This window comes from Diaphorina citri, unplaced genomic scaffold (assembly GCF_000475195.1).
Source record: "Diaphorina citri unplaced genomic scaffold, Diaci psyllid genome assembly version 1.1 scaffold1353, whole genome shotgun sequence".
Lineage (NCBI taxonomy): Eukaryota > Metazoa > Arthropoda > Insecta > Hemiptera > Psyllidae > Diaphorina > Diaphorina citri.
In genome coordinates, this window is record NW_007378781.1 from 29,299 (window position 1) to 84,984 (window position 55,686).

The following is a 55,686-nucleotide window of genomic DNA, read 5'->3' on the forward strand; positions in this document are numbered from 1 at the left end:
GCGGCCCTGGCCGTTACCAATATAATTGTAGTCAACCTATAATCTCCTAGATACTTTCTGATATTTGCTAAGTAAGTTCTTCTATCTGCATACAGGATAGCTCAAGTGCCATGGCAAAGTGACAAGTGCTAACTATGCTATAAGTTGGTTTCCTCATTTTCTGATGCCTTGAAAGGAGAGATCTAGAGTACCACTTCAGCAAAATTTGCCGAATTCATGGCTGCCATTGAGCACCAAAAGCTGCCGAAGGGATATACGAAGTCGTGACTAAGTAGGGACTAAATTCGTTTCATCCTAAATTAAGTTCAGCCCTTTTGCAGCAATCAGATAACTTTTATAGCTCAACAGGTTCGATAAAGAATAGCGAATCGTAACTTCTGAAGAAGTCAACCGATTTTTATAAACAATAATTAATTGCCTAATAATTATGATACCTCTAACTATCCTAATTAGGTAGGTAAGCAATAGCTAAAAGTATTCGGTATATCTTTTTCTGGTTTTATTCTAGTTCCAACTTCCAGTAGGATAGTATTATCATGTGTTAGCTTCCCTCTGTATATTGGGTTGTGGCGATTTGGATTCAGATCTGAGTTGAATGTCAAAGGTAGTTTTAGTAGAATGTACACAAAAGTTAAAGATAACCAGGAGGGCGCTTTTTCTGCCAAACACGTTACGACTGTCTGACAGGTCTGTCAGTCTGTGTTCCGCGGTCTGTGAGATTTTTCAGGCGGTCTGAGCGTGAATGCCCGTCATAAGAGCGCCTTTAAGTATTCTACCACACCCCCAATAATTAAATGTTGCTAGATTTCAGGTCTAGCGTTTCTTGAGGTGCGGCACCTGTTGTTGATTTACCTGACCCTGTATTTAGAGGAGCACATTTCATGTAATATTTATAACTAATTGTACACAAACAAATCCGACGTTAAAGACAAATACAAGCGAAGCACTGAAGTCATCACAAGCAACACTTCTCACTTCTGGCATGCTGCGTTCAATTGCGATGAGTTCAAATGGAAAGATGTTTCGGTTTTCTCATTGGCAATCATTATGCATGGAGTTGTTTTTATTGCTGTTGACTCGTTGCGGATCTTTAGTATTCATGACTTTGTGTAGGATTTGTTTAGAATACCTCATTTATATTTGTACTGTACCGCTAGTCGCTGTTGGGATGAGGCTGTGAAATGTAAAGTCCCTTTACCCCAGTTTAGATTTTCATTAACGTAAATCCAGCCTAGTTAGCTTGATTGGTAGCGCGTCTGCCTTGGTGCCTTGTAAGCGCTAGGCCGCGGGTTCGATTTCCGCCCGGGGCGGACTTTATACTGAACGGATAAGGTTCGTTCTCGGAAGGGCTGGCTTTCTCCTATCCTTTCTTTCTTCGATTTCGGGACGATAGGACCCTATCAAACCTCTTTAAAAAAGTCCCTTTGTCCCAGTTTAGATGTTCATGACGGTAATTCCGGAGTTGTGGTGCGGTCTCAAGGCCCGGACCGCGAATACTGTCTAGGACAGTACTGCAGAGTGTGGTACAGTCCTGGTGCTGAAACGATCCGCGGTTGCGTTCTGTTTTGCTCATCTTTACTTCTGGACGATAGATTAGCAGCTTGGCACCGATTATTTGGTCTCACCCGGTATACAGTTATTTGCATGAATTATCTCTGTGTACGACCATATTAAAATAGTCATGTCCCCTAACAGCGTTATAGAGATACCAAATGGATTTAATAGCTCACTATTCACTCTCAGGTTGGAAACTCTAATTATACTTTGATATTAACATATAGAATCAAACTATTATTATTACTTTAGAATCAAACACCTACGATCAAAATGTAAATTTAATAAACTTCCAGACACGATAATCTTACGATTCAAAGTTATAATTCCAAATGGTTTGGAAATAAAGTATTGGATATGACAGATATTTACCAGTGTTTTTACTCGATTTATGAGTATCGAGTATCCCATGCTGACTTATATCTGAGAACTGATACAGCGTTACGTCCAATACTTGATGAATGATTAGTACTGTATGTGAATTGGTTGAGAAGGTGGGCGGGGCACATAGGTATTTTTTCGTTTCTAATAGGGACTAAATTAGTTTCATCCTAAATTAAGTTCAGCCCTTTTGCAGCAATCGGATAACTTTTACAGCTCAACAGGTTCGATAAAGAATAGCGAATCGTAACTTCTGAAGAAGTCAACCGATTTTTACAAACAATACATTAATTGCCTAAAAATTATGATACCTCTAACTATCCTAATTAGGTAGGTAAGCAATAGCTAAAAGTATTCTGTATATCTTTTTCTGGTTTTATTCTAGTTCCAACTTCCAGTAGGATAGTATTAGCCTACGATCAAAATGTAAATTTAATAAACTTCCAGACACGATAATCTTACGATTCAAAGTTATAACTCCAAATGGTTTGGAAATAAAGTATTGGATATGACAGATATTTACCAGTGTTTTTACTCGATTTATGAGTATTGAGTATCCCATGCTGACTTATATCTGAGAACTGATACAGTGTTACGTCCAATACTTGATGAATGATTAGTACTGTATGTGAATTGGTTGAGAAGGTGGGCGGGGCACATAGGTATTTTCGTTTCTATTCTATTCGATATTTGTAGCATCCAATGATCCTTTTATGATCGATCTCTCTTTTACATTTTGAGTAATTGTCCAATACTTGATGAATGATTAGTACTGTATGTGAATTGGTTGAGAAGGTGGGCGGGGCACATATAGGTATTTTCGTTTCTATTCTATTCGATATTTGTAGCATCCAATGATCCTTTTATGATCGATCTCTCTTTTACATTTTGAGTAATTACCTACATATTATTTGAATTTCAGTGGAGACGGCTGAATTACAAAAGCTTACAAGCTAACACAAAAGTGGTATAACTAGAGTGATTGCAAAAGAAGCTTAGTGGTTAAAATTTAACCATTTGAAAATCTAGGCTTGGCCAAAGGTTACTCAATGCAATCGCCACCTTTAACCAAATCTATACGACCTTTGACGAAATCTACGAGCAGACGAATTTAATAACCTAGTGTTGGGTCTAACAAATACAAAAGTGGTACTTATAACTAGAAAGATTGCAAAAAAAGCTTAGTGGTTAAAATTTAACCATAAGTAAATCTAGGCTTGGCCAAAGGTTACTCAAAGCAATCGCCACCTTTAACCAAATCTATACGACCTTTGACGAAATCTACGAGCAGACGAATTTAATAACCTAATAGTGTTGGGTCTAACAAAACGTGAGTCGTGACTGATAATATGGTGATAGCAGGACAGTTTAGTCCCAGGTCGTGAGGGCACATTTTAACCTCCCAGCCATTCTCCTGTCCAATCTTATCTTGACCCATGACCACTAGATCGACACTCTAGAGCAGAAAAACTCGGCACAGTTTGCATATCCATTTATTTACTCTGACCGCTGACAGCCTTTCCTAACTGTTAAAGAAAAAAATCTAAACTTTTTTTGTACCAGCTAATGCTCATGTTGTTGTCTTTAAGATACCATCTTTACTTTTCTAGGTCTAACAAAACGTGACTGATAATGTGGTGATAGCAGGACAGTTTAGTCCCAGGTCGTGAGGGCACATTTTAACCTCCCAGCCATTCTCCTGTCCAATCTTATCTTGACCCATGACCACTAGATCGACACTCTAGAGCAGAAAAACTCGGCACAGTTTGCATATCCATTTATTTACTCTGACCGCTGACAGCCTTTTCTAACTGTTAAAGAAAAAAATCTAAACTTTTTTTGTACCAGAACACAGTTTGCATTTCCATTTATTTACTCTGACCGCTGACAGCCTTTTCTAACTGTTAAAGAAAAAAATCTAAACTTTTTTTGTACCAGCTAATGCTCATGTTGTTGTCTTTAAGATACCATCTTTACTTTTCTAGTTGGCTCTATTTTCAAAGGAAGTATTGTTGGTATTGAACAAGTTTCAAAGTCCATCTGTCCGAAGGAACTCCTACTATAAATATCTCGAAATTTTCGCACCTAAGTATATGATCTATGTTTGTGATCTCACACAGCCACTAAACACCCAGCACACGCAGATAGACCAACATACACCACATATACCATACTCAGCTACAGACAAATACTAATTAATCACCTTTTACTATGAGAGATGATGATGGGAGATTACCCAAAGTCCATCTGTTCGAAGGAACTCCTACTACAAATATCTCGAAATTTTCGCACCTAAGTATATGATCTATGTTTGTGATCTCACACAGCCACTAAACACCCAGCACACGCAGATAGACCAACATACACCACATATAACATACTCAGCTACAGACAAATACTAATTAATCACCTTTTACTATGAGAGATGATGATGGGAGATTACTTTCCGTTGTATTTTGTGTTCAATTAGTAATGTGGTCGAAGTTTAAATTTAACGCGCGGGCTCTTCTGTCCCTAAGCCAGAGGCGATAGCACGTTGAATACAGCAGTTCCCCATGAATCATTGGAGCAACGTTGGGCGCAGTTAGTATCCGGATGGTGATCTGGCTCTTTCCAACTCCACTCAGGCTGGGTGAAGTTAATTTGAGTAGACGGGTAGCTTGTCGCCAAATGGTGGGTAAAACTCCATTAACTAAATATCTCAGCAATTGTATTTTGTGTTCAATTAGTAATGTGGTCGAAGTTGAAATTTAACGCGCGGGCTCTTCTGTCCTTAAGCCATAGCACGTTGAATACAGCAGTTCCCCATGAATCACTGGAGCAACGTTTGGCGCAGTTAGTATCCGGATGGTGATCTTCTGGCTCTTTCCAACCCCACTCAGGCTGGGTGAAGTTAATTTGAGTAGACGGGTAGCTTGTCGCCAAATGGTGGGTAAAACTCCATTAACTAAATATCTCAGCACCAGCCTAGTTACCTTGGAAGGTAGCGCGTCTGCCTTGTAAGCACAAGGCCTCGGCTTCGATTCTCACCCGGGGCGGATTTATCCTAAACAGATGAGGTTTTTTTTCGGAACGGTTGGCTTTCTCCTATCCTGTTTTTCTTCTCTCTTCGCTTTCGGGACGATAAGACCTTAGCAGTTACAGTTCCCTCTATCAAACCTTCCCTCTATCAAAAAAGAGCTTCAAAACACCGGTGTACCTATCGAAAATCCAAGTGTGAGTCCGTTCCCAAAACTCACCAAAATGTGGGTCTGAAGAGGGTCACAAAAGAAGAAGAAGAAACTTTCCTTCCTATAGGATAAGGAAAGTAAAAAAGCTTCAAAACACCGGTGTACCTATCGAAAATCCAAGTGTGAGTCCGTTCCCAAAACTCACCAAAATGTGGGTCTGAAGAGGGTCACAGTTCATTCAAATAACAAAGTATTGAATTCTACACGAGTATTAATTTGTGCTAATCGCTAATCTTCCGACGTGTAGCACGGAATACGAGACTGGGTGTCCTGAAAATTTCGGAGATTCCGTTGGTTGCTAAGCTAAATCTTGGAAATTTTTCGAACACCCAGTCTCGCAGATGTTCTGAAAATTTCCAAGGTCGTTGGGTGCTCAATTTTCGACACCCATGAAAATCTGAAGACTGATAGAATGAAAGCGAACTTTTAGCGGATCTGAATCGGACATTAGCTTCTTCAGGTTACAAAGCTTAGAGTCTTGGAGGCATTTTGAGACCTAGTTTCTTCTGTGTGCGAAGTTATGATAGATATGCGAATAATGTGAATGTATCACAGGTGAATATACTTTTGACACGCAACCTGTCACACTCGAAGTTGTGGAGGTGTTGAAAGTTGAAATACTTAATACATATAAACATGATAAAATGTTGTTACAAATAAACGCCAAGAAATGTTGATACACTTAATCGTGATCTGTCGCTGTTGGTACGAAAAATAATAACTCACCATCCCACAGAACAAGACGAAAGTTGAAAGTTCCTCCTGTCAATAACTCTAAACAGTGTCAATAGAATTGTGAATAACGCCAATATAAATATGCATAACGGATCTGCAAAGCTGAACTCTGCTATATCGTCCCAATCAGGGCCAGATTAAGGGGGGTGGGGCCCCCCTCCCTTGAGCTTTATTTTTGTCCTTTGCTGTAGGATTTTTTCTTCTTCTTCTTCTTCTTCTTAGTCGTCTCCTTCTTCTTCTTCTTCTTCTTCTTCTTAGTCGTCTCCTTCTTCTTCTTCTTCTTCTTCTTCTTAGTCGTCTCCTTCTTCTTCTTCTTCTTCTTCTTCTTAGTCGTCTCCTTCTTCTTCTTCTTCTTCTTCTTCTTAGTCGTCTCCTTCTTCTTCTTCTTCTTCTTCTTCTTAGTCGTCTCCTTCTTCTTCTTCTTCTTCTTCTTCTTAGTCGTCTCCTTCTTCTTCTTCTTCTTCTTCTTCTTAGTCGTCTCCTTCTTCTTCCTCCTCTCAGTCTTCTTCGTTTTATATCTTTATTATTTTCCCTTATCTTTGTGTCGTAAAACGCGGATATTATTGCGGTGATCAGCCGCAATGTTGTGTCAAAATATGTTCGGGTCATGATAATCTTTTACGAGTCGTGATGCTTCTAGTACTATCATCCTATCTTGTAGGAAGGTGAGTAGTTTTATGTTAGGCTACTCAGCCCCCATAGTGTCTACGACAAAATTTACAGAAGACCTGTTTTTAAGGTAGTCTATGTTGGACATCCCAACCATGCCTACCATACTTTCCCACGGATGTCTAGAGCTAGGTTAAAGCTCGGTCACTTTAAAGGAAATGCCTGATAAAAAAATCTCATTAAATTTGTTCTACTGAAATTTGGCACTTTCTTAGTCACTCAAACGGTTGACCACTATAAGCTACGAGGTTTAGCACCGGGCGGTCACGGCTTAACCACAAAATTGACCATAGTTTCATGTTAACATGAGCCCTGTGTAGATCCATGAAATACGTCCCAAAAAATGGACCGCCTGGCCCTAACAGCGTGCAGCGGCAGCGTTAGCTCTTAAAACAACAGTATCAGCATAGGTACCTAACTTACCAACATAGGTAGTATCAGTATAGCTAAAGTCTGCTACTTGAACAAAAATATCAAGCATAATTATTTACCTCTTGCCTACAACAATGAATAAAATTGAATAAAAATATCATCTAACTCCGACACCTCTACACCTCTACACATTTAACTCTCGATTGTTCGAGTTTTTAGCAACGATAACATACCTAATGATAAAATAATTTGCATGAAATATGAAATATCTTCCGACGTGTAGCACGGAATACGAGACTGGGTGTCCTAAAAATTTCGGAGATTCCGTTGGTTGCTAAGCTAAATCTTGGAAATTTTTCGAACACCCAAGTCTCGCAGATGTTCTGAAAATTTCCAAGGTCGTTGGGTGCTCAATTTTCGACACCCATGAAAATCTGAAGACTGATAGAATGAAAGGAACCCGGCGCAGATAATTGACTGCATTACGTGAGAATAATGTTCAATATGGTATCTGACCATATATTTAAATACCGTACCGACGATACAAACTATACCGATCCTACTAGACAATAAGCAACGCATGCGTACCTCCTATTAACTATAATCATCGTGATGTAGGTACCTAATGGGAGTGTAATTTCAAAGCTAAGAAGGTATATGGTGTGGTACTTGGTGCTTAGCATTATAAATAAGGTATCCACCATGTGACGTTCGCGCTATTAATGTATTCCGCGCGTAATGACGCGTCATCATCATCATCATCATCATCATCATCATCATCATCATCATCATCATCATCATCATCATCATCATCATCATCATCATTGCAGTATTGGCTTCATAGAGATGATACAAGTGACACATCTCATAATAATCTGGAAATTCTTGCAGATGATCGGGATCTTGGTCTTGGTCAAAGTACCTATCGCTCTTATGTTGGATTTCACCAATATTTATTCAGTCATTAGAACTCCTGTTTAGCTAACAGCCAGTTAAGTTCTATTTACTTATTGGCTTAACAGGGCTGTTAAGCTGACGGGCTGTTTGAGGCTGGAAAGAAGGTTTTTGAAATTCACCATTAGACTCTCAGGCCCAACGCATATTGGAAGCGTAGTCGTAATTTCTATTATTTTAATAGGTTTGCTTTTTCAGACGACTACGCTTTCAATGTGCGACGGGCTTCAGTTGACCTTCGATCTATCGACTGTCTCTTCTAGACAAATCAATCGACTCTGTCGACCGCCATCGATTGGTCTATCGACGCTACATAGAGTAGACGGAAGCATATTTTGAAGGTGTCATAGTTTAAAAGAAAACTGAAGCTTTTACCTGACGCTTTAGCTTTTGGATAAGAAATTGTAGATTTGGCACATCCACTAATTTTTTTAACTTTGCACTTATGGATGCGCTCTTTTGTCTTATTTTTTAGTTTTTACCTACTTTCTATTTCCTAGACGTAAGTATATTTTGAAGGTGTCATCCTTCTCACCACGTTAGTATATTTTGAAGGTGTCATAGTTTAAAAGAAAACTGAAGCTTTAACCTGACGCTTTAGCTTTTGGATAAGAAATTGTAGATTTGGCACATCCACTAATTTTAACTTTTCACTTATAGATGCGCTCTTTTGTCTTATTTTTTAGTTTTTACCTACTTTCTATTTCCTAGACGTAAGTATATTTTGAAGGTGTCATCCTTCTCACCTATGCCCTATACATTTCATTATACGTACACCACTCCATGCTATTATAAAAGGTTGGCTTTGTTTTGTTTCGGTCATGGTTGGTTACACCAATGTCTATTGCCATTACGTTTATGGAGCATCCTCTCTGATAATAAGCTACCTACAAGACAATATTATGCTAAAATTAGTGATTAATTTCCCCTCCACCGTGTTGATTAGTGGAGATGCCAAAACTCCTTGAAACACTCTCTCATATCCTCCTCCAATGGCTAGTAATAATAGCGGAAACGCTAAAGCTACTCACTGAATCTCTCCTTTATTTTTTTGTCCTACGGATTGGCTACATAATAAGGCTTTTACGAAATTGTGGATATGCCAAAGTACAAGTCTAGTCTATAGGTGTATGTAAATATTGAGGGAAAGAATTGGAACTGTAGGAATATCGAATCATTGAGTCAGTACTAAGATGTTGGATACTTAAAAGAATACAAGTCTAGTCAGTCTAAATCCTCGACGAGGTGTATGTAAATATTGAGGGAAAGAATTGGAACTGTAGGAATATCGAATCATTGAGTCAGTACTAAGATGTTGGATACTTAAAAGGCAGGCTCCGAAAATTTGGAGAATCTACCCCCGGTAAACCACTGTTTGGACACCCCCCTCGACAAAATCCTGGATACAGCCCTGGCACTCTGGTCTATCATCCCAGTGGAAACCCCTTCTAGGCATATGCGGATTTAATACCATTACCGTACCTTCTATAGATGGCAGACGTTACTCCGAGGATAATTGGGCTGGAAATGCAAAGTTTGAAGATGAAATCACCCAGTAAGTCGGGTTGTTGGTTGTTGACTTGATTTTCAATGTGTGATTGCTCCAAATACTGCACCTAGGGTAAGTGTACCATTTATTCGCCCACCTAAAAAACGTACCATTTATTGGCCCACCTGCCCACATTTATTTTTCTAATTTTAAATGTGTGATTGCTCCAAATACTGCACCTATGTACTATTTCTTGTCAGAATAGTACATGGGTGCAACTCTTTAATGTTTAATGTCGTAAATATAGGAGGTAAACGCGGAGAAAGTACGTTCTTACTTAGGTATACCTTTGTGGGACGGAATTTGGATCAGAAATTTAGGAAGCACCCAGATTCCAGTTTGAAAACTGGATCATATTCAAAAGTCCAAATCAATTGGATGTACGTTCCAATAGCTTGAATCTTTACTTAGGCCAGCCACTCAGGTCTACCTGATAATGCCTTGAAGCTTGCAGAACTGATCCAGAGTAAAGTTAACACTCGTACCAACCAACTCGTTCCTGATGGCTCCCCCCCCTTTCCCCCTTGTTTTTACAGGGTGGTCAGCTCGATAGTTTGGTCAATTTTGGTGTGAGAACTGAGAAGAGTTCTTGTGGGCAGACTTTTCAAGTTTTCAATGTTTTTATGTACAACCAAGAAGTTTGTCCCAACTAAGGGTCAAATCTAGAAGAACTTTCTTGAGGAATAGAAGCTGGACCATCCGTGCTCCTGGCTCCTGGACTCCTAAAGCTACCTCGGTGGTGTAGTGGTGACCAGGAGGGCGCTTTTTCTGCCAAACACGTTACGACTGTCTGACAGACCTAGGTCTGTCAGTCTGTGTTTCGCGGTCTGTGAGATCTTTCAGGCGGTCTGAGCGTGAGTGGCTGTCATAAGAGCGCCTTTAAGTATTCTACCACACCCCCAATAATTTAATGTTGCCAGATTTCAGGTCTAGCGTTTCTTGAGGTGCGGCACCTGTTGTTGATTTACCTGACCCTGTATTTAGAGGAGCACATTTCATGTAATATGCTAGTGGAGATGCAAACTACCTGAACAAGAGCCAACACAGGCTCCGGCACTGGTGCTAACAACTGCTAGCTTGGCATAATATTTCCATCTTAAGCTGAAATTAAGTCCAAGGAGCAGGTGATAGGGGGGGCTGGGTGGTGGGGTTCTGATCTGACAGGTGAAACCCAAGACAGGATGGTAGATACCAAGTGAGTTCTTCTAGAGATCCACAGTTGTCATGAAGAATAGAATGTACCCTCTGTATTGATTGATATGGTGTGTTTTAGGAAGTTTTCAGAAGGGAACAAACACCATTTTCGTTTCTTTCACCAATAAAATTGCTTCCTTTTCCTCCTCCTTCTCTTCTTTATTTTCTTCTTGGAGCTCCAACAAAGGATCATCGATGTAGAGTTCACAGTTTCAAAGTTTGTAGATCTTAAGACACGATGGTAGATACCAAGTGAGTTCTTCTAGAGATCCACAGTTGTCATGAAGAATGTACCCTCTGTATTGATTGATATGGTGTGTTTTAGGAAGTTTTCAGAAGGGAACCAACACCATTTTCGTTTCTTTCACCAATAAAATTGCTTCCTTTTCCTCCTCCTCCTCCTTCTCTTCTTTATTTTCTTCTTGGAGCTCCAACAAAGGATCATCGATGTAGAGTTCACAGTTTCAAAGTTTGTAGATCTTATCACAGAGAGTTTTCAGCTAATCCAGAGTTCAATAAATACTGGCCTGTGTAAATAATGTAAATCAAGTGGGTGACGTCAAAGAAAACCCTTGACACTGTGTTAACTCTTAGTGGTGAGATCCGGCATAAATGATAGTTATTAGTTATCACACACGAGCAAAACACCATCAAACAACACTGATGACATAAAGTACATGTGATACCCACAACTTCTGAACTTACAACCTGTTCCAATGCTCTCAACGTAACCACATTGCAGACCTACAGGTAAAAGTGGTAAAACATACCAGACCTACTGGTAGACTCTGTAGTTTGCACAATGAAAACAAACACCAGACATATTTATGTCCCAGGGTGGGCGGGGGTACCTCATCAATAATAACAAAATTACGATAAGGCATACGCGTTGAGACTACAAAAGCAAACAGAATCGCAAAGGAGAAATTCATAAATATATCGCCTATGAAAAACGGTGCTATATGTAAATCGACAAGGCCACAAGTCACAAATCACACTAGTAAAAACATACATGTGCAGGTAAGTACCTAATCGTGTATAACTGTGTGTTCAATATAAATTACTACTTGCTGATGGTTTGATAGGTTAAAGCTTATGATAACCACAATATATGTTAGCCTATGTACCATGTACCAAGTGTTACGTCTGTGATAAATAAACTCTGGATTAGGAAAATAGGAGGATGCACAATTTTCTTGTTTGATTTATATAATTACTCGTAGGGAGCTCCACAATCGTAAATTTCTCAATAGATGCCAAACAGTTCGATAAGACCACCTTAATCAACAGTCTTCAAGATATCAAAAGGAATGAACATAAATTGCCTAATAAGGGAGTCTTACAGAGAAAACCCATTCCATTCAAAAATGCGTTAAAATACGAGTCCACAACACCTCTATCAAAATCCAACTCTTTTATTACATGGTATTAGCTTGAAGAATTCATCAAGTACAGCAACACAAGATCATCATCATCATCATCATCATCATCATCAAATCATCATCATCAATACTGGCTTCATAGAGATGATCTCGTAATCTGGAAATTCTTGCAGATGATCGGGATCTTGGTCTTGGTCAATGTATCGCTCTTATGTTGGATTTCACCAATATTTATGCAGTCATTAGAACTCCTGTTAAGCTAACAGCCAGTTAAGTTCTATTTACTTTGTATTGGCTTAACAGGGCTGTCAAGCTGACGGGCTGTTTGAGGCTGGAAAGAAGGTTTTTGAAATTCACCATTAGACTCTCAGGCCCGACGCATATTGGAAGCGTAGTCGTAATTTCTATTATTTTAACTATCTTTTTCAGACGACTACGCTTTCAATGTGCGACGGGCTTCAGTTGACCTTCGATCTATCGATTGTCTCTTCGAGACAAATCAATCGACTCTGTCGACCGCCATCGATTGGTCTATCGACGCTACATAGTGTAGACGTGAAGGTGTCATAGTTTAAAAGAAAACTGAAGCTTTTACCTGACGCTTTAGCTTTTGGATAAGAAATTGTAGATTTGGTACATCCACTAATTTTAACTTTTCACTTATGGATGCGCTCTTTTGTCTTATCTTTTAATTTTTACCTACTTTCTATTTCCTAGACGTAAGTATATTTTGAAGGTGTCATCCTTCTCACCTATGCCCTATACATTTCATTATACGTAGTTTTCGGAACGGCTGGCTTTCTCCTATCCTGTTTTTCTTCTCTCTTCGCTTTCGGTACGATAAGACCTTAGCAGTTACAGTTCCCTCTATCAAACCTTCCCTCTATCAAAAAAGAAGAAGAAGAAGAAACTTTCATTCCTATAGGATAAGGAAAGTAAAAAAGCTTCAAAACACCGGTGTATCTATCGAAAATCCAAGTGTGAGTCCCTTCCCAAACCTCACCAAAATGTGGGTCTGAAGAGGGTCACAGTTCATTCAAATAACAAAGTATTGAATTCTACACGAGTATTAATTTGTGCTAATCGAGGTTGGCTTTGTTTTGTTTCGGTCATGGTTGGTTACACCAATGTCTATTGCCATTACGTTTATGGAGCATCCTCTCTGATAATAGTGAGCACTCGTCTACAACTACACTAGTGTCAACTGTCAATAATAACGTACAAGTCTAGTCTATATCCTCGATGAGGTGTATGTAAATATTGAGGGAAAGAATTGGAACTGTAGGAATATCGAATCATTGAGTCAGTACTAAGATGTTGGATACTTAGAAGAATACCTATGGGAGAGTCGCATTGTTACTTCGAGGATAATTGGGCTGGAAATGTAAAGTTTGAAGATGAAATCACCCAGTAAGTCGGGTTGTTGACTTGATTTTCAATGTGTGATTGCTCCAAATACTGCACCTATGTACTATTTCTTGTCAGAATAGTACATGGGTGCAACTCTTTAATGTTTAATGTCGTAAATATAGGAGGTAAACGCGGAGAAAGTACGTTCTTACTTCTTAGGTATACCTTTGTGGGACGGAATTTGGATCAGAAATTTAGGAAGCACCCAGATTCCAGTTTGAAAACTGGATCATATTCAAAAGTCCAAATCAATTGGATGTACGTTCCAATAGCTTGAACCTTTACTTAGGCCAGCCATTCCTGATGAGCACACACTATCAGGTAGACCTGATCAGGTGTACCTGTCGTCAGGTCTACCTGATAATGCCTTGAAGCTTGCAGAACTGATCCAGAGTAAAGTTAACACTCGTACCAACCAACTCGTTCCTGATGGCTTTATTTGTAAAGAATCCTACCGCCACCAGTCCTAATAAATTACAACCGTGTTGACACGAGAGAAGTAGAAGATGTGATAATTAATTAATAGCTGTAAGCATGCTCTCAGCTACCTCACGAGTTGTACCATGTACCTGTGAAAGCTGATCATGTGATCATATCGAGTAACCACTTAACTTCAATGGTAAACTTGTTGGGGTCATCGGGAACGTTTTGAAGAGTAGCCAAATCCTTTTGGTCTCGTGTGACTGGACCGCCGCCAGTCCTAATAAATTACAACCGTGTTGACACGAGAGAAGTAGAAGATGTGATAATTAATTAATAGCTGTAAGCATGCTCTCAGCTACCTCACGAGCTGTACCTGTGAAAGCTGATCATGTGATCATATCGGGTAACCACTTAACTTCAATGGTAAACTTGTTGGGGTCATCGGGAACGTTTTGAAGAGTAGCCAAATCCTTTTGGTCTCGTGTGACTGGTGGGATGGCTGCCAGAGTGAATAATTTGGTGGAATAAGTTAAACGGTGCCTATTAGCCCATTGACTGTCAGAAAAGTGGAGAATAATCAGGGCCGAAGGAAAAATAACTTCTAGATATCAAGATAATCATGCTGGGAAGAGTAATTCTGGGGCACTACGTACATTTATTTGATAAGGGGCAGGGCAGACATTTCAATTATTATTATGTGAGACACGGCACGTAGATCAGATAAAATCTTCCGAAGATTTTGTAGATTCATGAGAATTTGATTACTAAATATCACACAATTTCCCGCCTCCCAAAGATTACCCATGTCTTTCAAACCAGTTGTTCGTCAGAGCTGAATCAACTAATCTATAAGTTAAACGGTGCCTATTAGCCCATTGACTGTCAGAAAAGTGGAGAATAATCAGGACCGAAGGAAAAATAACCAAGTCTTCTAGATATCTAGATAATCATGCTGGGAAGAGTATTTCTGGGGCACTACATATTTGATAAGGGGCAGGGCAGACATTTCAATTATTATTATGTGAGACACGGCACGTAGATCACATAAAATCGGAAGATTTCGTAGATTCATGTGAATTGGATTACTAAATATCACACAATTTCCCGCCTCCCAAAGATTACCCATGTCTTTCAAACCAGTTGTTCGTCAGAGCTGAATCAACTAATCTCCGAACTGAATGGGTTGAGCGTCGATCGGGTTCTAAAAGATATCCAAGTGTCAAGATAGGAAACTGATAGGGTTCGAGTTAGACTAGTCACTATTAGAAGAACTTCTAGCTAATAACATCAGTGTGCAGCCTAGTGTAAAGCTTCAAGGTTATTCTGGGCTTACTCCCTCAGACATCTTGGACCGGTTGATTTACATTGGCAATTATTTGATTGAATGAGACCTCGTAGATTAAATTGATACCCTTGCTCGAGACTAAACTGTCCACGGTAATATCTGTAATCCATTTTGTTTTTGCCGCTAGTTAGCCCATTGACTGTCAGAAAAGTGGAGAATAATCAGGGCCGAAGGAAAAATAACCAAGTCTTCTAGATATCTAGATAATCATGCTGGGAAGAGTATTTCTAGGGCACTACATATTTGATAAGGAGCAGGGCAGACATTTCAATTATTATTATGTGAGACACGGCACGTAGATCAGATAAAATCGGAAGATTTCGTAGATTCATGTGAATTTGTTTACTAAATATCACACAATTTCCCGCCTCCCAAAGATTACCCATGTCTTTCAAACCAGTAGTTCGTCAGAGCTGAATCAACTAATCTCCGAACTGAATGGGTTGAGCGTCGATCGGGTTCTAAAAGATATCCAAGTGTCAAGATAGGAAACTGATAGGGTTCGAGTTAGACTAGTCACTATTAGAAGAACTTCTAGCATTATAGCTAATAACATCAGTGTGCAGCCTAGTGTAAAGCTTCAAGGTTATTCTGGGCTTACTCCCTCAGATTGGACCGGTTGATTTACATTGGCAATTATTTGATTGAATGAGACCTCGTAGATTAAATTGATACCCTTGCTTTTGAGACTAAACTGTCCACGGTAATATCTGTAATCCATTTTGTTTTTGCCGCTAGACAATTTATCCATTGATATGATTGTGCTGTATGTGAAAACGTTGTATGTAAATCTTGTGTGACATAATTGGTTTATTTATGCACATAATTATAGTCATTAACTGGAACTTATCTAGTGTATCTGGAGTATCCATAATGATTGTAGTGTGTCATTACCATTGGCATTAACCGTTATATCATTTCAGAGTTAAGATTTCTTTCTCACCTGAGAGTCGAACCTGGGTCATATTTTGAAGAAAACTTATGAAATCGAGGGCTTTTCCCCCCAAGACATTATTTGGTAGAGAAAATTGTAACAACAGAAGGCTCACTGACTTGGAATGGAAGAGAGAAGAAGGATGGGATAGAAGGAAGCCAGCCGTTCCGACCACAGACCTCATTTATTTAGTATAAATTTCGCTCTGGGTAGGAATCGAACCCACGACCTTGGCGCGCTAAAGTCCAAGCTAACGTTCATCGGGCATTGACGGTTTGCCTGGCAAAGTACATGGTGGGCCAATAAATGGTACGTTTTTAAGGTGGGCGAATAAATGGTACACTTACCCTATGTACTATTTCTTGTCAGAATAGTACATGGGTGCAACTCTTGTTTAATGTCGTAAATATAGGAGGTAAACGCGGAGAAAGTACGTTCTTACTTCTTAGGTATACCTTTGTGGGACTTTGGATCAGAAATTTAGGAAGCACCCAGATTCCAGTTTGAAAACTGGATCATATTCAAAAGTCCAAATCAATTGGATGTACGTTCCAATAGCTTGAACCTTTACTTAGGCCAGCCACTCCTGTTGAGCACACACACTATCAGGTAGACCTGATCAGGTGTACCTGTCGTCAGGTCTACCTGATAATGGCTTACAGTTTGCAGAACTGATCCAGAGTAAAGTTAACACTCGTACCAACCAACTCGTTCCTGATGGCTTTATTTGTAATGAATCCCGCCGCCACCAGCATGTGTAACGCAATTCCCAACAATTAACCTTACCTAGGCACTACCTTATCTATTGATTCTTAGAATAAAAATCGTATAAAACTATTTTGATTTACAACGGTCATTAAATAAAATGGATGGGATGACTCATATATCTATGAATAAGTGCATCTACACCAGTGGTTCCCAACCTTTTTTTAGACAAATACCCCTTTTTAAGCTCAAATTTAGCCATTACCCCCAGAGTGCACATAGTGCACATCTCAGAGGTTTTATATCGAGGTTTTAAGGGTCCGTTCACATCGTCACATAAATTTCCTTCATCCCATCTTTTTTCTATAACTTTTGTATTTTTATTTTTTTTTTTTCCACATAGCGCTTAGTTCTTTTTACCCCCCGAAAAAGTGTATTTTACCCCTCGGGGGGTAAATACCCCCAGGTTGGGAACCAATGTTTCTATAATCTATATCTTTTGTATTTTTATTATTTTTTTTTCCACATAGCGCTTAGTTCTTTTTACCCCTCGAAAAAGTGTATTTTACCCCTCGGGGGGTAAATACCCCCAGGTTGGGAACCAATGATCTACACCTATTACTCACATTAGATACTGACTTATACCTAAGGTACGTACCTATAGTTCCAAGTGAGTATCTATGTATAACACTTACTTGGGTAAGTATCTCTTTACTAAACGTATGTGTAAATTAATTATGTACCAAGGATATTCAAATCATAGGGTGGATTTCATAATGTATAAGTAGGCACTTACTTGGGTAAGTATCTCTTTACTAAACGTATGTGTAAATTAATTATGTACCAAGGATATTCAAATCATAGGGTGGATTTCATAAGTAACTTATGATAAGTTATTTATAATCTCAAAGTGATGCAAAAAATATTTCTGCCTTTGGCTTAGAATTTCCATCACTAATTATGGCGAGATTGCATCAGACCAGATTTTTATTAACGACATATTAATAAGTATTCGCGTCGTACAAACAAACATACAATACAAACAAACAAACAAACAGTGTAGTCTCTATTGGCATCCCTCACTGTCGAACTCGCAACCTCACTACCAAGAGACCAGCAACCATAATTCCCCCAGAGACGTCAACTCATGGGAACATTAAACGTTAATCAGATGGGCCATTCGATGTCAACTAGACGACCCATTAGTCCCATTACATGTCCACTAGATGGTCTTATTGGATGTCAACATAGATGGGCCATTAAGCGCATGTACACATTGTACACGTCAAAATGTCCGTATAAAGGTACGTTATGTACCCCGTCTTATAAATAGTACATTAATACGTGGTCGTACGGGTACAATGGTACATACTCTTACAATCTGGTAGTTTACTGTTGAATACTATTTATAGTTATGTAAATATCGTAGAGAGCAGAGGTTGTACATAGAAACGTTGTATGTAAATCTTGTGTGACATAATTGGTTTATTTATGCACATAATTATAGTCATTAACTGGAACTTATCTTGTGTATCTGGAGTATCCATAATGATTACAGTGTGTCATTACCATTGGCATTAACCGTTATATCATTTCAGAGTGAGGATTTCTTTTTCGTCTGAGAGTCGAACCTGGGCCATATTTTGAAGAAAACTTATGAAATCGAGGGCTTTTTCCCCCAAGACATTATTTGGTCGAGAAAATTGTAACAACAGAAGGCTCACTGACTTGGAATGGAAGAGAGAAGAAGGGCGGGATACAAGGAAGCCAGACGTTCCGAGAACGAACCTCATGTATTTAGTATAAATTTCGTTCTGGGTAGGAATCGAACCCACGACCTTGGTGCGCTAAAGTCCAAGCTAACGTTCATCGGGCATTGACGGTTTGCCTGGCAAAGTACAACTGTGCAGGTAAACCTCTAGACTTAAAAGTAAACTCACGTAAAAGTATTTTTTTTTTTTTTTTTAAAGATGAGTTTTTATTTCGTAGCAATGAAACAACTGCTACATTAGACGCATGTTGCCTGTGTCGTAGCATGCCCATCCCGTAGTATGCCTCTCATCAGATGGGCGAGATGGTATTCGGGGACGTTAACATCAGCAAACAAAAAGTCAGGGACAGTCACTGACATTTAGGAATTGGGAGCGAGAGAGAATTCTGAGAAACAGGAGAGAAATGAACGGGACAGGAGAAATTGGAAGAAGGGGAGGAAAGGAAGTTAATAGGATAGAGCTCTTTATTGGTCTAGTCACATGATGGTATTATTAAGGTAGGTAATCTTGAAGTAAGTATGAAGTACCTCATTGTTTCCAACTATGCTCAGGTTAGCAAATTGTTTACATGGATCGCACCACAGGTTTGCAAATTGTTTACATGGATCGCACCAATAGATCAAAATAATGCCAATAGAGTGTGACTTACCAAATTCACCAAATTGATACATTACTTACCAAATTTCGCTCCCATCTCAAACAGACGACATTGGCGCAAACAGATCAACATCAACAGACGAAAAGCAAAATCACCGACGCCGACGAGACTTCAAAGTTTTTCACATCTGAAAAATTCTAGGTTCTCGTCATAAAATTGACGTTAACTTTACATGGATCGCACCAATAGATCAAAATAATGCCGATAGTGTGTGACTTACCAAATTCACCAAATTGATACATTGATCACCATCAACAGTCGAAAAGCAAAATCACCGACGCCGACGAGACTTCAAAGTTTTTCACATCTGAAAAATTCTAGGTTCTCGTCATAAAATTGACGTTAACACCAACAAACTAACAAATCTAACCAATTATAGGTACTTCTTCATATCCACTGAATCCAAGTCCAGTATATGTTAGTGTCCGTCCGTGTGTTTGTAACATACTTAACGCCATGTGAAATACCTCTATCATGTAATTCAATCGTACATACCATGCTTCTACTTTGCTAGTATTCTTATAAGTACATGTGTAAGGCATGTCTTTTTAATAAGTCTGACGATACTTTAAGAGCCTTGTGAATGGACTCGCTATTTTATGATGCATTCCGAGCTGTCAAGTCGATGGAATTGCCTATGATTTTGTTAGATACTATCACTTCTGTAAATGGCATAGGTCTTTCTAATAAGTCTGACGATACTTTAAGAGCCTTGTGAATGGACTTGCTGTTTTATGATGCATTCCGAGCTGTCAAGTCGATGGAATTGCCTATGATTTTGTTAGATACTATCACTTCTGTAAATGGCATAGGTATTCTCGCTCTTATGTTGGATTTCACCAATATTTATTCAGTCATTAGAACTCCTGTTAAGCTAACAGCCAGTTAAGTTCCATTTATGTTTTTACTAAATGCTACAAGCTACACCTCTGTAGGTTTAATATAAAACTCAAGTAACTATCACCTTTGACCCATGAGGCAATGGTTAATTTGGCACATGAGGAAAACTCGAAAACCCTCGTTTAGCAGAAGCTTTTACCTGATGCGAAAGTTTTAGCATTTGGACACGCAATTGTAGATTTGGCACATCCACCAATTTTACCATATTATTAGTTCATGTGCTCTTTTTACTATTAGGTTTTGCTTCCAATTTACATTTGTATTTTGTAGTAGATGTGCAGAAGGTTTTTGAAATCCACCATTAGACTCTCAGGCCCGACGCATATTGGAAGCGTAGTCGTAATTTCTATTATTTTAATAGGTTTGCTTTTTCAGACGACTACGCTTTCAATGTGCGACGGGCTTCATAGGTATTCTTTATAATCATTGGATAAAAGTACTTACCTATTGCTTTTGCTATTAATTTAGTATGCCTTTGGTGAAAAAAAAAAGATGTTTTTTCCTCCTGATAAATGATTGACAATATAGGTAATGCTATTTTTATTTAATCACAAATTGCAATAAATAAACTTGTAAATTTTAATTGTTTTTACTAAATGCTACAAGCTACAACTCTGTAGGTTTAATATAAAACTCAAGTAACTATCACCTTTGACCTATGAGGCAATGGTTAATTTGGCACAAGTCTACAAACTCTAAAGTGAGTAGAATACTACAGACGTACTGACTACAGACTCACATGTTTTACGTACGAGAATTCTTGAGAGTTGTCCAGATTCTTTAGAGTTCGCTTCTCAAGAATATACCTACTACTAAACAACAAAGATCGTGCTATGGTGGTCCATTTTTCGGACGTTTTTCGTGCATCTCCGCTTGCACTGAAGGACTGAAGCCCGTAATTTCTATCAACATTAAGTACTTTTCATCATTTCAGGGGTCATGCCGCCGCGCCACCGTAGGCCGCTCTGCCGAACCACTCGCAAGAGCATTTTCTGTCCGAAAGGGCAACCAAACAAATCTGGCGACTTTGAAGGCGAAAGCGGGGAAATGTCATGGAAAGGCCAATTTGTTGGTGGGGGTGTTCCAATGCTGCCTCCTCCCCTTTCTCTATTGAGGTGGGCAAAACGGGCCAATACCATCATGCGGTCATGTGGTTCAAGAGAAAAGAGGAAAAAGTGAAAATATGAAGAAGATGATGAAGGAGGAAGAGAAGAAGAAGAAGAAGAAGAAGAAGAAGAAGAAGAAGAAGAAGAAGAAGAAGAAGAAGAAGAAGAAGAAGAAGAAGTACAAGAAGAAGAAGAAGAAGAAGAAGAAGAAGAAGAAGAAGAAGAAGAAGAAGAAGAAGAAGAAGAAGAAGAAGAAGAAGTCGAAGACGAAAATATGGGGGCGGTTACAAAAAATTTCAACTTGGACGAAGAGAAACGGAAGGAGGGGCTGGGCAATCGTTCCCCCCTCCGTTCCCATGTCAAGTGGGAGGGAGGGCTTAATTGCTCACAAAGGAGACTTTTCTGACGTAACGTTGGCGTAGGTCGGCGCTAATGGTGGAAGCAGATGGTTTCCCGCTGTGCAGAAATAGGTTTGTGGGTTACACATCACAGGTTTCAGGTTTCCCGCGAGTAGAAACAGCGAAAAGCGACACACATTCGTAGTATTCGTGAATACGAGAGATACATATGTCAGACAGACAGTATCCGGATTCGGATGCAGCCACATTTAACTAGCCGATCTTTTCCATCAGCCATAAACCGTAGTTATACATAGTCTCTACTTCTCCACTTCTGTATCTTTGTTTAAAGTGCGCTTTGTCGGACGGTCCGATTTGTGTTGATTCTACAGCTGGCAATTCAAAGATAAAATGTTACAATCTACGTAGAAATTAGAATCTTATATCAATAGAAGATTATTTATCAAAAGATGTCATAAGACGTCATTACATCATGCTCCAAAACACTAATTAGAAACTGCCCAATTTCCCCTGGTAAACATAAGCTCAATTCCAACAACAGTCCGAAGTAAAATCAATCGAAATCCGAGTCAAAACGATTTTGTACCCTAGGTATGAAGGTTTTCTTCTGCAAAATAGTATTGCATGAATGTCACCCGAAATGAAATAAATAAGACTACATGTTTCTATTGAAATATTGAATCGACAAGGCGATATTGAATGTATCAATTCTCAATGGATCACTGAAGTTAAGCAACGTTATGCACGGTTGGTACCTAGAGGAGTGACCGTCCGAGATATTTGGCGTTATTTCGGACTGCATCCAGCTTCTATGGGACACAAATTTCCTCCGCTACGCAAGGCAAAAATTGCCTTGACTTGGACTCGAACCACCAACTTCCAGTTCCAGAGTTCAGTGCGTCAACCACTGCAGTAGTAAGTCTGAACTTTTTGATTTTCTTAACATTAGTCGCATGTGAAGCGACTCGCAATCGCTCGAACCACCAACTTCCAGTACCAGAGTTCAGTGCGTCAACCACTGCAGTAGTAAGTCTGAACTTTTTGATTTTCTTAACATTAGTCGCATGTGAAGCGACTCGCAATCCTGAGACTCAGGCTTACATTGAAGACTAGAATATTTGAACATGTGCGGCAGCTTGCGACCCGTGCTTGACGAAATAGGTCACCTGAAAAAATAAAATAAATATGATAGAAAACTTTTCTTTTTTACTTTCAGGAAGGAAAGTAAAAAAGTAATGTAATCGGGTGAAATTTTTTCATGGATGTTTTATGAAGGTTTTTTTCCCCCACATTTTTTTATGCACACTTCACAATTTTTATTTCGTTGCAATGGAATCATTTTTTTTTCCAGATAGGTACATGCCAAGGTACACGGCTGTAGCAAGTTGAATGAATGGGTGGCCGTCTGAGTAAAAGCGTGCTGTCGACTTTTCTGGCCACACTCAGGCTGAGTGAGGTTAATGTGAGGCTTGTTGCCCAATAGAACCCCCGCGACTTCAAGGCCCATAAATTTGTCATGACTGTCATGAGTTAGTATTAGTAAATATTAGTATTAGTGCTTTATTTAGACTGTCGAATTAGGACATGTAGTCCCCATGATAGAAAACTTTTCTTTTTTTACTTTCCTTATCTTAATTATAGGAAGGAAAGTAAAAAACTAATGTAATCGGGTGAAATTTTTTCATGGATGTTTTATGAAGGTTTTTTTTCCCCCACATTTTTTTATGCACACTTCACAATTTTTGTTTCGTTGCAATGGAATCATTTTTTTTTTTTCAGATAGGTACATTGCCAAGGTACACGGCTGTAGCAAGTTGAATGAATGGGTGGCCGTCTGAGTAAAAGCGTGCTGTTGACTTTTCTGGCCCCCACTCAGGCTGAGTGAGGTTAATGTGAGGCTTGTTGCCCAATAGAGGGTAAAACCTCCGTGACTTCAAGGCCCTTAAATTTGTCATGACTGTCATGAGTTAGTATTAGTAAATATTAGTATTAGTGCTTTATTTAGACTGTCGAATTAGGACATGAAGTCCCTTTATCTCAACAGTTTAATACTGCACCACTTTATTTATTTAAACTATAAAGTACAATATAGTAGGTTACTTATTTGTCATGAGTTACTTACGTGATTTGTATGATGTCATAGTGTGACTACTGGTATGAGGTTTGCGGAGATACATTGATCACTTCCATTGTACTGTAACATGACATGAATGAAGAACTTAGAATATAGGTGTCATGTTCACACAAGACCTTCTAGTTGAGCGCTTGCCTTGGTCGCGAGTTCGAATACCGCCCAGGGCGACATTTCCCGTAAACAGATAAGATTTTTTGAGTCACGGGTTTTATTACCGCCCGAGGTGAACTTTACCTATCCTAAACAGATAAGGTTCGTTCTCGGAACGGCTGGCTTTCTCCTATCCTGTCCTTCTTTCATTTTCGGGACTATAAAGTCCTCCATTGTTTCAATAGATCAGTTGCGCTTACTTGGGTGATGTTTCAAAGTCATAGAGCAGGAAAAATGAGGACCAACGGAATTTTTCTTTTTCTTCTACGACTTCTAGAGCCCGAGATAAATCGATTTAAAAAATAGCGGTAAATCGTGAAGTTTGACGTCACGGCATACGCTCCCGTAGGCGATGACGTCATAATTCATGACTCCCGCTTCGTTTGTTTGTGCGCAAGCGTTTTTGCGCATTTTGACGTGAAATCTGACGTCACAACTCTTTGAACTTTTTCATTAGAACGGCAATTAAAAATTGAATTTTCGACCTTTTAAAATTACTTTACATATGTCAGACAGACAGTATCCGGATTCGGATGCAGCCACATTTAACTAGCCGATCTTTTCCATCAGCCATAAACCGTAGTTATACATAGTCTCTACTTCTCCACTTCTGTATCTTTGTTTAAAGTGCGCTTTGTCGGACGGTCCGATTTGTGTTGATTCTACAGCTGGCAATTCAAAGATAAAATGTTACAATCTACGTAGAAATTAGAATCTTATATCAATAGAAGATTATTTATCAAAAGATGTCATAAGACGTCATTACATCATGCTCCAAAACACTAATTAGAAACTGCCCAATTTCCCCTGGTAAACATAAGCTCAATTCCAACAACAGTCCGAAGTAAAATCAATCGAAATCCGAGTCAAATAACATAACATGTAGGTAGATGCCTCCACGCGTTACCTACACATAACACCTACATACCTACAGTCATAAAAGTTAACAAATTTGATAGCAAAACGGAAAGTCTTGTTATAGGTACCTACTTAATTAGTCTCTCTGCTCTCTCACGGATCACTGCTTTGAAATTTCAACAGAAAGGCCTTTGCCTTGAAATCTGTGGGCGTTTTTACCTACGAACTTTTGCATTAAAATGTCAAAGGTAACAAGTTCAAGCATTGACTCCGAAAAGGTCAGACAGACAGCTTAGTAGCTGGATAAGTAGATGTAGATATTATTGGGGATGTTTAAAATTTATTTCAGTGGTGTAATGGTTAGCGCGGTGGACTTCGGATCTGGAGGTCGGTCGTTCAAGTCCAAGTCAAGTCATGAATTTTATCTAGATGTATGAATCGAAGACGGACATTTGTGACAAGCATTCCATTATTCAAAGGTGTGTGAGAGGGGATGATTGGTACCTACTCTTATTAATCATACCACAACACAGAACTCTATCTCTCATCCATTCAAACAGACAAGAGTTTTGACATCTCCACCAATACATTTGTTTTCTGTTGTAGGAAGTTTTCCCGACGAAACCAATTCATCAGATAACTCATTTTGCATGTTGGATAACAAAGCAAGTTTTTTTTTGTGTGTCCAGAAGCTATGGGCTAATAGTTTTTTGTAAGTACCTGTCATATCGACCTTTTGAATCGATAAAAAGAGCATTACAGCTCCTCTAAACCCCACAGGTCTGTCAGCAGGTAGGTATACCTATAAAATCCAAATAATAAAGGCCATTATCATACCCTCATCAGAAACGTGTACAATCCATTTTACACAATTTGTCGTTCCCATTATCATTTCATCATTCTATTCAAAAAAGAACAGAGAAGAGCACACCAGAAAACTTTAGATAAAAAAAAAAGAAAAATCATCAGAGCATTAATAAAAGTCAACTTTCAACTTCCACTGCCGCTTCTTCCTTTTTCTTCCCCTTAATTCTCGCCCTTTTGTTTTTTCGCCTCCTTTCGTCCCCATTTCTCTTTCGCCCCCCCCCTCATCTTTTTTATCACCTCCCCTCCTCTCCTTTTTTCTCACCCCTCTTTCGCAATCTCCCCCCTTGTTCCCAAGTGAATGTGTGTTGATATAAAACTCTTACGTATTGATTTCTGTCCCCCCTTCTGTTTTCTAACCCCGTATATTTTTTACCGCTACTTCAGAGCACCCTCCGCTCATTTGTTCTGTTTTTCTTCAGCTTCTGCGTCCTGTTTGTAACACCGAGATACAGGGTGGCCCTGTTGTTACGTCACACCCTGGCTTGTAGAAGCTTAACTTATCCTTTAAAGCTGTTAGCCCCTACACGTAAACATCAGATTGGACTTTTTATGTATGGAGTTAAGCTACACACACGGGTTAGTGCGATTCTTTCTTTCTTAAAAAAAGAGGTTTGATAGAGGGAAATGTAACGGTCTTTTCGTCCCGAAAGCGAAGAAGGAAGACAGAGTAGAAGAAAGCCAGCCGTTCCGAGACTTCTGAGAATGAACATTATCTATTTAGAATAAAATTCGCCCCGAGCGGAATCCAACCCGCGGCCCAACGCTTACAAGGCAGGCACGCTACCCTCCACTCATCTCGAAACGCTAAGCACACGTTCATCAAACAAAGCTTGCCAAAAGCGTCAACCATCCAAATACCAACCACGGCCGGTGTGTTACCACGCTTTGTGTTATCACACAAGATCTAGTTAAGACTGCGGGAGTAGAGGGACTTTTCAGTCTCATTCTGGCAGTATAAGCAGGGTAGGTATATTCTATTCTAAATTTCTAACCCTTTCCTCATCCCTATTCTAAATTTCCCTAAATTAACCCTATTCTAAATTTCTAACTCTTTCCTCATCCTCCCTGTACGCACGGAATCAAACTGAAAAACTTCTCTCTCTGCTCCCACAGTACAAACATGTCGCACGATATCTCAAAGGTTCTAGCGAGGGGTGACGTAAAAGCTACCCAGCGAAAAGACATTGACGTCACGGCATACGCTCCCGTAGGCGATGACGTCATAATTCATGACTCCCGCTTCGTTTGTTTGTGCGCAAGCGAATTATGGCGTGGTTACATCAGATCAGATTCCTATTCTACGACAAATTCGGTCGTACAAACAAACAGTAGTCTCTATTGGCATCCCTCACTGTCGAACTCACAACCTCAGTACCAAGAGACCAGCAACCATAATTCCCCCAGAGACGTCAACTCATGGGAACATTAAACGTTAATCAGATGGGCCATTGGATGTCAACTAGACGACCCATTAGTCCCATTACAATGTCCACTAGATGGTCTTATTGGATGTCAACATAGATGGGCCATTAAGCGCATGTACACGTCAAAATGTCCGTAAAAAGGTACGTTAGGTACCCCGTCTTATAAATAGTAGGTACATTAATACGTGGTCGTACGAGTACAATAGTACATACAATGGTACATACTCTTACAATCTGGTACATATAAAACAGTAAAGTTTACTGTTGAATACTATTTATAGTTATGTAAATATCGTAGAGAGCAGAGGTTGTACATAGAAACGTATGTAAATCTTGTGTGACATAATTGGTTTATTTATGCACATAATTATAGTCATTAACTGGAACTTATCTTGTGTATCTGGAGTATCCATAATGATTGTAGTGTGTCATTACCATTGGCATTAACCGTTGTATCATTTCAGAGTGAAGATTTCTTTCTCGTCTGAGAGCCGAACCTGGGCCATATTTTGAAGAAAACTTATGAAATCGAGGGCTTTTTCCCCCAAGACATTATTTGGTAGAGAAAATTGTAACAACAGGAGGCTCACTGACTTGGAATGGAAGAGAGAAGAAGGATGGGATAGAAGGAAGCCAGCCGTTCCGAGAACGAACCTCATTTATTTAGTATAAATTTCGTTCTGGGTAGGAATCGAACCCACGACCTTGGCGCGCTAAAGTCCAAGCTAACGTTCATCGGGCATTGACGGTTTGCCTGGCAAAGTACAACTGTGCAGGTAAACCTCTAGACTTAAAAGTAGACTCACGTAAAAGTTTTTTTTTTTTAAAGATGAGTGTTCCGCCACCGTTTTTATTTCGTAGCAATGAAACAACTGCTACATTAGACGCATGTTGCCTGTGTCGTAGCATGCCCATCCCGTAGTATGCCTCTCATTTGTGCTTCTAAATATCAGATATCAACACAGTTATGGTCACGTAAGGGTTTCCACTTGTCATGGTTTCTACCTTGCGTAGACATAACGCTTCCTGATGTTTGTCAGTTTTCTACTGTCTTGATACTAATGTATATAATACCTATCCTGATAATTTCCACTGAGACGCGGGAAAATATTGAGTATAGGACATAACTACTTTTAATGGTATACCTACGAATTATACGATGTACGAGTATCTTCTTCTTCTTAATTCAACGTATACCTAATAGTGTGATCAAGTCTCACTGTTCACCCCAAATATATCCCGTTTCCAAAAATAAGACGGTAAAAAATTCCGAATAATATGTATCACCATGATTACTCAACATCTTTTCTTTCTTCGAGTATACAACTATACAATAGTATGAATTAATGACGGACTAAAAATTTCAACAACTCAAGTTCAATATCATTCGTTTCCTAATTCGAAAGAGTAATCACGAAACATCTATGAGTGAACAATGAGCAACCTTGGTTGAGAGCGCAGTGAGCACTAGTCATGAAGTCCAGGATATTAACCTCGATCCTAAGTGAATTTACAATACAAGTAACTTTACTTGCTCAAGAATTTAATATACATCTATACAGACCGTCTCGAACATAGATACACCAAGGTAGAACGATCTAGCAACTAGTTTCTTTTATGTTGCTTACAATGGCCGCGAACTGATTCACATTTTTGGGCCGAAAGATAATTAAAAATCCGAGAAGAATGACCATCAACTTGAAGAAGTTGATCTTTGGAATTTGCAGAGCAAGTTGACGACAGAGTAGGTACCGCGGCTCTCAGTACTTAATACTTAATTGTTTGTTACGTTTTAGTAGGTACTTAATTGTTGTCTTTTATTGCATCGAATGTTGGTTTTATTTGAACAACTTGTGATTTAATGGAAATAATTACTTTGGTTGTTTTGCAGGTCCTCCGAATACTTCATTTTGTCCTGTCTACATGATAGCTTACATGCCAATGGGAGGAGGAGGAGGAGAGAAAGTAGCTGTACTTATTTTTTATCGATTTGTTTTGAAATTTTTTTCAAGGTACCTTGAGAATTAGATACACCATGTTTTCTCTCGCGCAGAGTCCGTCAGACAGTCGAAACGTGTGTGGCGGAAAATTCAGACCCAGGCCTCTCAGACGGTCTGACGGTCCTCGGTCCTCACACGGTCTAAGTGTGAGTGGCTGGCATTACATCTGAACTCACACCAAGAGGTTCTCAGTATGGTATCAGTATCACTATCAGAGAAGTAGGTACCTACTACATTTAAACCTGAACGCACAGCAAGGTTCTCAAATTACTCATAAACCCCGGAGTCTGGGGAGTGAACACTTTATCATCACGGCATCCGATATTTCGTGAACGTCAAACTGTGAATCAATGAATGAACCGGGCCGGGTCAACGGGAGTCGTAAACGTAGTAGAAGTTGTAAAAGAGAGTACAAACGATTTTTATGAATGAAACTGATTATCAGCAGAACGATGCGGGGGGAAACCACGGATGAAACTCTAGAGCAAAACAAAACGGATGATAAGGAGAGGGGAGGGGATGATGACATCAAAGGAACCCGCAGCCAAAGAGGAATGCAGAATAGGAAGTGAATCCACCACACTGGGAGGCAGACTAGACCCTGATTTAGGGCCAGGTCTACAGTGAGAAGAGTACTACAGACGTGCAGACTCACATGTTTTACAAGAATATTTGAGAGTTGCCAAGACTCTTTAGAGTTCGCTTCTCGAGAATATGTACCTACTAAAGAACAAAGATCGTGTTATGGTGTTCCATTTTTAGGACGTTTTGTTTTTCGTGCATCTCCGCTTGCACTGAAGCCCGTAATTTCTGTCAAAATTAAGTACTTTTCATCATTTCAGGGGTCATGCCGCCGCGTCACCGTAGGCCGCTCTGCCGAACCACTCGCAAGAGCATTTTCTGTCCGAAAGGGCAACCAAACAAATCTGGCGACTTTGAAGGCGAAAGCGGGGAAATGTCATGGAAAGGCCAATTTGTTGGCGGGGGTGTTCCAATGCTGCCTCCTCCCCTTTCACTATTGAGGTGGGGAAACGGGCCAATACCATCATGCGGTCATGTGGTTCAAGAGAAAACAGGAAAAAGTGAAAATGTGAAGAAGATGATGAAGGAGGAAGAGAAGAAGAAGAAGAAGAAGAAGAAGAAGAAGAAGAAGAAGAAGAAGAAGAAGAAGAAGAAGAAGAAGAAGAAGAAGTCGAAAACATGGGGGCGGTTACAAAAAATTTCAACTTGGACGAAGAGAAACGGAAGGAGGGGCTGGGCAATCGTTTCCCCCTCCGTTCCCATGTCAAGTGGGAGGGAGGGCTTAATTGCTCACAAAGGAGACCTTTCTGACGTAACGTTGGCGTAGGTCGGCGCTTCCCCTCCGTTCCCATGTCAAGTGGGAGGGAGGGCTTAATTGCTCACAAAGGAGACCTTTCTGACGTAACGTTGGCGTAGGTCGGCGCTAATGGTGGAAGCAGATGGTTTCCCGCTGTGGAGAAATAGGTTTGTGGGTTACACATCACAGGTTTCAGGTTTCCCGCGAGTAGAAACAGCGAAAAGCGACACACATTCGTAGTATTCGTGAATACGAGAGATACATATGATGGACCGGATTCGGATGCAGCCACATTTAACTAGCCAATCTTTTCCATCAGCCATAAACCGTAGTTATACATAGTCTCTACTTCTCCACTTCTGTATCTTTGTTTAAAGTGCGTTTTGTGGGACGGCCCGATTTGTGTTAATTCTAGGATTCTACAGCTGGCAATTCAAAGATAAAATGTTACAATCTATGTAGAAATTAGAATCTTATATCGATAGACGATTTATCAAAAGATGTCACAAGACGTCATTACATCATGCTCAAAAACATTAATTAGAAACTGCCCAATTTCCCCTGGTAAACATAAGCTCAATTCCAACAACAGTCCGAAGTAAAATCAATCGAAATCCGAGTCAAATAACATAACATGTAGGTAGATGCCTCCACGCGTTACCTACACATAACACCTACATACCTTCAGTCATAAAAGTTAACAAATTTGATAGCAAAATGGAAAGCCTTGTTATAGGTACCTACTTAATTAATCTCTCTGCTCTCTCATGGTTCACTGCTTTGAAAATTCAGCAAAAAGGCTTTTGCCTTGAAATCTGTGGGCGTTTTTACCTACGAACTTTTGCATTAAAATGTCACGGAAAGTCTTGTTATAGGTACCTACTTAATTAGTCTCTCTGCTCTCTCACGGATCACTGCTTTGAAATTTCAACAGAAAGGCCTTTGCCTTGAAATCTGTGGGCGTTTTTACCTACGAACTTTTGCATTAAAATGTCAAAGGTAACAAGTTCAAGCATTGACTCCGAAAAGGCCAGACAGACAGCTTAGTAGCTGGATAATTGAATATCATTTAGGATGTTTAAAATTTACTTCAGTGGTGTAATGGTTAGCGCGGTGGACTTCGGATCTGGAGGTCGGTCGTTCAAGTCCAATTCAAGTCACCAGACAGACAGCTTAGTAGCTGGATAATTGAATATCATTTGGGATGTTTAAAATTTACTTCAGTGGTGTAATGGTTAGCGCGGTGGACTTCGGATCTGGAGGTCGGTCGTTCAAGTCCAAGTCAAGTCATGAATTTTATCTAGATGTATGAATCGAAGAAGGACATTTGTGACAAGCATTCCATTATTCAAAGGTGTGTGAGAGGGGATGATTGGTACCTACGCTTATTAATCATACCACAACCCAGAACTCTATCTCTCATCCATTCAAACAGAGAAGAGTTCTGACATCTCCACCAATACATTTATGTTTTCTGTTGTAGGAAGTTTTCCCGACGAAACCAATTTATCAGATAACTCAATGTGCATGTTGGATAACAAAGCAAGTTTTTTTTGTGTCCAGAAGCTATGGGCTAATAGTCTTTTGCAAGTACCTGTCATATCGACCTTTTGAATCGATAAAAAGAGCATTACAGCTACTCTAAAACCCAGGTCTGTCAGCAGGTAGGTATACCTATAAAATCTAAATAATAAAGGCCATTATCATACCCTCATCAGAAACGTGTACAATTCCATGCTTTTATACAATTTGTCGTTCCCATTATCATTTCATCATGCTTTTCAAAAGAGAACAGAGAAGAGCACACCAGAAAACAGAAAACTTTAGATAAAAAAAAGAAAAAAATCAGAGCATTAATAAAAGTCAACTTTCAACTTCCACTGCCGCTTCTTCCTTTTTCTTCCCCTTAATTCTCGCCCTTTTGTTTTTTCGCCCCCCTTTCTCTTTCGCCCCCCCCCTCATCTTTTATATCACCTCCCCTCCCCTCCTCTCCTTTTTTCTCACCCCTCTTTCGCAATCTCCCCCCCCTGTTTCCCAAGTGAATGTGTGTTGATATAAAACTCTTACGTATTGATTTCTGTCCCCCCTTCTGTTTTCTCTAACCTAACCCCGTATATTTTTTACCGCTACTTCAGAGCACCCTCCGCTCATTTGTTCTCCTGTTTTTCTTCAGCTTCTGCGTCCTGTTTGTAACACCGAGATACAGGGTGGCCCCTGATGTTACGTCACACCCTGATTTGTAGAAGCTTAACCCATCCTTTAGTGTTAGCCCCTACACCTAAGCCTCAGTTTGGACTTTTTGTGTTTGGAGTTAAGCTACACACACTGGTTAGTGCTATTCTTTCTTTCTAAAAAAAAAGAGGTTTGATAGAGGGAAATGTAACGGTCTTTTCGTCCCGAAAGCGGTGAAGGAAGACAGAGTAGAAGAAAGCCAGTCGTTCCGAGACTTCTGAGAATGAATATTATCTATTTAGAATAAATTTCGCCCCGAGCGGAATCCAACCCGCGGCCCAACGCTTACAAGGCAGGCACGCTACCCTCCACTCAACTCGAAATGCTAAACACACGTTCATCAAACAAAGCTTGCCAAAAGCGTCACTCATCCAAATACCAACCACGGTCGGTGTAAAACCACGCTTTGTGTCATCACAATTAGACTGCGGGAGTAAAGGGACTTTTCAGTCTCATTCTGGCAGTATAAGCAGGGTATATTCTATTCTATTCTAAATTTCTAACCCTTTCCTCATCCCTATTCTAAATTTCCCTAAATTAACCCTATTCTAAATTTCAAACTCTTTCCTCATCCTCCCTGTACACATGGAATCAAACTGAAAAACTTCTCTCCCTTCTCTCTCTCTGCTCCCACAGTACAAACATGTCGCACGATATCTCAAAGGTTCTAGCGAGGGGTGACGTAAAAGCTACCCAGCGAAAAGAGGGGAGAGGGGGTTGAAAAGCGTTCAAAGAACGAGGTTAACACGAGGTATTTTCACAAGAACAGGAGGGGAGGAGAGGGGGAATTTTCACAAGGAAAAGAGGAGAAGAAAGAAAACTGAGAAAGATGGGAGGAAACGGCATATTTCATTTAAGGAGGGGAAAGGAGAGGGAAAAAAATGAGAAGGAAGGGGGAGGGGTATACCTTTTCAGAAGGCAAAAGGAGGAGAAGCAAGAAGGAAATGCCGGAAATGGTGGAGGAAAGAGAAGAGGGGGAAAAAGAAAAAGAAGAGAAGGGGTTTCCACAAGGCAAAAGAGGGGAAGGGATTTGGAAAGGATGAGAAAGAAAGGAGGAGAGGGGAAGGAGATGATTGATCACTTCCCCTCTGGCGCCTTCGGACATTAATGTTTTGACATTTATACCTTTGTCTGCCCCTATTCCTTTTACCTGATGATAACGAATAGCTTTTGATGGCTTTAGATTCTCTTATCACCTTATCAGATAACATTTGACTTAATTCTTCCTGTTCTACTGTAACAACCTCTTCACACTCGGCGACTTTTTATCGCTTATGATGAGCGATTTTTTCATCGCTTCTCCATTGGCGAGCCTCTCAATCAGCCCTAACTAGAGTGATTGCTTTGGGCTAACATTTGGTTTTGGCTACAAATTTCACGAGTCGGTGCCCTTTGCACTCAACCTTTGCTATTTATTTAGCAAGGGGAATTCAGGCCAAGCATTCTTAATTTTACTTCTAAATTCCTTTTTAACTAAGAACTGATTACTTACTCCTTGCCCCATTTGAGATGAATAAAGAGGAAGGTAACTCCAAGGATAAGACAGATGGCACCAGGGTTGAAAAGCGTTCAAAGAACGAGGTTAACACGAGGTATTTTCACAAGAACAGGAGAGGAGGAGAGGGGGAATTTTCACAAGGAAAAGAGGAGAAGAAAGAAAACTGAGAAAGACGGGAGGAAACGGAATATTTCATCAAAGGAGGGGAAAGGAGAAGGAAAAAAATGAGAAGGAGAAGGGAAGGTTATACCTTTTCAGAAGGCAAAAGGAGGAGAAGCAAGAAGGAAATGCCGGAAATGGTGGAGGAAAGAGAAGAGGGGGAAAAAGAAGAGAAGGGGTTTCCACAAGGCAAAAGAGGGGAAGGGATTTGGAAAGGATGCGAAAGAAAGGAGGAGAGGGGAAGGAGATGATTGATCACTTCCCCTCTGGCGCCTTCGGACATTAATGTTTTGACATTTATACCTTTGTCTGCTCCTATTCCTTTTACCTGATGGTAACGAATAGCTTTTGATGGCTTTAGATTCTGTTATCACCTTATCAGATAACATTTGACTTAATTCTTCCTGTTCTACTTTAACAACCTCTTCACACTCGGCGACTTTTTATCGCTTATGATGAGCGATTTTTTCATCGCTTCTCCATTGGCTGTAGGGTTAAAAAATCGCTCATTACCAGTGATAAAAAGTCGCCGAGTCTGAGCGGTCTGTTAAGCTGTGTCCACACAAAGTCGACGCCGTCGACTGATGTTGACTGAAACCGCAAACTGCCTCCAACATAGATTTACCTCGTCGATCAACGGCGCCGACTATGTGTGGACAGGGACACAGCTCAAGTGTTATGTTTGGTAGGATACCTCGTAAGAAGGTTGTCTCGGGGCTCAGACTAAATGGTTGTATCACAGAAAGCCCAAAGTACTAGCGTCAGAGAGCAGGAAAGCCCTTCTAACAGGTATTGTACCTCAAATACAAGTTCTCATCTTGAATTCAATTCACATGGACATAATTATGCTGAACAACAATTCACAAGATACAAACTTGATCTTGACGGCGGGCAGACCACTCTTGTAGCCCTCCACCTCATGATTGACACGTCGGTACAGTTTGCGGAAGTTGGGTAACGCAGCCGTACGCATCCAAACGATAAAGTCCTCGTTCTGGAACCCATTGTTGTCCGGGTTCTCGGGATCCAGTTCCCAGATGTTCTTCTTCCAGTCTGTCGGCTTGGCGAAGTTTTTGAATGCTGGAAAAGAGACACAGAGGACGGTGAAGGATTAACGGGGGAAGTGGGAAGCTTCCATTATTTTTGCGTCTGCCTTATAAGCGCTAGGCCGCGGGTTTATTATATCCTGATGGGATAATGTTCGTTCTCGGAACGGCTGGCTTTCTCCTATCCTGTCTTCCTTCTCAGAGGACGGTTAAGGATTAACGGGGGAAGTGGAAAGTTTCCATTATTTTCGCGTCTGCCTTTTAAGCGCTAGCCCGCGGGTTTATTATATCCTGATGGGATAATGTTCGTTCTCGGAACGGCTGGCTTTCTCCTATCCTGTCTTCCTTCTCACTTCGATTTCGGGACGATAAGACTTTTTATCAAGTTCCAAATTGTCTAAATTTCGTCCTCAAGGGACAGATAGAAAACTCACCTTCTTTTAGATCAGGGCCAGGTGGATTATGAAACTTGACTGCTTTATCAGATGGCCAAGCTATTCCTGTTCTAAGCACAGGCACCTCCTTGTTCTTGTCATTGAATATCTTGAACGAGTCTGTTGACACAGGGAGATCAAACACAATTTCAACAATATCCTCGATTTATACACCAAGATAAATTTTATTATTTGATTAGGACTAGAACCATCGACTTCTTGATTGAAAGTCCACCGCACTGGCCGAGATTAGTTTTTTTTTTGAAACATGAATCTTACACAATATGTACTTACCTACTTATTAAAAGCACATTTTAAATTTTAATGCAATAATTTCACAAATAGGTAGAAGGTAATTATTCGGATTACCTACATACTACTCAGAAACATAAGCAAAAACTCACCACTAAACAAAGAGTTGGCGATAGCACCACAGGGCGCGACAGATAGGTACATTGCCAAGGTACACGGCTGTAGCAAGTTGAATGAATGGGTGGCCGTCTGAGTAAAGGAGTTGTGTCGTTGAAGATTTTGCTGATGTTCGACAAATTCTGACTCAGCCGCATTTCCATGGCCACTGAAAAGGGGTACATGAAGTCCAGAAAACCGTCCTTCTACGCAGAAAATGACGATTGGTTTGAGTCTCGCATAGCCGCATATTTTGAGTCTAATAACCCGAACTAGTTTTCCCGTCCAGGGCGACATTTCCCGTAAACAGATAAGATTTTTTCTTTGAGTCACGGGTTTTATGACGCGCCCGAGGTGAACTTTACCTATCCTAAACAGATAAGGTTCGTTCTCGGAGGCTTTCTCCTATCCTGTCCTTCTCTTCACTTTCGGGACTATAAAGACCTCCGTTGTTTCAATAGATCAGTTGCGCTTACTTGGGTGATGTTTCAAAGTCATAGAGCAGGAAAAATGAGGACCAACGGAATTTTTCTTTTTATCCCAATTTGACTTTTTGGCCTGACATCCTAAAGAAATTTTGATCAATGAAAATGCCGAGTGTAACAACAATGTTAAATAGAAGATATTTATTGAGTTTTATTTTAAGTGCACTTAAAACTTCATTACCAGTTGAAGGTCATCACGGGACTTGACGTAACGTCGGTGATTCTGGTAGAAATTGGTCAGACCGTAGTAAATATAGACATTGCCCTGAAACAGTCAAAGTTTTGTAATTTTATACTATCAATCTTCTTCTTCTTCTTTGCCTTTTACAGACGGGGTCAGCGTTTTTCGTCAGCTTCTCAAACAGCCCTAACTAGGGTGGTTGCTTTGTTCTGACATTTGCCTTTGGGTACAAATTTTACGAGTGAATGCCCTTCATAATCAACCTTTGCTTTTTATTTAGCATGGGAAATTCAGGCTGGAATATTTGATATTTAAAGTCCCCCAGCCAGCTAGCAGAGCATTGTGTGTTATTCTCAGTTTATTACCCATCTATTCAGCCACCATGTTCCACGGTCATTGTCACTCAACTTAGGTGATTCTTAGGGTACTTTAAGTGGTCAACTTACTTCAATTTCTTCACTCAAATCAAACTGTAGTTCACAGGTACAGTTCATTTGTCTGGAGTTGTTTATAATCTGGGCACATGTCTTGTCTGGTTGTTCTACTGAGATACACTTGATTACAAAATTGTAATCGTAAATTAATCGAACAACAATGATGAATAGGTAAAAACCTACACCTAAAGAAAATCTACAAACATTAAGGAATATCTAGGTACCTACTTTCAAAATCCAATTTTCCGAGTTACAATCCCTAACACTTAGCGTTGTAGGTAGTGTGTACTAATTTAAACAAAACTAAAATACCTAGCGTACTGCTAAATACTTTAAGCTGTCAAACGAAAACTAACACAGGAGCAAACTATCAATGGGAATTTCAGTAAGTAAATCCCTGTCGTAAATTTTATGAATTATAAATAAATATCTACTATTTTATAGATAAAAATAAAAATCTAATCACAATAATGAGAGTTAAAAGTAAAGAAGTAAGTAGTTATTGCTGATAGAAACGGAAAGGGTGGCATTCAGGAAATACAAATTAAAATAATAATAATAAAAACTCAATATACTCAAGGAAAAAAAAAAAAAAAAAAAAAGGGGAAAAAAAAAAAAAATCCTCAGCCCTAACTAGGGTGGTTGCTTTGTGCTGACATTTGCCTTTGGGTACAAATTTTACGAGTGAATAGTGAATACCCTTCATAACCAACCTTTGCTATTTATTTAGCATGGGAAATTCAGGCTGGTATAATTGATATTTAAAGTCCCCCAGCCAGCTAGCAGAGCATTATGTGTGTTATTCTCAGTTTATTACCCATCTATTCAGTTTATTACTCCACGGTCATTGACACTCAACAAGTAGTCAACTTACTTCAATTTCTTCACTCAAAGCAAACTGTAGTTCACAGGTACAGTTCATTTGTCTGGAGTTGTTTATAATCTGGGCACATGTCTTGTCTGGTTGTTCTACTGAGAGACAATGAGTGTAGTCCAGAGATAGTTCCTTTACCTGAAAACATGGATAGTTCCTTTAATTAACTAAATTAAATTTCAAGAATAAGAATGAATATTTCTTTCTCATAAAATCTACCTTTAAGGCCAGCCTAGTTAGGTTGCAGGGTAGCACATCTGCCTCTGATTCTGTGCCTGGTTTTTAGTTTTGAAGTACCGTCAGCATAATGTATAGAAGGGGGAGGGAGGAAATACTTACACAGGAATTCGGTAAATCCAAACAGTTCGCTTTTGACAAATCCTGTGAATTGAGTGTCCGTGAAAAACAGGTGTACTACTGCTCCGATTCTGTGCCTGGTTTTCAGTTTTGAAGAACCGTCAGCATAATGTATAGAAGGGGGGGGGGAAACTTACACAGGAATTCGGTAAATCCAAACAGTTCGCTTTTGACAAATCCTGTGAATTGAGTGTCCGTGAAAAACAGGTGTACTACTGCCATGTTCTTCCTGTGGGAAAGCAGAGGGGGAGACGTAAACTTGTAAATGGGTGAGAAAGAGTAGGTAATTTATCGTCCCGAAATCGAAGAGAGAAGGAAGACAGGATAGGAGAAAGCCAGCCGTTTCGAGAATATTATCCGTCCAGGATAAAATACGCGGGAATCGAACCCGCGGCCTAGCGCTTACAAGGCACGTGCGCCTAATCCTATCCTATCGGGCTGTCAGTGGAGTAGCAATGGGTGATAGAGATATGATAACAGGGTTGTAGATCCATTTGGCGTAGAGGTTGGAAATGAGGAGAACAGAGGCGATGATGGCCATGATGAATGATATGATCCAGAACATTCTAAATTTCGACGGAACCGAGAAACCAGAAGTTAATTAAGCAGTGAGGCCTATCGAACTCGAAAGGGAGAAATATGCTACCACTACGTCACGTCACGTCACGTCACGTCAAGTGGCGTGATAGTAGTGTGTCTGTAGCTACAATATTATGGGAAAACTTTGAACTACCTACATCTTTCTGACTTCATATGACGTGACGTCATGGTAGTGTGTTTCTACTTTCTACCTTAATGGTCTAAACGAGAAATACTAACCCTTATTTGTTACTACAAAACTGGAATAAAGTGGTTAACAACAGTAAAGACAGTGCAATAATAAACAAAAATGGGTACGACATATAAGGGATTGACGTAGGTATGCAGTAGGGTTGCCAGACGTCCCGTATTTCCCGGGACGTCCTGTATTTTGGGCACTTTTCAAAATGTCCCGTACGGGATACGCGTGTCCCGTATTTTCCCCAGTTTCACCATCTCCTCCGGTAATTAATCTTTACCAATGTAACAAATTAAAATTTTCTGTAGCACGCCGGATTCGAACCCCGGTAGTGTAACCAAAAATACAATGTAACCAAAAATATGAGAAGTGAATAATTTTTAATTTCTAATTTCATTAATAAATCTGAAGATAAAACAGTTGATTTTTAAAAATTGAGTGTTTTTTTCTTCCAAAAATTGCAGGGTGAGGGCTAGGGGGGGTTAAAAAAGAATTAACTAATTTAAATTTCAAGAATAAGAATGAATATCTCTTTCTCATAAAATCTACCTTTAAGGCCAGCCTAGTTAGGTTGCAGGGTAGCACATCTGCCTTTTAAGTGCTAGGTCACAGGTTTGATTCCCACCCAGGACAAACTTTACCCTAACCTTACCAAAATAAGGTTAGTTCTTGGAACAGCTGGCTTTCTCATATCCTGTCCTCCTTCTTTCTTCTATTTTGAGACAACAAGACCTCCATTGTTACAGTTCCCTCCTCAAATCTCTCTCTATCATTTTTTTTTTACACAATGTTTTCTCTATAGTCTAAGGTGCTAAGGTTTGAAATAACCCACACTCACATTGTCAGCAAAATACACCAGGCCCACTCCTATGGGAATGAAGAACAGGCCAAATGTGAAGAACGCAGGCATGACTGTTCCAGCAGTGAGGATTGGCTGCCATGCTGGTAGCTTCTGCTGATTGAATGCACTTTCTGAAAATAGTACAATTTTCAAGGTAAAATGCAATGTCAATACATTATTGTCGTGAAATAATAACGGGATTAATGTTCCCGTCATATTTTGACAGTCTAAAATTCTAAATGCAGCACGCAGCACTATACTTCCCTGTACTTTTCTTCAACAGTTTATTCTTCTTCTTCTTCTTCTTCCCTTCAAAAAGATGAAATGTTCATCTACATATGATATCATAGGTATAGGTACTCCCCCCCCCCTTGAGTCATAGTGTCTTACTCATGAGTAGTTGATGTGAAATAATAACGGGATTAATGTTCCCGTCATATTTTGACAGTCTAAAATTATAAATGCAGCACTATTACTCCCCTGTACTTTTCCTCAACAGTTTATTCTTCTTCTTCTTCCCTTTTTAAAAAGATGAAATGTTCATCTACATCTGATATCATAGGTATATAGGTACTCCCTCCTCTTTGAGTCATAGTGTCTTACTCATAGGTAGTTGAGTTAACAAACAATCTTCTAGGTAAAAATTGGATGACACCTGTCTACAAGAATAAATTGCATAGTTTTACCTTTGGGCTTGTAATTTTGTTTCTGATTGGAGTTGAGAACAATATCGGGTTCATCATGATTTGCAACTGCTGGAGTTGATTCAGTGACTATGCTTGTTGAAGCCATTCTGCCAGAAAATCAATCCTGAAGACAAAGTAACATTATTTAGAAAAGTGTACAACCCAAGCATGAAGAACGTCAGTTCAAATTTCTCTTTACAAAAGAACAGGCTCATTTCCTCCTGACCTCTCAAGCTGTAGGTACTCCCAAAGATCAATAGTGTCCACAATCAATACCTATCCTTTGCACACTGATTTATTGGTAAGAGCTGGATTTCTACTGCTAGCAATTTGAAGCTAACTTCCTACTGTCAGACATTATTTAGAAGTGTACAACCCAAGCATGAAGAACGTCACTTAAAATTTCAAAAGAACAGGCTCATTTCCTCCTGACCTCTCAAGCTGTAGGTACTCCCAAAGATCAATAGTGTCCACAATCAATACCTATCCTTTGGCATTATTTAGAAAAGTGTACAACCCAAGCATAAAGAACGTCAGTTAAAATTTCTCTTTACAAAAGAATAGGCCCATTTCCTCCTGACCTCTCAAGCTGTAGGTACTCCCAAAGATCAATAGTGTCCGCAATCAATACCTATCCTTTGCACACTGATTTATTGGTAAGAGCTGGATTTCTACTGCTAGCAATTTGAAGCTAACTTCCTACTGTCAGCTAACCAATTCTTGGAATGGGGGTTTGATTGTGTGGGAGGCTGGCAGTAGCTTTCAGTTTCAAATGGGACTTACCAGGCTGTTGGCCTTCCCAAGGCTGAATTTTTACGTGAAGTGACTAATGAAAACAGAAGAGGCAGGAAATCTTACCAAATCAAGTGTTCCAATATCTAGTGAGTCATTATCAGAAGTATCGAGTGATTGTTATCTCACTTGTTTTAAGACAGTGTTTCACAGGTGAGGTTTTTTCCGACACAATGCAAAGGTGGTTACTTTTAATTTAGATATTGTGTTTTTTTTACGGATTAATCATCAATCAATGACAGATACACCATTAACCTTTCAGCTTTCACCTATATTTCAAATAATTCAAAAGTTCAGTTCAGTTCTATTTCTTTCAGGAATCAGGATACTACGATTAGGTAGTATAGTAAAATATTGACATTTTTTTTTTTTTTTTTTCAATGAACTTTATTTGGTGGGAGGCTGGCAGTAGCTTTCAGTTTCAAATGGGACTTACCAGGCTGTTGGCCTTCCCAGGGCTGAATTTTTACGTGAAGTGACTAATGAAAACAGAAGAGGCAGGAAATCTTACCAAATCAAGTGTTCCAATATCTAGTGAGTCATTATAAGAAGTATCGGGTGATTGTTATCTCACTTGTTTTAAGACAGTGTTTCACAGGTGAGGTTTTTCCGACACAATGCAAAGGTGGTTACTTTTAATTTAGATATTGTGGTTTTTTTTTTACGGATTAATCATCAATCAATGACAGATACACCTTTAACCTTTCACCTATACAAAAGTTCAGTTCAGTTCTATTTCTTTCAGGTTCAGGATACTACGATTAGGTTTAGGTAGTAGGTATAGTAATATTGACATTTTTTTTATCAATGAACTTTATTTGAACTGAGCATGCGCAAGAATACAGGGTTGTCAAGTCATATTTTTACTGCTAAAAAAAGGAGAAAATACCTGTCTGTTTAGATTTAAAAAGAGTTAAGAATAATCATTTTACGAATTTATTCAATTTTATTTGAAATAGATACCTATCTAGTTTTGTAGTTTAATTAATCAGTAATATCCTAATATCAGTGAATTATTACAAAAATTACACTAACTAAACTTTCAACACCTGGAGTGTGAACGAATCTTTTTAGCAGTAAAATTTGCAACAGGAAATAGGTTCGGCAACACTGTTGAAAATATGACAGTGTTTCACAGGTGAGGTTTTTCCGACACAATGCAAAGGTGGTTACTTTTAATTTAGATATTGTGTTTTTTTTTACGGATTAATCATCAATCAATGACAGATACACCTTTAACCTTTCACCTATATCTCAAATAATTCAAAAGTTCAGTTCAGTTCTATTTCTTTATTCTTTCAGGATACTACGATTAGGTAGTATAGTAAAATATTGACATTTTTTTTTATCAATGAACTTTATTTGAACTGAGCATGCGCAAGAATACAGGGTTGTCAAGTCATATTTTTACTGCTAAAAAAAGGAGAATAGAGGGAAATGTAACGGTCTTTTCGTCCCGAAAGCGGAGAAGGAAGACAGAGTAGAAGAAAGCCAGTCGTTCCGAACATTATCTATTTAGAATTGAACATTATCTATTTAGAATAAAATTCGCCCCGAGCGGAATCCAACCCGCGGCCCAACGCTTACAAGGCAGGCACGCCACCCTCCACTCAACTCGAAACGCTAAGCACACGTTCATCAAACAAAGCTTGCCAAAACCGTCAACCATCCAAATACCAACCACGGTCGGTGTGTTACCACGCTTTGTGTCATCACACAAGATCTAGTTTAGACTGCAGGAGTAGAGGGACTTTTCAGTCTCATTCTGGCAGTATAAGCAGGGTATATTCTATTCTATTCTAAATTTCTAACCCTTTCCTCATCTTCCCTGTACCGAGTTTTGACCTCAGATTTGGATTTTTCACAACATTTTACGTAGGAATCGACCTTTTATTAATATTTTTCCCAATTGCAACTCCTCCATTCTCTCTATCGGTTTACGCAGGCTTGGTGAGGTTGATTCGAGTAAGCAGGGTAAACCCCCCTTAAAAAAATATCGTAAAAAGCCAGGCGTTCTTAATTCTTTTTCTTCGCCTTTTCCCGTGTACAGACGGGGTCGGCGTTTTTCATCAGCCTCTCAATCAGCCCTAACTGGAGTGACTGCTTTGGGCTGACATTCGGTTTTGGCTACAAATTTCACGAGTGGGTGCCCTTCGCACTCAACCTTTGCTATTTATTTAGCAAGGGGAATTCAGGCCAAGCATTCTTAATTTTACTTCTGTCCTAATATCAGTGAATTATTACAAAAATTACAATAACTAAACTTTCAACACCTGGAGTGTGAACGAATCTTTTTAGCAGTAAAATTTGCAACAGGAAATAGGTTCGGCAACACTGTTGAAAATCCTAATATCAGTGAATTATTACAAAAATTACAATATCTAAACTTTCAACACCTGGAGTGTGAACGAATCTTTTTAGCAGTAAAATTTGCAACAGGAAATAGGTTCGGCAACACTGTTGAAAGTTTCCTCTTCATTCCGGTAGAGCGCATTGAAGTGGCCCCAAAAGACATTTTGTAAACAAAATCATCGGCTCTTGTTGAACTCGCATCTATTCGCGGCTCCACAATGAAATATTTGTGATGAAGGAATAATGAAGTCGAATGAAGGAATTAAAATTGAATGGAGCATCGATGGCTATTCGCGGCTCCACAATGAAATATTTGTGATGAAGGAATAATGAAGTCGAATGAAGGAATTAAAATTGAATGGAGCATCGATGAAGCGTTCCAAAAGACATTTTGTAAACAAAATCATCGGCTCTTGTTGAACTCTCATCTATTCGCGGCTCCACAATGAAATATTTGTGATGAAGGAATAATGAAGTCGAATGAAGGAATTAAAATTGAATGGAGCATCGATGAAGGGAATGAAAAACCCAGCAAAACCTTGGATTTCAACATTAGAAGCATTGTAAGTCCGCCATTTTGATGAATGTTGAAGAATTTCTTACGAAAATTTTCATTCTCTTGTGTTGCAGTGAATATTTTTGGTAAAGAATTTGTTTTTTTTTTTTTTTTTTTAAAAGTATTTTTTTACACTGAATTCATTACATCTGTTATAGAAGATGGTGGTCAAGTAGACTGCGCCTATACCGATTTTGCTAAATGTTATGACAGAATAACTACTTTATCGTCCCGAAATCGAAGAGAGAAGAAAGACAGGATAGGAGAAAGCCAGCCGTTTCGAGAACGAATATTATCCGTCCAGTATAAAGTACGCGGGAATCGAACCCGCGGCCTAGCGCTTACAAGGCACGTGCGCCTAATCCTATCCTATCGGGGTACCTTACAGTTTAGGTTTCATGGGATGTTTTCAACAGCAAGAAATTCACACAAAGCAAAAGGTATTATTTCAGTGGGAAAAGGTACCTAGTTCATTGGTAAAGATGCGATTTATAGTTGTGATAAAGGGGCGTTTCAGATTTACGTCGAAAAACCTTGGAAATAATTCACCAACCTGAAATATTCGAGGGATTTGCCCGCCAGGTATCGCTTCTTAATGCGCGGGTTTTCAGCCAAAGTGTGGTACCTTACAGTTTAGGTTTCATGGGATGTTTTCAACAGCAAGAAATTCACACTAAGCAAAAGGTATTATTTCAGTGGGAAAAGGTACCTAGTTCATTGGTAAAGATGCGATTTATAGTTGTGATAAAACGGCGTTTCAGATTTACGTCAAAAGACCTTGGAAATAATTCACCAACCTGAAATATTCGAGGGATTTGCCCGCCAGGTATCGCTTCTTAATGCGCGGGTTTTCAGCCAAAGTGCTGGATGATTGGGTTTTCGAGTAGCCTAGACTAAAACAGCCTGGCAAACAGCCACAGTTTGGTTTTTGAGTTGTGTCGTTGAAGATTTTGCTGATGTTCGACAAATTCTGACTCAGCCGCATTTCCATGGCCACTGAAAAGGGGTGTATGATGTTACTTTTTTTTCCCCCAGAAAACCGTCTTTCTACGCAGAAAATGACGATTGGTTTGAGTCTCGCATAGCCGCATATTTTGAGTCTAATAACCCGAACTAGTTCCTCTCAAAATACGACCTACCGAAAGAACAAGGAAGGCCTTGTTCTTTATATTCTTTTGTTCTTTAGAGTCTAGGCGACCAATTAATAATAATAATACCTAAGTACATGATAAAAATAAAAATAAATGATAAAATCATTAGGTGCAAAAAAGCCACCCAAAAGGTAGTGACTAGTGTGACTACTGAAAACAAAAGGAAAAGGCACAAAAGTAGATATGTATTCCCTTGTATTTGATAAAAAATGAAAATTAATGATAAAATCATTAGGTACAAAAAAGCCACCCAAAAGGTAGTGACTAGTGTGACTACTGAAAACAAAAGGAAAAGGCACAAAAGTAGATATGTATTCCCTTGTATTAATGATAGAGGTCCCTTCTTCCCTAGGGAATAAAAATGTTGGAGCGACGAAAAAAGTGTGGCGAAATATATAAGTTGAGAAGGTAAGGGGTATATTGCAGTGTTTTTGGGTGAATGTTGCCAAGTGAAAATCGATTGTCCCGGGCAGGAGGGGGTCGGATGGGTGAATGTTACGGATATATTGCGTCTCCACCAACCACCCAACACGGAAAAGCGTTTTTGAAAACCTTGTGTTGTGAAAAAAAAGAAGCAATTTTTGAAAAAGGTTTCCTTTCCTTTTTTCCCCCTTGTACCTCTATGTTTTTTATCTGAAAAAATTTCCCAACCTTTTTTCTGTTTTCAGCAATTTGGTTTTATGATTATTACTATGGCTTTCTCCTGGTTTCTATTTATTTTATTTTTGGTATATTATTTTTAGTCATTTTCATCATCTATTCATTTTCATCGTCATTTTTGTCATCTATTTCAGAGGGTACATTTTTATGTTCGACTTATGTACCTACTTACTGATCACTTTTAGCTACCCTCCAGGCTAGATTTAATTTGATCAGATGATTAAAAATCATTCATAGTTAAATGTTAAGTAGGTAAGCACTTACTTAACTTACGTTTAGCTTTATCTGCACAATCAGTGTCTTTCTTGCCACAGATCCTTGTAAACCGGTCCTCTGAAAAATTGGAAATATAATACAAGCTTATTGAAATCAGATCAGATGGTGGAAACCAGGTTAGATCATACACCTTTTTTCATAGTAAGAAAGCTCCTTTTTCGTAATTACCTCTTTGTTGGGATTTTTTTGTGATCACTTTTTTTTGAAGAGGTTTGATGGAGTGAACTGTAAGCGCTAAGCTCTTGTCCCGAAATCCAAGAGAAAAGAAAGACAATAGGAGAAGTCAGCCGTCCCGAAACTGAACCTTATCTGTTTTGGACCTTATCGAACCCGCGACCTAGAGCTTACAAGTAGATTTTTATTAAAATATCTGTGACTTATATTTAGCTCATCCGCAGTCACTTACTTGGCATGAAATACATGACACACTGGCAGAAGCTGAGCGTAAAGTGATTTTATTTTTGGTATATTATTTTTAGTCATTTTCATCATCTATTAATTTTCATCGTCATTTTTGTCATCTATTTCAGAGGGTACATTTTTATGTTCGACTTATGTACCTACTTATCACTTTTAGCCACCCTCCAGGCTAGATTTAATTTGATCAGATGATTAAAAATCATTCATAGTTAAATGTTAAGTAGTTAAGCACTTACTTAAGTAACTTACGTTTAGCTTTATCTGCACAATCAGTGTCTTTCTTGCCACAGATCCTTGTAAACCTGTCCTCTGGAAAATCAGAAATATATAAGCTTATTGAAATCAGATCAGATGGTGGAAACCAGGTTAGATCATACACCCTTTTTCATAGTAAGAAAGCGCCTTTTTCGTAATTACCTCTTTGTTGGGATTTTCTCGTGATCACTTTTTTTTGAAGAGGTTTGATGGAGTGAACTGTAAGCGCTAAGCTCTTGTCCCGAAATCCAAGAGAAAAGAAAGACAATAAGGAGAAGTCAGCCGTCCCGAAACTGAAGCTTATCTGTTTTGGACCTTATCGAACCCGCGACCTAGAGCTTACAAGTAGATTTTTATGAAAATATCTGTGACTTATATTTAGCTCATCCGCAGTCACTTACTTGGCATGAAATACATGACACACTGGCAGAAGCTGAGCGTAAAGTTCGCCTCACATTCCAGTATACAATTCCTCTGCGTATAGTGACGATAAAAGCGCAAAGCGCGCTCCTTGTTAAACAAACATTGGCGCAGTTCAGGATCGCTGGTGGCAATACTGGGGTTGGATTTGTTGATGATGGGTTTGATGACGATGAGGGATTCGCGTCCTGGAGATATGAGCTCGCCGAATGCCGCCAGTTTGGGCGTTTCAACGGGGTTCTGAAGAAGCAACTGAAAATCGAAATGAGAAACTGAGGTTGAAATAAAGGCCGCTTGGCCCGTGAGGATGACCGAGCCTAGTGTTTGTTGTACTCGACAGGGCTCGGGTTAGTTCGGGTCACGGAGTATACAGAGTTGTAGATACCGATACTTTCGTTCGCGGTACTGGCGCGGACACCAGTGAGGGCATTTCTAGCTACTAAGTTCCATCAAGGTCCGGAGAAAAATGGGAATGTTGATCCCACAGATCCCACTCTGTCAATAGTTACCTTGAATCCATAGCTAGCTTCTGACGAGCAAAAGTACTCCTCGATATTGGCGTCCAAAACCACGGTCAGACCGAGATGTCTTCCGGCACCCCAGGGTCTCCATGGAATGCTGTCAACGGGGGCGTTCTCAGGAAAATCGTTCTCCAAAGTCCAATCCAAGCGTAAAGTTCGCCTCACATTCCAGTATACAATTCCTCTGCGTATAGTGACGATAAAAGCGCAAAGCGCGCTCCTTGTTAAACAAACATTGGCGCAGTTCAGGATCGCTGGTGGCAATACTGGGGTTGGATTTGTTGATGATGGGTTTGATGACGATGAGGGATTCGCGTCCTGGAGATATGAGCTCGCCGAATGCCGCCAGTTTGGGCGTTTCAACGGGGTTCTGAAGAAGCAACTGAAAATCGTAATGAGAAACTGAGGTTGAAATAAAGGCCGCTTGGCCCGTGAGGATGACCGAGCCTAGTGTTTGTTGTACTCGACAGGGCTCGGGTTAGTTCGGGTCACGGAGTATATACAGAGTTCTAGATACCGATACTTTCGTTCGCGGTACTGGCGGGGACACCAGTGAGGGTGCTTCTAGGTACTAAGTTCCATCAAGGGCCGGAGATAGCAGCTTAACTCTATACACAGAAAGCCCACTCAGAGGTTTATGTGTATTGGCATCATCATCATCATCATTGGTTAACAGCCGATGGGCTGGTTTGCAGCAATACGCCATGATTCTCGATCTAAAAGATGGTGTAAGCGCTGGCTTCTAAAGGATGGGTTAAGCTTCTACGATCTCTATAGGGTTTCAAAACCAGTGAAGGAGTGGTTAGCACAATGGACTTTTGATGTGGAGGTTGATGGTTTGAATCCAACTCAAGTCATAAAATTCAGCATTGTATATTAATTGGGGAACGACATTCGTGACAATTCCTTTCTACTACGCTACGATTCTAATGATATGATCCAGTACAAAAATTGTTCCGAAGAACAACTAGTTTTATCAGAAAAATGGGAATGTTGATCCCACACTCCCACAGATCCCACTCTGTCATTAGTTACCTTGAATCCATAGCTAGCTTCTGACGAGCAAAAGTACTCCTCGATATTGGCGTCCAAAACCACGGTCAGCCCGAGATGTCTTCCGGCACCCCAGGGTCTCCATGGAATGCTGTCAACGGGGGCGTTCTCAGGAAAATCGTTCTCCAAAGTCCAATCCACTGAAGGGTAATGAACGGTGGTGTTTAGTTCACTTGTATCTTTTCTGTAATAGCACATAAGGTTTTAATATTACTCGTTGAACATGGAGTAAAGCAATTAAAATGCCTGGAACATTGTAGATTTGGACGGTAATACATATAAGCACTGTCCGTGTTATAGGCACGAGGGTCACCTATACCTACTACTAATTTGTCATTGACATCAGTAGAAGACTAACGTGTTCTGACCATATTAAAAAAGCCTGGAACATATTTGGACGGTAATATATATAAGCATTGTCCGTGTTATAGGCACGAGGGTCACCTATACCTACTACTAATTTGTCATTGACATCAGTAGAAGACTAACGTGTTCTGACTATATTGTTTGACGTAGCCACGCTTTCTCTTTGTTGTTGTTGTTGTTGTTAACGTCATTGGCAACGTTCGGTCACTCATCTTCCAGGTCCAGGAAGGTGGCTGCTGCCACGGGTCTGACCATATTGTTTGACGTAGCCACGCTTTCTCTGTGTTGTTGTTAACGTCATTGGCAACGTTCGGTGACTCAATCACTCATCTTCCAGGTCTAGGAAGGTGGCTGCTGCCACGGGGTTGGTCCATAATGATGTGGGGTCTAGCTGGGTGGAGTGTGCCGGACAGTTAAACAGATGTTAAACTTTCTCTGTGAGTTGCTGCGGTGAACTTACGGGTTTTTGAAGATGAATTCGTTTCGAACTTTGTTGAACGCACAACTTCATAACTCCGTCAATTTTCAATGTAATCTCACGAAATTTGGACCATATGTTAACCTATACTTCCTTATTACCGTGAACAGTTTGCTATTTGTTTGGCTTATGCCATTACAATCCATAAGAGTCAAGGATTGAGTCTGGACAATGCTCTCATTGACATTGGCTCTTCAACATTCACTTACAAAAAGGAGTGAGATCCCACCAAAAACATAAATGTAAAAAATAAGGCCAAGTTCCTTTCCAAAAATTTCGGCCCTCAATCGTTCAGAGAGGGGTAGAAAATTCGACTGCAGTTGATTGGATCTCCGTGCCACAAGCAGAGCCGCAACATGCTGTCACATGGTTGTGTTACCTGGCAATGGGAAAATGGACATTCCAAAAGAGTGTGTCAGCAAATCTAAATACCTACTTATGAAATCATAAAAATCCAACCTTCATACTACCTATACTAGAATTACTAGAGGATCTAAAATTTTGAGGACTACTGCCATAACCAAGCAGTAAAATCGTTCTGTTTAGCCTTTTATGAATTCGGTTTCGTCAAACTCTAGAGTCAACTTCTGGAAGTTGTCTTTGGGATCTGTAAGTTGTCTAGCCTCGGCCCTCTGGAAAGTTGTTAGATCTTAAAGTCTTTTATTTATAAAAAATATCTATAAATGTACCTAAATAATAATAATAAAAAAAAAATGACCCGATTACATTACTTTCCTTCCTATGGGATACTTAAGAAAAGTTTAAAACTCCTGGAAGCAAAACAGCTCGTCTTACCTTTATCATGAAGTTTTTCACCGTCTCCCATTCGCCTACTCCAATCGCAGTAAGGCCATCACCAATCAGAGATTCCTCGTCACAGAAGTCGCTGAGCAATTTCTTTTCGATTTCAGATTCGGAGTCATTTCTGCAATTTGTCAAGAATCCTGGGTGAATCTTTGAGGAAAAGGTTTCAAACTATTTGTCGAAGGTTCAATAAAGCTTGTTACTGGTCATTGTGCTGTGTACTTAGAGCCTAACAGGACTTGTATAGGCTTAACAGGCTGTTAAGTTCCACTTAATTTCTATGGGCCCTTTTCTATTTCAGATTCGGAGTCATTTCTGCAATTTGTCAAGAATCCTGGGTGAATCTTTGAGGAAAAGGTTTCAAAGTATTTGTCGAAGGTTCAATAAAGCTTGCTACTGGTCATTGTGCTGTGTACTTAGAGCCTAACAGGACTTGTATAGGCTTAACAGGCTGTTAAGTTCCACTTAATTTCTATGGGCCCAACAGGGCTATTATTGCTAACAGCCTGTTAGGTTCTATTTAATTTGTATAGGCTTAACAGGGCTGCTAAGGTAACAGCCTGTTAAGGTCCCTTTAATTTGTGTAGGCCTAACAGGGCTGCTAAGCTGATAGCCTGTTAAATTCCATTTAATTTGTATAGACCCAAGAGGGCTGTTAAGCTAACAGGCTATTAAGGACAAAAAAAGTTGGTAAAACCCACTCTGTATGTCTTTACTTACCCAGCTTGTATGGCTAGCGCTATGGATTTCTGGACGTTGTTCATGTTGCATATCGTTATGGCGGGAAATGGTATGGCTGTCAGTGGAGTAGCAATGGGTGATAGAGATATGATAACAGGGTTGTAGATCCATTTGGCGTAGAGGTTGGAAATGAGGAGAACAGAGGCGATGATGGCCATGATGAATGATATGATCCAGAACATTCTAAATATCGACGGAACGGAGAAACCAGAAGTTAATTAAGCAGTGAGGCCTATCGAACTCTAAAGGGAGAAATATGCTACCACTACGTCACGTCACGTGGCGTGGCGTGATAGTAGTGTGTCTGTACCTACAATATTATGGGAAAACTTTGAACTACCTACATCTTTCTGACTTCATATGACGTGACGTCATGGTAGTGTGTTTCTACCTTAATGGTCTAAACGAGAAATACTAACCCTTATTTGTTACTACAAAACTGGAATAAAGTGGTTAACAATAGTAAAGACAGTGCAATAGTAAACAACAATGGGTACGACATAAAAGGGATTGACGTAGGTATGCAGAGACCGCCTTAACAAAACAATACTTTCTTCCAGCTGCAAAGAGCTGAAAGAATCCAAGGGGTGTACCCTGTCTAAAGAATCGTTCAAAGATCGACTTTCGATTATTATTAATCCTTCCATGTGCCCATGGAAGTCAACTACAATCTTACCTCTCTGCAATATGAAGCTCCGTGTTGCCCATATATCTGAGTCCATGCAGGGAACTATTCTGAGTGTATTCATGAAAAATATCGCGCCATTCCCAGTTCTTCAGAAAGAGTCTCACGTAGTTTGCATCACATCGGATACTTTTCCGGTCGCCGTTTTCAGTCGAGGCATCTTCCTCGTCGCGTTTGTAGGGGTTCCGAAATCCGTAGTGGCAGTAGTACCGATTCGGCTCGATTTTAGGGCTGACTGCATTGGTGTACATGGTTGATTTTGCTGTTAATAGGGGTTCCGAAATCCGTAGTGGCAGTAGTACCGATTCGGTTCGATTTTAGGGCTGACTGCATTGGTGTACATAGTTGATTTTGCTGTTACCTCTACGGGCATTGAGTCTCTATTGGGTATTGATCTTTGAAATTGTCTATTAGGTATAGTTTTTCCTCTACAACTACCTGAAATGGCTACTTGGTCCGTGACGTAGTGGCGTATATCTCTAGTAGCGCTGTCAAAATTTCTTGACTTGGCGGGGCGGAGTGCTACCGCGCTCCTTGATTAATCTTTGAATTAAAAGGGTTCCAACCGCGATTGATTTCTTCTCGAATTTCTCTATGCCATTTATCTAAAGGGTTTTTAGCAGTTATACAGTGACCTTAGACTCCTCTCTATTCCCATCATGTCTGATGTTCTGCTTTCTTCGGTAGCTGCTGAACTGAAGCCAGTAGTCGGAAGTGGACTTTGAGTTTTCTAAAAAAACTTGACTGATGCTGACTGCTTTCTTATCCTTTTGTTTTTCTAGACAAACAAGTAGGTACATTAGTGTTAATTACTTTCGGTGAGTTGAACAAGGAATAATGTTTTCTTAACCTCACGTCAATTTTTTGTTTAATTTCCCCCGTCTAATGTAGCCTCGTTGGGTTTTCTTGTTTATGAACTGTGTGCTTTTGTTTACCCTGTACTTCCCTGTCATGGCTTTCAGATGACACTGAATGACTGAAAGTTTTTCTTTCTAATATAGTACGAGGGGGGTTTGTATGTTGTATGTTTTGTGTCCAGCGGGACTCAAACTGTTGACTACGTTCTACTTGCCATATTGATTTTACGTTTTTGTTGAGGTATCTGGACGTGTGATAGTTTGGGTTTTGAAAATGTCAATGTTGTGCTGAACTGTAATCTCTGTAGGTACTGGTGTAACTGCTGCCGTCTGTACTGTAGACCTAACACTGCTATTATTATGGACCATGTTTGTCAATAATGAACAGTCAATTTGATAACGTCAGTTATATCTGACTATACTGTCACTCTGACGAATTGGTAAATTTTGGTACTACTACTCGGACTTTATAGTTGTGCATAGTGATGTCGGGAACTTTACAGTTACCGGAACCAAAAATTTGCTGAACACTGCTTACATAATTGAGAGACCCTAATTTTCGAGGATTGAGTACTTTGTGCCCTCAGGACCACATTTTGATATCAATTAAGTCTCCGGGCACAATAATGCATGGGACAATATGATCAGAAGATGGTCATGGCAACGTACTTAACTGATAACACACCGTGATTGAGAAGCGCTAGTCAATTCCCCCATCGTGTCATATTTGTGACTACGTTGCTCTGTAAACTACATACATACTCGACAAAACTACTCGACTATTGACGCTACTGCAGTAGAGACCGTCTCTTTGCCCATCTACCTAATCCCCTATCTCTTCGCAACTACAGTAGACCCCTCCGTCTCTTTGCCCCTCCATCGTTCTAATCTCCTATCTCTTTACCTCCCGTATCACTTCTCTCGCTGCCTAATGTTCTGCCCCTCTAACGTTCTAATCTCCGTTCCCCTATCTCTTTATCTCCCCCATCAAACCTTGCTGCCTGGTGTTTTGCCCCTCTAATGTTCTAATCTCCCTTCCCCTATCTCTTTGCCTCACTGCTTGTATTGCTCGGGCTTTTGGAATATTTGCCTTCAAAATTTCAATCTAAACACCCCCAATTTCGTTAATTATTTCTTACAGATATAGGTCAGTGTTCTTTTTACCACCTGATTGGTCCATCTTCAAATCCCTACAAACTTTCCTCCATTCCCCAATTTCGTTTCTTATTGGTTTAATTAGAAATTCAATAGTCTGGTTGGTAATGCGAAATGAGATGTATTAAATACTAGCGCTTCATGGGCCCTGTGTTTAACATGTCTACCAAATTTCATCAAAATCGAACAAACTGTTCGATGTTCGAGAGTTATTGCATAACGAACAAATTGAAAAATGCCAAGCTGCCGAGTTAGAAGGTTAAAACTCGAGACCTCATTTCCTTCGGTCAACCGGGTCAACTCTAGACCTCTAGTCAAGTCAAAAACCAAATTTCATCAAAATCGAACAAACTGTTCGATGTTCGAGAGTTATTGTATAACGAACAGACAAATTAAAAATTGCCAAGCTGCCGAGTTAGAAGGTTAAAACTCGAGACCTCATTTCCTTCGGTCAACCGGGTCAACTCTAGACCTCTAGTCAAGTCAAATGACAAATCAAAACAAAAATCGGCGAGATTGTGTAAAATAAAGTGACGTTCTAAAATCTAGATGATTTTCGAAAATCAGAAATATATAAGCTTATTGAAATCAGATCAGATGGTGGAAACCAGGTTAGATCATACACCCTTTTTCATAGTAAGAAAGCGCCTTTTTCGTAATTACCTCTTTGTTGGGGTTTTCTCGTGATCACTTTTTTTTTAAAAGAGGTTTGATGGAGTGAACTGTAAGCGCTAAGCTCTTGTCCCGAAATCCAAGAGAAAAGAAAGACAATAGGAGAAGCCAGCCGTCCCGAAACTGAACCTTATCTGTTTTGGACCTTATCGAACCCGCGACCTAGAGCTTACAAGTAGATTTTTATTAAAATATCTATAGGCTGGCTAGCTACTGGTTTGCGAGCAGCAATATGCAAAAAATCGGCGAGATTGTGTACAATAAAGTGAGATACGAGAGTTATCTGCACAAAAAGTTGGAATATAAGAACATGAATAGTGCTATAGAATAGAGCAGTGTATTACATAGTAGGACTGCAATCACAACGAAAACGTATTGTGTCATGTACTCGAGAGAGGTAGAGAGGCGATTACAGAGTAGCGAGAGAAGAGCAGAGAGAAGAAAAAGAGTAGAGAGTGTAGAGACCCCAGACTCTTTATTGCGCGTAGCTTTAGAGAGGGAAGGAGAGGGGTTTGAGTCAATGCGCCTGCGTGGGGGACTTGCCACAAAGAATAACTCGGGAGGGGAAATAACTCCTGGGGGGGGATAACTCCAGGAAGGGAAGATCGGGTGACTTCGTTTGTCGAGTAAGACAGGAAACCGACCGGAGGCGAAGTACAAGACATGAGGAGGAGTG

At 39.8% G+C, this 55,686-nt stretch overlaps 2 protein-coding genes and 2 long non-coding RNA genes across 4 annotated transcripts; all 4 read right to left on the reverse strand.

The window, feature by feature from the left end:
* Positions 1-22,618: 22,618 nt before the first annotated feature.
* Positions 22,619-34,172, reverse strand: LOC103515493. Its single transcript, XR_541707.3, has 3 exons — positions 34,108-34,172; positions 23,755-23,826; positions 22,619-22,798 (listed from the first exon to the last, which is right to left on the reverse strand). It is a non-coding gene; the product is annotated as an uncharacterized LOC103515493 (long non-coding RNA).
* A 929-nt stretch (positions 34,173-35,101) lies between these two features.
* On the reverse strand, positions 35,102-36,457 carry LOC103515494 (cell cycle control protein 50C). The gene is made up of 3 exons (XM_026828182.1): positions 36,157-36,457; positions 35,753-35,872; positions 35,102-35,352 (listed from the first exon to the last, which is right to left on the reverse strand). The coding sequence occupies exons 1-3, from the start codon at positions 36,455-36,457 to the stop codon at positions 35,102-35,104; spliced, it is 672 nt and encodes a 223-aa protein (XP_026683983.1).
* Positions 36,458-36,843: 386 nt separating this feature from the next.
* Positions 36,844-37,386, reverse strand: LOC113470040. The gene is made up of 2 exons (XR_003393252.1): positions 37,273-37,386; positions 36,844-36,910 (listed from the first exon to the last, which is right to left on the reverse strand). It is a non-coding gene; the product is annotated as an uncharacterized LOC113470040 (long non-coding RNA).
* Positions 37,387-38,125: 739 nt separating this feature from the next.
* LOC103515495 (pickpocket protein 28-like) lies at positions 38,126-52,577 on the reverse strand. The gene is made up of 11 exons (XM_026828181.1): positions 52,318-52,577; positions 51,621-51,824; positions 50,892-51,021; positions 50,381-50,475; positions 50,079-50,123; positions 49,235-49,436; positions 47,660-47,930; positions 46,581-46,640; positions 45,294-45,492; positions 38,591-38,720; positions 38,126-38,272 (listed from the first exon to the last, which is right to left on the reverse strand). Exons 1-11 carry the CDS (start codon positions 52,575-52,577, stop codon positions 38,126-38,128), a joined length of 1,743 nt encoding a protein of 580 aa, XP_026683982.1.
* Positions 52,578-55,686: the final 3,109 nt, after the last annotated feature.

What these genes read in the sequence shown, in the direction of transcription:
- LOC103515494 (XM_026828182.1), bottom strand. Translation starts at nt 36,457, where the DNA reads ATGTCGCCCTGGACGGGAAAACTAGTTCGGGTTATTAGACTCAAAATA. An exon ending in CGCCAACTCTTTGTTTAGTG is followed by an intron (nt 35,873 to 36,156) that starts GTGAGTTTTTGC and finishes CTGTGTCAACAG; the next exon opens with ACTCGTTCAAGATATTCAAT. An exon ending in TGGCCCTGATCTAAAAGAAG is followed by an intron (nt 35,353 to 35,752) that starts GTGAGTTTTCTA and finishes TCTCTTTTCCAG; the next exon opens with CATTCAAAAACTTCGCCAAG.
- LOC103515495 (XM_026828181.1), bottom strand. Translation starts at nt 52,577, where the DNA reads ATGTACACCAATGCAGTCAGCCCTAAAATCGAGCCGAATCGGTACTAC. An exon ending in TACCCCTCTCTGAACGATTG is followed by an intron (nt 50,124 to 50,380) that starts AGGGCCGAAATT and finishes GGAGTTATGAAG; the next exon opens with TTGTGCGTTCAACAAAGTTC. An exon ending in TGTCATGTATTTCATGCCAA is followed by an intron (nt 46,641 to 47,659) that starts GTAAGTGACTGC and finishes CCAATTTTTCAG; the next exon opens with AGGACCGGTTTACAAGGATC.